At 45.3% G+C, this 70,177-nt stretch overlaps 4 protein-coding genes across 4 annotated transcripts in view; 2 read left to right on the top strand and 2 right to left on the bottom strand.

The window, feature by feature from the left end:
• Positions 1-11,813, bottom strand: part of SESN2 (sestrin 2) — a 16,983-nt gene extending 5,170 nt beyond the window's left edge. The window contains exons 1-8 of the mRNA XM_029230648.1: positions 11,413-11,813; positions 4,887-4,952; positions 2,849-3,046; positions 2,280-2,462; positions 1,956-2,168; positions 1,222-1,372; positions 805-923; positions 261-451 (exon numbers count right to left, since the gene is read on the bottom strand). Of these exons, the coding sequence (XP_029086481.1) occupies positions 261-451; positions 805-923; positions 1,222-1,372; positions 1,956-2,168; positions 2,280-2,462; positions 2,849-3,046; positions 4,887-4,952; positions 11,413-11,475 (1,184 nt within the window). The 5' untranslated portion in view covers positions 11,476-11,813. The remainder of the gene's footprint in view (positions 1-260; positions 452-804; positions 924-1,221; positions 1,373-1,955; positions 2,169-2,279; positions 2,463-2,848; positions 3,047-4,886; positions 4,953-11,412) is intronic.
• A 12,926-nt stretch (positions 11,814-24,739) lies between these two features.
• ATP5IF1 (ATP synthase inhibitory factor subunit 1) lies at positions 24,740-26,832 on the bottom strand. The gene is made up of 3 exons (XM_029229619.1): positions 26,663-26,832; positions 26,477-26,568; positions 24,740-25,003 (listed from the first exon to the last, which is right to left on the bottom strand). The coding sequence occupies exons 1-3, from the start codon at positions 26,747-26,749 to the stop codon at positions 24,859-24,861; spliced, it is 324 nt and encodes a 107-aa protein (XP_029085452.1). The 5' UTR covers positions 26,750-26,832; the 3' UTR covers positions 24,740-24,858.
• A 2,001-nt stretch (positions 26,833-28,833) lies between these two features.
• On the top strand, positions 28,834-50,979 carry DNAJC8 (DnaJ heat shock protein family (Hsp40) member C8). The gene is made up of 9 exons (XM_029229618.1): positions 28,834-28,944; positions 31,271-31,372; positions 40,484-40,540; positions 43,065-43,131; positions 43,650-43,744; positions 45,314-45,385; positions 48,075-48,166; positions 49,040-49,115; positions 50,166-50,979. The coding sequence occupies exons 1-9, from the start codon at positions 28,867-28,869 to the stop codon at positions 50,286-50,288; spliced, it is 762 nt and encodes a 253-aa protein (XP_029085451.1). The 5' UTR covers positions 28,834-28,866; the 3' UTR covers positions 50,289-50,979.
• Positions 50,980-55,973: 4,994 nt separating this feature from the next.
• PTAFR (platelet activating factor receptor) overlaps positions 55,974-70,177 on the top strand; it is a 28,317-nt gene continuing 14,113 nt past the window's right edge. The window contains exon 1 of the mRNA XM_029229442.1: positions 55,974-56,140. The gene's annotated coding sequence lies outside the window, so the exon portion shown is untranslated. The remainder of the gene's footprint in view (positions 56,141-70,177) is intronic.

Genomic DNA, 70,177 nt, shown 5'->3' on the forward strand with positions numbered 1-70,177 from the left:
ACACACACACACACACACACACACACACACACACACACACACACACATATAAAATCTCCCTAGTTATCTCTGGGGGTCGGATTAAAGAGTTTCAAAAGGTGAGCATGGCTATTATCTTTTATAATCAGCAAAGAAATACATTTGCTTTGAAAAACAATATAGGCAGGAAGAAAGGGAAAGAAAAACAAACAGAAAAAGGAAACAATTGTGAGCTCAGATTGAGGGCTTGCAATACACTCATGCCCTGGTCTTGCACTAACCTGATGCCAAAGACGCAGTGGATGTAATTCCAGATGGCCCTGCGGAGCATGGAGGTATCTACTCCACTGTGCATGGCAATGGTGTTGTAGGTGAGGCTATAGGCTGCCTGGAACTTCTCATCCAGCAGCTGCCCACCCTCGGGGTAGAGCCGCTGGATCAGTGAATAGCCATGGTCTTCCCAGGTATAATCCTGAGGAACGTGGGAAGGGGTCAGTGAGGAGAACGTTTGGGGCCCAAGGCTAGCCGGAGAGATGCCATCCTCTGGAGCACACCTTGGCTCTCCATGTGTCTCTCCACCCCACAGATCTAACCCGCTGCTTGGTCTGGACCTGAGAAGCTGAGGAGGATGCAGCTTGGTGGTGACTTCCTCCTTGTGATCAGGATCCCCTGAGCTTAGGGCACAGGTGGGTCCCTTCACATCCAGGGTCTCCCACTTCCCTCGTGGAATCCTGAGGGAGAGAAGGTACCCAAATCTCTAACTACACAAACCACCCACCCCTGCTTGTTTGTAAAGCAATAGTAAGACCAGTGGGGAGAGCCTACCTGGGCGCGGAAGGTGGGGGGCGCCTGAGTCCCCCGCCGGGTGAAGTCCTCATATCCGAAAGTGGGGTCTTCCACAAAGCACAGCATGTCTGAGTTTGGAGAGGGCTCCAGGATGTCCGCTGAGGACGTCAGAAAGAGGTCATGGTGAGGCCAAGGCATGGAGCACAGTGGCCTCCACTCCTGATTAATCACCATTAGGGGGCTGGGGAATGCAGAGTAGGGGGCCAGAGAAAGCCCCTCACCACATCGAGTGGGACCAGGACTTCGGCAGGAGCCAGGCCTGGGAGAGGAGGTAAATCAGGCCTGTGGTGGCCGGGATGTGGCTGCAGAGGTGCAGTGCATGGAGGTACCTGCTTCCCAGCAGAGATGATGTAAGGAGGGGGCGGCCCCTGAACCTGGATGCCTGTGACCCTGTACCTGAGGGGGTCACCAGCAGGCTCTCTGACTTCTCCAGCTCAAAGCGGCTCTCCATCTCCTCCTGGGAGGCCCCCTCATCCCGCAGCAGGCTCTCCTGCAGCTGCCTCATGCGCTCCATCAAAGCTTCCACGTCGCGGGCGGCCTCAAAGCCCTGCATGAGAGACCTGGTGGTGGCCATCTACTCTTCCTCCCTGGGCCCCAGAAACCCCACACGTCTTTCCCACACGCCAGGCCTCCCTAAACGATCGTAAAAGCCCCGTGCCTCCTCTGTGACAGCCACTGCACTGGACAGCTCACATGGCCTGTACTTCCCAAAGTGATGTTTAAGAGCTAGAGAATAGACACGGCTTCTCTGAGCATCAACTTCCCTCACAGGAAAGGGCTTTTTAAAGTATCTGTATTTTTAAAATACAAACAAATAAGCCACTTTATAGAATGAGAGGCAAACTTTGTATTTTTAAAGTTCTAAAAGTCAGTGACTTTAAGCCCACGGGGCTCCATGCTGAGGCCAGTCACATGGTTATTTCATCTCATCCTCACAACCCTTTATGAAGTGCGAGTCTTTATCCTCATTTCCCAGATGAGGAAACTGGGTTTCAAAATCAAATAACTTTTCTAAGGCCTCTCAGTGTGTGATAGGGAAGCAGCTTCAGATAGGGAGGCGCTGTCTTCTACCCAAGGACCAGGGGCCATGCCAGCTTCCTCTCCCACCAAGACTGAAGCCCGTGACTTACCCCAGAGTGGTTCAGTGGGTCCCTGCTGGGGGGTGTGCTCTGCTCACTGGGGGGTGAAGGGGCCTGGGGGGCGGGGCTTCCCTCGGGGTCCCCCTCAGGGAGGATGCCACAACCGAACACGAAGGAGGCTAGCGAGTGGCAGTGGGTGAGAAGGACCAGGGCCTGGATGAGCTCGGCCAGGGACCAGCTGTGCTCGCCTGTCTTCAGCAAGGCCTGGAGAGAAAAGGAAAGGCCAGACCAGCTCAGTGCCTGCCCTGGGCTGCCTGCCATGCCCCAGCCCGGCCCCCGTGCTCCCTCGGGGACCCGCCTCTCTGCCCACTGCACCTGGATGTGCTCCTTGGTGATGAGCCATGGCCTATGAGCCAGCAGCTTGTTGATCTCGCTGAGCTTGCGCAGCTTCTCAGGGGCACGGTGGAGGCCAAGCAGCCACTCAGGGTCACCGCCAGTCTGCAGAAACTCAGCCATGTGGGAGCCCACCAGGTAGGAACACTGATGGCGGGCGGCGGCCTGGAGGTGGTGGACAGAGCCCAGATCACCCTCTTCACTGTGTGCCCTGCTCGGGTGGGTACCCCATGGAGGGAACATCACAAGCCTCACTGTTGCCTGAGAGGCAGGAAACTTAGGTTCTAACCCCAGCTTTGCCACTGGCTTGTTGTCCTCCCTTGGGCAGGTCACCAGACTCCTATGTGCCTCAGTTTCCCAATCTGCAAAGCAGGCATTAAATATGCCTCTCTTCAAAATCTAAAATTCGATGGATGGTCAGATAAAGCCAGGGCTTTGCTTTATGCTGCCTCTCCTCCTTGTTTGTGGAATCAAGCCCCCAGCAAAGAGATCTGAGCACCGAATCCCCCAATGTGTCCACCCCTACAAAAGTCAGGCTCAGACAGGCTCACCATGATGGCGATGTAGTGGCGCCAGGAATTGGCCAAGGGCCCATCCGTGTGCAGAAGCAGGTAGTGCAGGCGCCAAAAGCTGGTAAAGTAGTCGGGGTGCAGGCCCATCACCACTGCCAGGTTGTCCACCCTCCCGGAGGACATCAGCGCCTCCAGCCCCAGGTGTTGCTCAAGGCTCTCGGCTCCCTCCCGAAGGACCTGCCAAGCAAAGGTGAGGAAGGGATGGCTTCCCCTCCTGCCCTCCCCACCAAAGAGACCAACATATTCATTGCATTCATTGGGATTTTAATAGCAAGGAACTGAAGACAACCGCCATGTCCAAAAAAAGGAGAACAGGGGAGGAAAAGATATTTCATTAAATGATTAAACAAATACTTATTAGACACTTTATATAATACTGGTTGATACTTATATAATGCTCGCTAAGTGCCAAGCACTGTTCAAACACTTTACATATATTAACTCATTTACTGCTCACAACTATGAAATTAGAGACCTGTTTTCTCCAATTTTAGATAGGAGGCACAGAGATTAAAGTACAGCTTCTCCTGCTTTCGTAGAGCTTCTATTCTTCTTTCTTTTTTTGTTTGTGCCAGGTGGCTTGCGGGCTCTTAGTTCCCCAACCAGGGATTGAACCCAGGCCCTCGGCAATGAAAGCACAGGATCCTAACCACTGGACTGCCAGGGAATTCCCCACAGAGCTTCTATTCTAATAGTGCAAATCCATGCAGTCATTGGAGGTGGATGCAAAATAATTCACATTTCCTGAGTGATTTCTCTGTGCCAGGTCTGAGTTTGGAGCATTCCCCGCCTGCATTATCTCACTGATTCTTCCCAGTTACCCTGTGAGGTGAATACTATTATTTTCCCCCGCTGACACATGAGGGAATCAAGACCCAGAGAGATTTCATTCTGTGCTCAAGGTTACAGATCTGGTAAATGACAGAACCAGGATTCAATTCCTGATTAAGCCCAAAGCCTATTTCTTTCCTTTATTACAGAAGAGGAGTGGTTATTTATAAATGAAAAAATAAAAGATAAGAACAATATTTGAGCTTAAAATTCTGGGCTACGTAAATAATCAGCGGGTGGCTGTGTGCTTTCCACTTACAAAGGGTGGAAGGAACTGAAGGGTTTAGACGTTTGTTAACAGCTCATTAACTGCTTGGCCTACACATTTAGGAGAACAAGGAGGACAAGGAAACATTTGTCTTTGTTCACTGAAGGCCAAAGAAAAAGAAGGAAAGTATTATTTTTAAATTTGTCTGTTCATGGGTTTTGAAGTTTCCCCCACCACCAGGCACACACTGGAGTGTCAGTTCCATGATGGCAAGGATTTTTGTCTGTCTTGTTCTCTGCTGTATCCCCAGCACCTAGAACGGTGCCTGACACACATTAATCATTCAATAGATATCTGTTAAATAAATGAATGGATGACCTGACTCAGTAGATGAAAGGTGTCTCTGCTGCGTTAAGTGAAAAAATAACAACCAAAAAAAACCACACCAAAAACCCAAATAAACAACAACAACAGAACCATGTTATAAACTATGACCTTGGCTCCGTATGAAAAAAAGTCTGGAAAACAGTGGCAAATGGTTAACAGTGATTATCTCTGTGGGAGTGGGATTGTAAGAGACTAAAGCTTTCTGAAACGTTGGAAATTTAAAAATAATGAACACTTATTACTTTTGAAGTCGAAAAAAACTTTAATACACGCACAGTCAAGGATGAGAAGATAAACATGCATAGTTCTATCTTCTTAAGGAAATGCAAGTCTTGTTCTGGGAATCACAAGTTTGCTCATTACCTGGCTGTGTTATTATCACTTTATCTCTTTGAGCATGTTTCTTCCCAGCAAGATGGGGTTGACATGCTTGCCTCAAAGGCTGTTTTGTGGATTAAATGGGTCAAGAACCTGAAGGGGTAGTTTCAAACCTGCAATTTCAAGAGACCAGCAAAGCCCCCCACACACTCAATGCCCCATGTCCTTTCTTCCCAGGGACCCACAACAATTCCTAACCCCTTCCAAGCTTACCTCCTCCACTGGAATGAAGGCGCTGGGCCCTCGAGGGCCTCGCCGAACCCGGCTCTCCCTCTGCTCCTAGAAGGAAACACATCATGGTTAGATGGAGGTAAAAGCGAGGACTAAGAAGATAGTTCTCTCTCCAGTTTTCTCCTCCTATGCGAGGGGTCACACTAAGGTTTTTTTTTTTTAGGCTGCACCATGCGAAATCCAGGATCTTAGCTCCTCAACCAGGGATCGAACCCGGGCCCCCTGCATTGGGGGCGCAGTCTTCACCACTGGACCACCAGAGAAGTCCCCCACACTGAGCTTTTAAAATCACCTTTCTGGCTCACCTTGCATGAAGCAGTCAGGTGAAAATATATACCAGTTTGGTGGGTGAAGAAAGGGTAAAGCGACCAAGAGAGCTTACCCCACAGGCTGAGTTCTTCAGGAACTGGGAAGGGACACAGGAGCCCACTATAGAGCCCCAAGGGAAATATACAGCCACTTTGTTGCACATTTCCAGGAGGCCACCTTCTTGGCAGCCCTGGAGAACCTATAGAAGAAGCCCCCTTGTTCGTATCCTGAAGCCAGGTTACCAAGTCCCCTAGATCCCTATGATGCAGCTTCAGCCTCTCTCAAACCCACAGCCTCACAGATGGTCTCCCTGCCTCCACAGCCCCGCCCTCTCCTATCCATCCTCTACCAAGTTAACAGAACGAATGAATAAATAAAACATTCTCCCCCAACCCCACCTCTGGGACCAGGAGCAGATCTAGTGAGTACATGACCCTGGTGGTTTCTAAAGAGGGCAAACTTGCTGTAGCCAGAGTGAACTTCCTCAAGTGCAAATCTCATCACTGGCTTAAAACCCTGCCTCTGCCTCCTGTAGCCTCCCAGACCATTAGTGGCTCAGGCCCACCGTGCTCACACTGGTCACACCTTTTGCAGAGCTAACTCTGTCTTCCAGGGTCTAAGAACCTTTCTTCTGATCCTCATCTGTGACCCCCCAATTCCCAACACTTTTGCTTCTGAAAACGTTGCCTTCTAATTGTCTGAGATAGGTCTCCCTACTACCAGATCACATTCTGTGGAGAACGGTACCAGGTAATTCACACTAGTCTGTGAATGAAGAGAACAGAGAAAGCAGAGAGGCATGGAGGGCAGGGTGGTACAACGCTGATGGTAGCAGCTATTCTGACATGGCTGTATTGGAGCCTCTATGGAAACCACCAGTTTTATTTATCCATTTGTTTTGCTACCTGGGAGGGGGCACTCTGCACTGGCCTTAGAAACAGTTTATCCAAACCAGAGTCATACCCTCACTGGACAGAGACGGTGCCCTCCTAACTCTCCCCTCCTCATTCAAATTTAGACTTACTGCTGATCCTCAAGTGTCCAGGGACTAAAGATTATAATTGAACCTTCTTTTTCACATAGCCAAAAACCCCCTGAGGGAGGCAGAGCTCTGGGGCTCTGAAAGACCACAAAGGAAAGAACAAGGGTACAAAAGTCCCAGGCATGAGTACCAATTCTGCTGCCACTAACTTGCTGTGTGACTCTGAGAAAGTAACCTAAACTCTCTGGGCCTTAATCTTGGACAAAGAAGGTAGCTGGGCTGACTGCTTAGGCCCCTTTCAGCCCATACTTCTGGGATCTACCAGGCCAGCCTGGTCCAAGTCCAGCATAGAAACCACCACAGTCCCCAAGCACTCCCGTTTCACCTTCCCTCCTCCCTCACCAAAGAGAAAAAAAACCTAACAGCTCTGTCTGGGAGATAAGGATTGCTGACTCCACAAACTGGGCCTCCCCCTCAGGGGACCTAAGGACAGATAGAAAACCACAGCCAGGTGTGGTGGGGAAGGGCAGGAAGGAACTGGGGGAGTTGGGGGGGCGGGACAGGGAGGGCCCACCAGGGTACTAGCGAGGGACAGTGAACAGCTTTGGGAATCCCTTCCCACTCTAAAATCTGCCCCAGGAGCTGTCAAGGGAAGAAACTGATGCCTGTGGGTCTTTAAATGATAGGTCTGGATCTACCAACATTATCAGCCCTGACGAAGGTGATGATGATGGCAGAATACTGTTGAAAGATAGGGGCTCTTGACACAAGCTGCACACTTAGAATCCCTTTGAGAAGCTTTTTAAAAAATACCAATGCCAAGGCCCAGCAATTCTAATTTAATTGGGTGCGGCCCAGCATAATTTGCCGGGGAGGGAGGGCCATTGTTTCACACCATTTATTGATCACTTTCTCAATTATAAGGCACTGTGTTAAGTGCTTTCCAGGCGAAACCAGAATTAATCTGTTCACTCAACAAATATTTTTGATGACTACATGGCAGGTAGCAAGAGTACAGGAGTGAAAAGACAAAAATCTTAGCTTTCCCAGAATTTACGATCTAAAGGAGAAAGACAAACAAATGATGAATAGGATGTCAAATCATAGACTATATGGATGGGTGGGGGAGTGTGTGCAATATCTCAGTCCTAGTAGACAGGGAAAGCCACTGAGGAGACAACCTTTAAGTTGATATCTAAATATCAAATATCTAAATGAGTTGATGGGCCTGTAAAGGGCCTATAAAGATCTAGGGAACCAGCATTCCAGTCAGATGTAACAGAAAGTGCAAAGCCCTGAAGGCAAGATCAAGTAGATTCTAATCCAGAGCTCCAGTACCCTGAATGCTTCCCCAACCTAGACACCCAAAACTTGAGAGGAAGCAGACGGGGCAGGGGCCCACCACCAAGAGATGACACCTCCAGATCAGCCCTCCCCTACTTCCTGGGGTAGGAAGGCAATAATAATAATGGTGGGTAACAACGCTGATTACCATTGGCGAAGCATTTATTTCATGTGCACTTTAAGGGAGTTCTACTACCAGAGCTCCCATTTTACAGATGGGGAATAAGGTTCAGAGAGGTCAAGTCACTTCCGGTCACTCAGCCAGGAAGGAGGTAGCAGAGTTAGGATACAAATCAGGTTTCCTCAACTGCAGAAACTTCCTATTCTCTAAACTTCTCAAGGTCTCAGAAGCCCCAAGGCTTTGCCTCTGAGGTTCACCAGGAATGAGAAGCTCCTTCTCTGTCTACATTCCCAGGGGATCCACTGCCCCAATCACAGCCCTTGTCATCCTGCCTTGTTTCTTACCTTGAGAGCACACACTGGATCTAGTTCTCTGTTGTTATCCCAGAGTTTAGCACAGTGAGTCCAATAAAACTTTGTGCTATGATGAAATATTCTTTATCTGCGCTGTCCAATAAGTATGGTAGCCCCTAGCCACAGTGGCTGAGCATTTGAAGTATGACTAGTGCAAGTAAAAAACTGAATTTTTAGTTTTAAAAAATCTGATTTATCTACATTTCAATAGCCACATGTGGCTAAGGGCTACCATGTAGGACAGTGCAGGTTCAGCACACCTGATAAAGGCAAGATCCCCGCCCTGACTATGCGGATAAAGAAAGGAAAACCAGAGGGGCCGGGTGACCTACCCAAGGCAACACAGCTAGGATGGGGCAGAGGGAAAACCAATGAGTTCCAACTGAGGGGACCACACAGGGCAGCAGGAACACTGAGGTCAGACAGCCGTCTGGGTGGCCACTCAACTGCGAGGGCTTCAGGCAAGTTGTAAAGAGAGGATAATCACCTCAGAGCTCAGTGCCTGGCTCTTGATTTAAGCGCTCGCTAAAAGTTACCTTTCATATCAGCTTCCATATTACCTTTCACTAGCACACTGGTTGCATCTAATCTTCATCAGTTTGGGGGTGGGGGTGGGGGTCTCTTTTGCACACAAGGAAAGATTAAGGTTCCAAAGGTTAAGCACCAGCTGACAAGAGGCCAACCTGAGATTTGAATTCAGCTCAGTCTGGCTTGCAAGGGTCCTGTCCACCACCCAGATCAGCCTCTTGGAGTAGCCCCAGCCTTTATTCTTGGTATCCTCTCCAGAGCCTGCAACCTCCAGGACTCAGCTACGGAGACCTTCGAAGTCACTCTGCCAGCTGGGAAGGGGCAGAGACTCCCCTCCCCGTGGGCTGCTGAACTCAAGATACTTGCCTGGGTTTACAACTGAGAGGGAGACAGAGCCCAAGCAACCTCTGATCTCCAGCCTTGCAGGGAGGGGTGTGTGAGTGGTGCATATAAACTCATATGCCCACCACGATCTGGCCGATTTCTCACAACCACCTGGAGGGAAATACGTCTTCTTATCCCTTCTTCAGAGATAGCTCACTGAGGTTCTTTTGGAGCTCAGATCTGACTTCAAAGCTTGCACAGTTCACAAGGGTCAGCTAAGCCAACAAGGGGCAAATAGTTACGAGCACCTATTAGGTACTAAGAACAGTGCTGGGGATGGGACCTACAGAGTGTTTCTAGTCTAGCAAAGGAGACAGACAAGAAATTCCTGATTACACAACTGTTATACTGTAATTGGGATAATAGCTCCTGCAATGGAGAAGGGGAACAGGAAGCAGGTATGCAGAGGGGAATTATCTGGTGGGGAAGGAAAGACTTCCCTGAGGCAGTGATGTTTCAGGAAGTGATTCTAGAGCCCAAGAGGGCTCTGAGAACATACCACCAGTACTAGAGTGAAGCGTCTGAAGGCCTTGACCCGGTGAAAGCATGTGTGGCGAAGTGATGGGAGTTGAGGGGACTGTACATTCCTTGTTCATACTTGTCCAACTTCCCTTGGGCCTTGGGCACCCAGCTCTGTAAGTTCAGCACCCTACTGTCTTCTAAAGATCCTGCTTAAAACAGACATTTTCCCAAGGTCCTCTTTTCTTGAGAGAGAATCTGTAGAAAGGGGTCAGATATCACCAGCTTCCCCCCACCCCTGCCTGCTGTTGACAGCTGGCTTCCATCTAAAGGCCACACCCTCAGAGCCTTCCCAGTCCACCAGGGGCACACTCTTCTCCCCAGGTCACTTCCCAGACACCGTCCCAAAGAGGGATGGACCAATTCTCACCTCAGGCAGGAGGGGTGGGCTCGGACACCCCCTTGTGAGACACTCTGGGGAAAGGGAAATATGTGCTGTGGCCACAATCTAAAAATAGCTAGCGTGTTTGATACAGGACGTAGTTGCTATGCTCTAGGCACTGTGCGTTGGCCTTTGCATGTATTCTCAGTTAATTCTCCCAACAGTCCTTTGGAAATATGTCCAAATCTCCACAGGAGGAAGTTGCTGATCATAGAAGTGATCACTTGGCCAAGGTCACACAGCAAGTAAGTGGGAAGGCTGCCACATGAACCCGGAGCATGCCTGCTCTAGTGCCCAGGTGCTCCAATAAATAAAATTATTTCCATAAAGAAGGAAACAGACAGAATAAGGTAGCTTGGTCAAAGTCACGCAACTGAGAAGTGGCAGGAGCAGTATTCGTCCCTCCACTTCGGGCTCCTAAACCATGATAGGGAAAGGTGACAAGCTAACAGAAAACCGGGGACCCCTGGAAACCGTGCTCCTCAGAGAAGTGCAGCTGTTTTTCCCAGGGTCACAGTTCAGGACTAGCACTTGTCTGACTCCCAACCCCAGTAAGACACTTGCGCCAGGCTCCATGTCTGTAAACTCAAGAAACAAGCAAAAACTCTCCGTTGTGTGAAGCACACTTGGAAATCCTAGAGACACCCGAGCCAAAGAATGAGCTATTCTGCTGGGTTAGTGAAGGAAGCCTCTCTATAGCCCCTCCTGGGCGTCAATTTTCTCATCCCGTAGATTGGGGCTCCTATTAATGGTATAGCTCATATTTTGCTAGTTTAATCCTGAGGACTCAGCGAAAAGGCAAAGCCGGAGCCTGGCATCCAGTAGGTGCGTAATAAATAAGATGGCCATTGTCCGTGGCGGTGGTAATGGGGGAGGGGGTGTCAGATTGGGTCCAGCCGTATTCCCAGCCTCACTGCAAAGAGAGTCCCTCCAAAACAAACTTCTGGGACGTCAGACCACTTAGTAGGGCACAGCCAAATCGGCGCTTGGCTTCTGGTGTCGCGGCCCGGGTTTTCCCCCTCTCCCCCGTGCTTTGGCCGCGGCGTACCCGGCAGCCCGCCAAGGCCCCGAAGCGCCCACGCCCCCAATCCAAATCGGGGGTGCAGGTGGGGGCGGGGGACGAGGTCGACCTCCGTTGGCCAGCCCCAAGTGCTCCAATCCCCGAGCGGGGGCACTGCAGCGGGTACATATCCTACCTAGAAACAGTTCCTCTAGCCCCAGCCTAGAGGAAAGGATCTGCGGAAGGGGGCGGGGAGGAGGAGTGGTCGGGCCGCTGCGCCGGGATTTGCCTGGACTTGAAGACTCCCTCGACTAGGGCCCAAACCCAAGATAACGTCGAGAAGGCTCCCCTCACGTTGGCCAGGAGTCCAAAGGAGCCTTGGAGGGCTCTACAGCCCCGGGGGTAGGGGGAGGAGGCGGAGGGAGCCGAGGCTGCCAGTTGATGCAACCCCACTCCGGCTTGCGCGCTCCGCTCCCTCTCCCCGAGCCGGGTGGGGGTTGGCTCACAGACTCAGCTCGCGACAGCCCAAAGCTCGGACGCGGCTCTGGGTTCAAGGGAAGAGTGGCGTCGCTCGACCGCTGCTTACCTCTCCGGCCCCGGGTAGGTAGCCCTTCAGCTCGGCGCGGCACTCGGAGTCCGCAACGATCATGGTGTGCGCCAGGACCCAGCCGCGGCTCGCCGACCGCCCGTGCACCCGAGGGGCTTTCGGACCGACGCGCGCAGGAAGCCGGGACTGCGGGCCGCTGGGGAGGTTCTAGAGCCCCGGGGTGTCTCTCGGGGTTCCAGAAGGCTCCGAAAGCCCAGGATCCGGGAACGGCCGCCGCTGCGCTGGACTCCCCGCTCGTCTGGCTTCTGGATGGTGAATGGCCTCGGGAGCCTGGGATTGGCCGCGGCGCAGGGGTTTTCACGGCCCGGCGCGCCTCGGAAGTCCGCAGTGGCCACGGCTGCTCGCAAACCCAGCGCTCCTCAGCATCCCCACCGCGGAACTGCCAGCGCTCTCCGGGCTCTGACACCAGCAGCTCCGCTCTGCCCGCCGCGGTCCCTGGGGAAGGGCGGGGACACAAAAGCCCCGCGCCGCAGCCAATCAGGTGCCTGTTTCCTGGGGAGGCGGGGCGACACCTCCCTCTGGAGCCTACGGCTCAGCCAATCGGCACCGGGAAGCGCCAGGGAACTCTGGGAGCTGTAGTCCGCCCCGGACGAATGCTGCAAACTTTTGCAAGAGGGTTTGGTCAGATTGCTGGCAATACCAGACGAGAGTGACATTCCGGAGAGTCATTAAAGCTGCATGACGAAACGGGACTTCACCGGGCTGGGCCAGAGAGCCGGGTGTGAAATCCCTCTCAAGTATGTTCTTCAGCTTTTCAGTTCCTGGAGGGACTGGTTCGGGTTAGGAGAGGTAGTGCTAATTACAGAGCTGACCGCCAGATCTTTGGAGATCAGAGCACATAGCCCGGTTCCTCTGGCCTTCGGGAAGGCTCCATCTTAAAATGTACCAGACACAGGGAATCCACCTTATTTGTGGAGTCTCTGGAAAAGCCTTCATTCATTGAAAGGTCCATGGCAACCTCTGGTCTAACCTCAGTCCCTATTGCTGCAGTTTCCCCTCTTCTGCTCCCTTGGGGCCTCCCACCCTGTCTTCCATACCCCTCTTCTAAAAACTTTGTAACAAGGTATTCTACTGTTTTTTTTTTCTCACCTCTCTCTGGCCACTCCTTCTCTGACTCCTCTTTCTCCTCCCCACTCCTGGAACGTGGGTGTTCCCCTAGTTACTGTTTTCATCTTTCCTCTCTCCAGGCACACTCTCCCTCCCTGATCTCATCCATTTCCTGGCCTTCAACTCTCCATTTGGAAGTAAGTCGCTTCTACCAGCACCTCAGCACCTCAAAGCTGAATTCGTCTTCTTCTTTTCCCTTCCCACAGCCTCTTCACAGGTTTTCTTCAGAGCTCCACTTTTTGTTTCAGTTTTAAAGTTACTGTTTACTTGGGACAGAGAATACTGACAGGAGCAAAAGTGGACTGGATGACCTCCGACATCGCCTCCTGAGACTTCCTGGGTCTAGGCTTAGGATTCCAAAGACGACCCTCTGACTTGGTCTCCTGCCTCCAGTCTCTTGGGAGAAGTAAATTAATCTCACCCTCTGCTGAGCTCAGGCACTTGGGCTGGGGTTCTATTATAACACTTATCACAGTCTACCTTGGGTTGTATTTTTCTGTGTACATGTCTTATCTGACCCTTTTGATTATAAGCTTCTTGAGGACAGGGTCCACATCTTAACATCTTTGTCTTCTGCCCTATGCCACCTAGCACAATGTCCTGCCAATAACATGTTCTTGTTGACTAAATCTTCCTTTGAATTGAATTCCCCTTGAAATCACCCCCCACCCCAATATGTCAGATTCAGCTTTTATTTTCAAAATCTACTCTGTAATGTCAATGTTTAGATCAGCTTTACTGGTATTTCATCAGCTACAGAATAAAGGTCAAACCTCTAGATTGACATGCAATATCTGCCAAGATCTGCCTCAATTTACCTTTCTAGCCCTATCACGGCCACCTTCATGTTCCTTGTTTGATCCTCAAGCCTTTCTCTGCAAAGCTCTGGCCACTGAACTCCAACCCAGCAATCAATGCCTTTATTGGTAACTGTGGCCTGAATGAAGGCTTCAAAATTCTACTTCCTATAGACAGTATTGCTTCTTCAGCTCAGCTGAAAATAATCTCTCCCACTGTTCAACTCCTCAACACATTGTTTCTACCTTTTTGTACCACTGGCCTTCAAATTTGATGCAGCCTTGTTATGGTGTCTGAATGTCTTACCCCTTCTCTCCAACTAACAATGGAATATGTTATTGACCACTTTTGCAAAGTGAGGAAGCTCGAGTTCAGAAAAGTAAAACTTTGTGTCAGGGTCATACAATGTCTTCTTTTGACTGCATCAGACTGTGTCAGAACTCCTTTAAGGCAGGAACTGTGTCTCTCTATCCCCCACTAGCGTGTAGTAAGTCCTCAGGAAATACTTTTGAATTAATGAATATGAGTTGCTCTCCTTTGTAGAATGACCCTTTATAACCTTCAAGGAAGCAACTAAATCATTCCCAAGGCTTCACTTACAAAGTTAGTGAATTTGTGAAAAGCAAGAGATACTGATATTCTCAATTGGATGAGATTTTGTGACCCAAACTCCTTGGAAAGAAAGCTCAGAAGGGACACAGATACTACCATTTACTGAGCTCCAACAACAGTCCAGGATACATCTGTTATCTCATGTAACTCTCACCACAATCTCATGAAGTAGGCATTATGGCCCATTTGACAGATGAGGTTACTGAAGCTAAAGAGGTGTGTTGATGAAGTTCAGACGGCTTAGTAATATGTTGAGTAAGGATTCAAACCTAGTCAGGGATGACTCCAAAGCAGAAATTCCACTGCACCACTGATGAGAGAAAGACCTGAATGTGTAAGAAGCAGCTGGCACAGGGAACTGATGCATGAAGCAGAATTCCAGTATATTAATTGGGAGTGAGAAACATAATTGTCAAGTGGCCTATAACTGATGGGGCAGTACATCCCTCTTTACAGGACAGCCTCCATGAAAAGCCAAATTATCATCTGAAGGTGGCTAGGGCAGTTGGAATCTGAGCAAAAGGAGCCAGTGAAAAGATGAATCCTTGAACTAACTCCACTCAGAGCAAAACTGCTGGTTAGGGCTCCGGCTTCTTCCCTCTCTCTTTCATTCACTAAACATTTATTGACCATCTAGTGTGTACCAGGCACTGTGCTGGGCTCTGGAAGTCCAGCGGTGAAACTTTCAGACCAGGAGGACATGGCCAGGTGACATTGCGTGGGTTTGTTCCTCCCCTCCCCCATGCCTTGTATTTTTGGCTCGGAAAGATCCACCTCCTGTTGCCATACTCTCCACTCTTGCATCAGCTGTGTTGAGGCCACTGATTGGCCAAAGCTCTTTTTATTCCTCAATCACATTCCAGTCCTGAAGATACATCTAGGTTGGATTTGAAATGTTTCTGAGGTTTCTTTAGCTTCAGACCCTCTCGCAGATTTTAACCCTAATGGGATTCTCATCTGTTCTGTATTTATTCTTCCTAAATTAATTTTCTAATCCCCAATTCTGGGATCACTTTACTATAGTTGAATATTCTTGTACCCTGACCAGATCTGGGGCTTTGATTTATCAGTCCCGATGTAATTTTCTGAGTTCTTATTGTTTTGCCACGTGCTCCCCTCCCATCACAGAATTTAATTTCTGCCTTGGGGGAATTTCAGGAAAGAAACACAACTCCAGCTGGTTTATTTGACAAAACCAAAGCAGACTCAACCTCTGTGGCTCATTCATACATTCATTCATTTAATTACTCATTAAGCAGGCATTTTGCTAGGTGCTGAGGGAGGTCCTTCTGGCTGACAGGTCCTGAGCTGTCAAGCTATACAACCAAAATTGAAACTGTACCCAGGAGTTGTGCATTAGGGGGCACAACAGCCACAGACTCTTGAAAACAGAGCCAACTCTCTCCTAAGAGCACTGCCCAGGAGTCAGGCAACTAGGGTGCTAGGTTTTAGCTATGTGACCCAAAGTGAATTTTTTTTCATCTCTTGGAATCTTTTTCCTCATCCGGAAAACAAAGGAATTGAAATTAGCTCCAGAGCCACTGTGGAAAGAACTGATGTTGGGCAATACATATAATTCAGGTTCATCGATTGTATCCTGAGGACAGAAATCTTCAAAAAGATTTCAAAAATTCACCCCTCTTAATAAATAAAACAAAAAACCCGACGAGCTCCAGTTTGGTTTTGTCGGCTGTGAGCCCTCAGCGCACCCTGCAGGCAGGACTCTGCTATAGCTCAGAACGGGCTGGGGAAAAAGGTGGATTTTGCAGTTCACAGAATCGTCAGGTCCTGAAAAGAGGTCAGGAAACAGCTAGGTAAAGATTGTGTGGTTGCTGAGGGTTCCCCTGCTGCCACCAGGAACCAGACTCCCCAAAGACCCCCAGCCCGAATACACATCCCCTTGTTTTGGCTTACTCTCATCTTACAGGCAGGAATCCTGGGGTCCAGAGAGAAGGCATTTGCCCAAGGTTCCCCAGGCAGTTGGCCACAGAGCAGTATTTAGAACCTTGGGGTCCAGGCCCCCAGTCCAGGGCCACCTGCACCACAACAGACTGCGCCAGGAGTCTCACATTTCCAGAAAGAAGTGTTCTTGCTCTGGTGTTTTGCTCACCCTCTTTCCCCCTCTCCTCCAGGCCTAGAGGCTCCAGATATCCCATCCTCAGACAATCACCCTGAGGCCTGTCACTGGAGCAATGCCCCAGGACCTTGTCATCAACCTGTTCCACCTCTTCCTACCCTCAAAAGCCTTTTGTTACCCGCCACCCCCCCAAAAAAAGTTGTACTTGGAAGCAGGATATCAGAGTTGAGGGTCCAATTCTTATACTTTATAGCTGTGTGAACCTAGGCAAGTCACTTCACCTCTCCGAACTTGCTTCCTGTTATGTAAAATGGGGCAATAACATTTACCTTCACAGGGACTATTGTGAGGATGAGAGTTGATACATACAAATCCCTTAACAAGGCTTGATGCAGGTTAAGTGTTCAGTAAACTGTAATTATCGTTTAAATTGTTACTGTTGTTCTTATTTTAAAGTACCTAGCTCAGTGACTGGTAGGTTGTTGGGTGTTCAAGAAAGGTGGTTATCACCATTAAATTAAAAAATTTGGATCAGGAAGCCTGGCATTTAGTGGGGACTGAATAAACGATGGTTAGTAATGTTGCTTTTTTGACCCAAGGGCGCCCAGTACGTTTGCAGCCTAAAAGCCTCCCCTTAGCAAAAGCAGCGGCACTTACTTCTTTTTGCTCAGCAACAGGCCCCTCTTATGAAAACCACGGCGGCCAATGAGCAGGAAGATGGGCGGGTTTATCTGGCAGCCAATAGCAGCCCGCAGCGGCACTCAGGCTAGGCCCAGGCTGGTTTCCAGGCTGGTTAGGGAAGCTAAACCCCCAGGCTGATTGCTGGGCGGGGGGTGTCTCCAAATTCTCCTCGCTCTGCTTATCAACCGGGCTCTGATTGGTAAGGACTGCGGCGGCCCGCCCCTCCCTCCGCCCGATACCGCCCCTCTGGGAGGGGGCGCGGACTACCCCATTCGCTTTCCATTTCTTTTTTTCCTCTTTCCTTTTCTTCTTTTAATGAACTTTTGGTTTTAGTTCATGCTTTTCCCTTCCAAATTATGTGACACACATTATTGCAGAAGATTGGAAAATACAGAAAAGTATAAAGAAACAAAAGAAATAACCCGAGAGCTTCCCTGGTGGCGCAGTGGTTGAGAGTCCGCTTGCCGATGCAGGGGATACGGGTTCGTGCCCCGGTCGGGGGAAGGTCCCACATGCCGCGGAGCGGCTGGGCCCGTGGGCCATGGCCGCTGAGCCTGCGCGTCCGCAAACAAACAAACAAATAACCTGAAATGATATTCCTCCACCTCTCCTTTTCTTTTTTTTTTTTTTTGTGGAACATAACGCAGCAAAGAAGCAGAAGGAGACAGCTCTACGTGCTCTGTTGTAGGTGCTCTACGTGTTCAATAGGTGCTCTACGTGAAATGAAAAGGTGTGCTGGATTTTATTTTTTTATAAATATGCTTAAAATTTTTTTTTTCTATTTCTTTAATTAATTATTTCTGGGGGCTGTGTTGGGTCTTCGTTGCTGCACGTGGGCTTTCTCTAGTTGCGGCGGGTGAGCGGGGGCTACTCTTCATTGCGATGCGCGGGCTTCTCATTGCGATGGCTTCTCTTGTTGTAGGAGCAGGGGCTCTAGGGGCGCAGGCTTCAGTAGTTGCAGCACGCAGGCTCAGTAGTTGTGGCTTGTGGGCTCTAGAGCGCAGGCTCAGTAGTTGTGGCACACGGGCTTAGTTGCTCTGCAGCATGTGAGATCTTCCCGGACCAGGGAACTAACCCGTGTCCCCTGCACTGGCAGGCGGATTCTTAACCAGTGTGCCAGCAGGGAAGCCCAGGTGTGCTGGATTTAATGTTAGGTTAAAACAAAGAAACAAAAAACCAAGTTGCACAGTGATACATTTAGAATGATGTCATAGATATGTTCGTGATTACACAGAGGCAACAAAAGTCTGGAAGGATGTGCAGTTTGCAACAAACTGTTAGGGTCCAGTTACCTCTGAGATAAAGGGATAATAGAGAAATTATAAGACTTCATACACTACACTTGTTTAATAATTGTTTAAAAGCCAAGATGTATTACGTTTGTAACTTAAAAAAAAAAAGATCCTTTTGAAGAGCGGGGGGGGGGGGGGGTGGGGGAAATCCCTTCGAAATTCTAATCCTACTACCAAGAGAGAATCAATGTTAACATGTTGGCTTTTATTTTTTGCGTATATTTATTTATTATATATAATATATTACTATTATATATTCTTTAACCTATGCTTATATTTACGGTATATAAATTATGTATGGTTGTGTAGCCTGCTTTTTCCACTTACTACATTTCGTGATAATTTTCAAAATATTAAATATTCCTTAATTTTAAAAAAATTCATAATAACGTGATTTTACTGATAGGTCATGTTGTTTTTAGTAATTGTTTAAAATAAATTTATTTATTTACTTACTTATTTTTGGCTGTTGGGTCTTTGTTGCTGCCGCGGGCTTTCTTTAGTTGCGGCGAGCGGGGGCTACTTTTCGTTGCGGTGCACCGGCTTCTCATTGTGGTGGCTTCTCTTGTTGCAGAGCACCGGCTCTAGGCACGCGGGCTTCAGTAGTTGTGGCACGCGGGCTCAGTAGTTGTGGCTCACGGGCTCTAGAGTACAGGCTCAGTAGTTGTGGCGCACAGGCTTTGTTGCTCTGTGGCATGTGGGATCTTCCTGGACCAGGTCTCGAACCCGTGTCCCCTGCATTAGCAGGCGGATTCTCAACCACTGCACCACCAGGGAAGTCCCTCTTTTTTTTTTTTAATTGAGGTAAAATTGGTTTATAACATTATATTTCATGCATACAACGTTATAATTTGACTTCTGCGTATACCATAGCATGCTCACCACCAAAAGTGTAGTTTCCATCTGTCACCATACAGTTGACCCCCTTTACCCATTTGTCCCTTCCCCCACCCTCCTTCCCCTCTGGTAACCACCAGTCTGTTCTCTATGTGTTTGTTTTGTTTGTTCATTTATTTCTGTTTTTTAATATTCCACATAGAAGTGAAATAATATGGTATTTGTCTTTCTCCATCTGACTTATTTCACTTAGCATAATGCCCTCAATGTCCACCCATGTTGTTGCAAGTAACAAGATTTCTCCTTTTTTTTTTCTCCTTTTTTTATGGTATTCCATTGTATATTTATACAACATCTTTATCCATTCATCCATTGACGGGCACTGAGGTTGTTTCCATATCTTGGCTATTGTAAACAATGCTGCAATGAACATAGAGGTGCATATATCTTTTCAAATAAGTGTCCTTAAACATTTCTTTCTTTCTTTCTTTCTTTCTTTCTTTTTTGACCACATTGCTTGCGGGATCTGTTTCCTGACCAGGAGTTGAACCCGGGCCATGGCAGTGAAAGTGCGAAGGCCTAGCCACTGGACTGCCAAGGAATTCCCCTTAAACATAATTTTTAATGGTTGCAGAATGTTCATGTGTCATATAATTTGTTCATTAATACCTATTGCTGGACATTTTTCACTACTTTATATCAAAATGAGATAAAACTCTTACATACAAAATATTGCATTATATTCCTGATTAGTTCCCCAGGTTAAATTTCTAGAAGCAAATCCATGAGTCAAAGGCTATGAACAAATACATTTCTCTTGATGCTAATTCTAAAAACTTTTAGAAGTTTATTTCTGTGAATGTTATTGATGCCTTCCTTAGGCCGGGCTGCCATAACAAAATATCATAGACTGGGTAGCTTAAAAAACCGAAATTAATTTTGTCACAGTTCTGGAGCCTGGAAGTCCAAGATAAGGTGCCAGCATGTTCATGTACTGGGGAGAGCTCTCTTCCTGGCTTGCAAATGGCTGTCTTCTCCCTGTGTCCACAGATGGCAGAGAGTGAGCAAGCAAGCTCTCTGGTGTCTCTTCTTATAAAGGCACTAAACCCATCATGAGGGTCCCACTCTCAGGACCTCATCTAAAAATCACAGAATGGGAGAAAATTTTTGCGAATTATATATCTAGTATCCAGAGTATATAAGGAATTCTGGGGGCTTCCCTGGTGGCGCAGTGGTTAAGAATCCGCCTGCCAATGCAGGGGACACGGGTTCGAGCCTTGGTCCAGGAAGATCCCACATGCCACGGTTCAACTAAGCCTGTGTGCCACAACTACTGAGCCCGCGCTCTAGAGCCCGTGAGCCACAACTACTGAAGCCCGTGTGCCACAACTACTGAAGGCTGCGTGCCTAGAGCCTGTGCTCTGCAACAAGAGAAGCCACTGCAATGAGAAGCCCTCGCACCGCAACGAAGAGTAGCCCCCGCTCGCCGCAACTAGAGACAGCCCATGCACAGCAACGGAAGACCCAACACAGCCAATAAATAAATAAATAAGTAAAATTTATATAAAAAATAAATAAAGAATTCTGGAAACTGAACAACAAGAAGACAATCCAATTCAAAATAGGCAAAGGACTTGAATGGGTGTTTATTCAAAGAAGATATACAAACAGCCTATTGGCCAATATCATTAGTCATCAGGAAAATGCAAATCAAAACCACAATGAGCTACCACTTTTTTTTTTTTGCGGTACGCGGGCCTCTCACTGTTGTGGCCTCTCCCGTTGCGGAGCACAGGCTCCTGACACGCAGGCTCAGCGGCCATGGCTCACAGGCCTAGCTGCTCCGCAGCATGTGGGATCTTCCCGGACCGGGGCACGAACCTGTGTCCCCTGCATCGGCAGGTGGACTCTCAATCACTGCACCACCAGGGAAGCCCAATGAGCTACCACTTTACACACACTAGGATAGCTAGAGTCAAAAAGTCAGATATAACAAGTGGTAGTAGGGATGTGGACAAACTGGAACTCTGTACATTGCTGGTGGAGATGCAAAATACCACTGTGGATAAACAATTTGGCAGTTCCTCACTAAGTTAAACATAGAATTACCCTATGACCCAGCAATTTCACTCCTAGATATGTATCCAAAAGAATTGAAAACAGGTGTCCAAACAAATACTCGTACAGGAATGTTTTTAGCAGCACTATTCACAACAGCCAAAAGGTGGAAACAAGCCAAATGTCTATCAATTGATGAATGGATAGTCAAAAGTGTGGTATATCCATACAATGGGATATTATTCTGCCATTTAAAAAACGGAGTGAAGGGGCTTCCCTATGGCGCAGTGGTTGAGAGTCCGCCTGCCGATGCAGGGGACACGGGTTCGTGCTCCGGTCCGGGAAGATCCCACATGCCGCAGAGTGGCTGGGCCCGTGAGCCATGGCCGCTGAGCCTGCGCGTCCAGAGCCTGTGCTCCACAACGGGAGAGGCCACAACAGTGAGAGGCCCGCGTACTGCAAAAAAATAAAAAAAAAATAAAAGAAATAAAAAATGGAGTGAAGTACTAAAACATGCTACATGGATGAACCTTGAAAACCTTATTCTAAGCGAAAGAAGCTAGACACAAAATGTCACACATTGTATGATTCTATTTGCATGTGACATTCAGAACAGGCAAGTCAAGTCTATGGAAACAGAAATCAGACTAGCGGTTGACGGGGGCTGGGTGGAGGGGTAAATGGAGAGTGACAGCTTAATGGGTATGGAATTTCCTTTTGGGGTGATGAAAGTGTCTCAAACTAAATAGAGGCAATGTTTGCACAACACTGTGAATATACTAAAGGCCACTGAATTTTACACTTTAAATGGATAATGATTCATTTTATGTTATGTGAATTTTACCTCAAGTTAATAAAAAGACTGATGAGCGAGGAGGTACCTGTGGCATCTGCTAATTGAGAGGTTGTGTCGGGTGGCACCAACATGTGAAGTGTTGGCATACATCTCCTTGTACTTCTTTGTTCCTTTGCCTGCTCTGAAGCTTTTTGTTCCTTTCCAGTGTTTCCAATTCCTGCAAGTAGGATACAAGTGGTTTAGGAGTTTTCTGCTCTAATAAAGGACTGCACCTAAAAAGAAGAGGGAAAGGAGCAAAGGAGGGAGAGAGGCTGGAAAGAAGGAAGGAGGAAGGAAGGACTAAGGAATAGGAAACGGTGACTGATTCAGCTTACAAATGGCCAACTCAGCCCTGGGAAGATTCATAGAACTTACCACACTTCCTCCTCCTCCCCCATTGCTCCCTCCAGGCTCCAGATAGAAAGGCTGAAGTATTGTCAGTTCCCCAGCAACCAAGGGTCTCTCTCAATGCCAGGCTTCTTCGGATGCTGTCACTCAGTCTTTTTTTTTTTTTTTTAATTAATTTATTTTTGGCTGCATTGGGTCTCCGTTGCTGCGCGCGGGCTTTCTCTAGTTGCAGCGAACGGGGGCTACTCTTCCTTGCGGTGCGCAGGCTTCTCACTGCAGTGGCTTCTCTTGTTGCAGAGCACAGGCTCTAGGCACGCAGGCTTCAGTGGTTGTGGAATGCAGGCTCAGCAGTTGTGGCTCATGGGCTCCAGAGCTCAGGCTCAGTAGTTGTGGTGCACGGGCTTAGTTGCTGTGCGGCACGTGGGATCTTCCCGGACCAGGGATCGAACCCATGTCCCCTGCATCGGCAGGCGGATTCTTAACCGCTGAGCCACCAGGGAAGTCCCCTAAATATAGTTTTTAATGAATACGTTTCAGAAATCTGAAAATGGAATACATAGGATATGCAGCAATGCATATTCAAGAATAGTGGAACAACCCAGGGTCGTCCCCAATTGTCCAGGCAAGCCCCACCACCCCCAACCTGTCCCACAGTGAGGAGGTAGCTAACAGGAAGCTGAACCGCTACACTGGAACTGCAACTCAAGACTGTGGGAGCAGGAGTCCTGAAGTAAAGTTCTTGCTCAGCACAAACCTGGTTGTGTGACCTTGAGAAAGTTATTCACTATTCCCTGCTTCTGTTACTTTGGTTATAAAATTAAGCTAATGGTATGAACCTATTTACCAGAAATATCATGAGATTTAATGAGCAAACAATTATAAAGTGCGTAGTTGTTGCTCACGGGCTCAGTAGTTGTGGTGCATGGGATTAGTTGCTCCGCGGCATGTGGGCTCTTCCCGGACCAGGAATTGAACCCATGTCCCCTGCATTGGCAGGCAGATTCTTAACCACTGTGCCACCAGGAAGTCCCAGTTTAAAAAAAAAAAAATTATTTAGGTTTCACCGGGTCTTAGTTGTGGCATGCGGGATGTTCGCTGTGGCATGCGGACTCTTAGTTGCGGGATGCATATGGGATGTGTTCCCCGACCAAGGATTGAACCCAGGCCCCTGCACTGGGAGTGCAGAGTCTTACCCACTGGACCACCAGGAAGTCCCATAAAGCTCAGGTAGTCTTAAATTAGGCTGCTCCAAAAATTCATTTAACCTTTTTAAGAATTCAAACTCACGATTCCTCATTTTCACGTTAAAGTCCCAACTTTTTGCTTCAATCATCATTAGACTGATTTTTATTTAAAATATAGGATAAGAGCAGATGGTACACTGCTATTGAGGAATCAACTCAGGAACATCATTCCCAATAAGGAAATTATTGATTGTAAGTCATGAAAACACTGTCATCTTCAAACTTAAGAGGTTGTTTTGTTTTGTTTTTGGCCACATCGCTTGCGGGATCTTAGTTCCCCCATCAGGGATTGAACCTGGGCCCATGGCAGTGAAAGCAGGGAGTACTAACCACTAGACTGCCAGGGAATCGCCAAACTTAAGAGATTTTGTATGCCTTTCTTTGGTCACAAAAATGCGAAATGGAAGATATTACTTGTTCCCCAACCAATTTTTAAACTTTTCAAATTTTGTAGTGTTCTAAAATTTTAAAAAAGGTATATGACTTATTATAATCATTTCTTGCACTTCATCTTTGAGGTCATTTTGTTGCTGGCCACTAGAATCTCAGCACTCATACCTCAAGAGTACCATAAATAAACTTTTCATCAGTAGCATCATGGACAAGTTTTGGAAACAGCCATTGTTTCTGGTCTGCAAGGGCAGGGTCAATGACTTATCCAAGCTGTGATCACTCAGTGGCCCTAAAGGCTTTTGTGTAATAGGGTCTTACAACAAAAGACTCATCACAATTCTGGGGCAAATGATCTACTGAACTGGAGAATTGAAAATGTCTTGCCAATGGCCCATAGGTCACTTGAAGTTTTGTTTTGTTTTTTGTCTGGACGAATTACACAAGTAGTTTGTATAATAATTTAGCTAAACAAGGCCTTAAAGTCTAATTTGAATCAAGAGCATACTCGGCAAAGCAAAACAAAATATAACCTAAGAAATAATTCTGATTCTGTGCTGTTAACAGATTTGATTAGGAGTCAAAACACCTGGATGCCAAGGCAACAAATGATTTCTAATTCCAGCTTTCTCAACCTGTGCAAGGATAATTAGAACAAGGATAACTAGTTCATATGAAGAGCTGTTTACTCCATTTTATAAATGCAAAATGGTGTGATTATTGATGGTGCCTTGAATTACACCTTTTTAAGCAATCACTCCTGTTTTCCAGGCTGCTCTTGACCTTACGCTTTGGATTGAGGTTTGTTCCTTAAGAAGCTTTCTCTGAACACCTCGACTAGTGTCCGACAGGGAGAGGGGCTTTTCCATGCTCCATGTCACATTGGTCCCCCCATGTTGCACAGCACTTATCACACTGTGCTTTGTCTCCAAGTTCCCTACTGCTGGTACCCTGTCTGATTCATTTTAGTGGTTCAGTAGTGTATCCCCCTACCCCTCTTCAGATAGAAGGCATTAGACACAGTTCACTGATGACAATTTATTATAATTTGTTGGAAGCACACAGATATTAATTAAACCAGAACTATGTCTGGTTTAAGAGAAGTGGGCAATAACAGGTAGCCATGCTATAGGGAACTGTGTGCACTTAATCATCATTGTGTTTTAGTTTCTTGATTGACTGCTTGTGCCGCTCAATTTCTTTCTGCAGGTGCTCAATCTCCTTCATGTGATGAGAGATCTCATTTTCATGGTGTTTCTTCAAGGCTGCCAGCTGTTCTTTAGCACGAGCTCTACAAGGACATAGTGGCTCTTGGTTTAATCCCAATCCTTCACCCCAAAGAGACCTCTAAACATAATCTGAAATATCTAAGGCAAAGAACAGGAGTCCCAATCCCATGGGAGTCTGGCTGGTCATCCTCTTCTACCCTCTCAAGCCCCATATTAAGAATACTCCACCTTAAGGTGTATCATTTTTAGGAGATGACCAAAATGATTCCATCTTCCCGGCGCTAGTGCCTGAAATTCCACCGCTAATGATGGATTCCTTTCAGATTCAGTGGAAAACTCCAGAGAGGTATGACTTAAGTCCCTAACTGGGGGACTTATTAGAGGAACAACCCAGAGAACAGAATCCCTTTTGGGAGGAAAAAGAGCAAAAGGTGGGGGTGGGATATACGAAGGGGCATAGTTAAAGGACAAATATATGTGTCCTATCCCAGTTAATCTAGGGCTTTCTTTACCTGAGAACTGCAAGACCCACTGTAAAGGCCAAAATGAAGGGGGGGGGGTGAAAAAAAAGAAGCGGTCTCTTGCAGTACTTGGCAGTCCAAGTTTAGGCCTCAAGAAGGGATGATTCAAATGTTGGTTCGGCCACATATGGGCCTCTGTTTTCCATAACTGTACAATGCAGGAGGCCAATTAGATGATCTCTAAGGGCTGCACCTTGTCTCTCTGGTATGGCAGGTGCTATGGTGGTAATTCTTAAGAGTGAGCAAGAGAGGGTGGAAGAGAAAAGATAGGTCAAGGAGAAGCAGAAGCTAGACTAGTTCCACACTGCTCCTCACTGTGGATAGAAGTCACTGTAAGATAACTCGAGGTTGGTAAACAGGATAGGTAGGCCCAGTCCACACCATACTCCTAAAAGCTGGGCTGGGTGGAGCAGGCCAAGTCTCCGAGGAGTGGGGGACAGGGTTCCAGCTATGAGCAGCTGCTACATGCTCTACGACCCACTCGCTCAGGCCAGTTGGAGAGGTGGGCGGGGGGGTGTCTAGAAATGGCTGAGAGGGTCTGAGGAGTCAGGGAATCCATCCACGCGGGGCTAGCAAAGCTGAGGCCTGGGGTGATGGGTGGGTGAGGGCCGAGGGAGTCAGGCTCAGGGTGTCTGCATGTATTGGAACCGTCGGATCTAGACACTCTGGGAGGAATCTGGGGGGCGTTTGGCATGATGCGGGGTAAACTCCACGGGTGGGGATGGTAAATGATTCAGGAACAGATGAGCGGTGGTTGGCGAGTTCTGAAGACCCGCAGGTGGAAACGGCTTGGGTGTGGAGGCCCTGGGATTCGGCAGCGCACGGGAAGCGCCCTTACAGGTGGCGACAGTCGGGTCCTCAAGTGTTGGGTGTAACGGGTTCAGGGGCCGGGAGTTCTACTGGGGGATGGGGCGCCCCAGGACGCCAGGGAGGGATGGGTGGGGCGACTGACAGTTGAAGGACTGGAAGGCCGTGAGAGATATAGGGCTGGATTCGGGGTCCCGTGGGCCTCACCGGAAGTATCGCTCCTCTTCGGCCTGCTCTCTTTTTCCGAAGGCGCCACCGGCGTCCCGGACCGCGCCCGCACTGGAGCCGAGATTGTCTGCCTGCGGAAAGCGACGGGGGTATTGGTAAAGGTGAGGGCGGCAGAGAGGGGATCTGCGCTCAGGGCTGGGGCAACAGGCACCGCGGGCGGCGTACCGATTCCGAGCCGAAGCCCCGGCCCTGCATGGCCCAGACGCTCCACACGCCGAACCGCGTCCGCGCCGCCAATGCCGTGGCTGCCATTGCTGTCAGTGCGGCACCCCTCCAGTGACCGGAGGTGCAAGGTTCTTCGCAGGAGCTAACGGCGCTGCAGGCCAGGCCGCCAATCGTTTCGCTGGAGAGGCAGGATGAACCTGGGAGTAGCGAATCACGAGAGGGAGAGGCGGGGTTCCTGTAGTTTGCAGCGAATCCTGGCCTAGAGGCGGGCCTATTCTTAGCCAACCCCTAGCAAGGGCTCCAGGGTCAAAGGACTGGAGAAAAATAATGGAGGAGGTAGAAAAGCTAGAACAGAGGGGCAGAAGTCAAGATTTCGGCTCTCGGGTCTATGAGAATTAGGCGTGACGTCCATCCCCACCTCACGATTCCAATCCTAAAGTTGTTTTTATTAAGCACCCAAAGGAAGCTTTCCCTTTCCTGGACTGTTAGCATCAATAAGATGGGTAATATGGGGGTGGGGGTGGGCGGCTATGTCCAGGATGCCCTGACTTAGTCATTTAGGGTTGGGAAAAAAATTTTTTTTAATGTATGTGTATATGGTCAATGTTCTTTTGTTGCACTGACATTTCACTCTCAAGTCTCAGCTTAAACGTCAGCTCAGAGAAAACTTCTCTGACCTCTTTCGTCATTCAATCATAGCCCCCTGTTTTGTTCTTGCACCTTTGAGCTTATGAAGTTATTAGGACCTTGATCAATCAAGTAGGCACTGAATTAATATTTGCAAAATGTACTGATATGTTATCAAATGGGCTTGATAACAGGACTTTTGGCAATGTGGTGCAATGAAGTGGAAAAGAGCATAGGCAGGAGTCTAGGGACGGCTTTGCCTTGACCTTCCTTAAGCCATCTAACAAACGTGAACAAGATAATAGTAGTTTATAGCCTTTGCCTAGGTCATTTTCTCCCTCTGGGCCCACTCTTTTTCTCCTTTAGTTGAGAGGGTTGGGCCAGATCTTATTCATGATTATAAAAATATCTTCTTTGCTTTCCATGAAATTGTTGAACAGTTTTTATTGATCATCTTTTGGTTGGAAAAATACCAGCCCTGGTTTGTATGAGTTAAATGGGAGGAAATAGCTGCAGGGCATATTTTCAAATGTTCATTTTAGAAAAGTTGGAAAAACACGAAAGCAGAAGGCTAGAAATAATAATCACCCATAAGCCCACTATCTAGTAATAATAATTTTTTGTGTTTCTAGATATTTAAGTGCCATTCCCATTTCAGAAACTGTTTCTAGTTCTCAGATACTATTGTTTCTTGATTATGTCCTGGCTGGACATCCAGTGGAGGGTCTTGCTGAGTTTGTGCAAAAGATCCATCTAGGTACTAGGATGGCTGTAATTTAAAAAAATGGAAAATAACAAGCACTGGTGAGGATGTGGAGAAATTGTAAACCTCCTACATCGCTGGTAGGAGTGTAAAATTGTTCAGCCGCTGTGGAAAACAGCTTGGCAGTTGCTCAAAAGGTTAAATATAGAATTACCAAATTCCTTTCTAGGAAATTGTACCCCTCAAATAGAAAACTGGTACTCAACACATGTTCATAGCAGCACCAATTCACAGTACCCAAAAGATGGAAACAACCCAAATGTCCATCAGCTGACAAATGAACAAACAAATTGTGTTATACACATGTGATGGAATACTATTAAGCCATAAAAAATAATGAAGTAATGATGTATGCTATGCCTTGAATGAACCTGGAAAACATTATGTTAAGCGAATGAAGCCAGACACAAAAGGTCACATGTTGTATGACTGCATTTATATGAAATGGCCAGAGTAAGTAAGTCCATAAGGACAATACACAGATTGGTTGTTGCCAGGGGTTGGGAAATATGCGTACGAAATGTTGATTAGGTGCCGGGTATCCTTTTGGGGCCATGCAACTGTTCTGTAACTAGATAGAGGTGATGGTTGCACAACACTGTGAATGTACTAAAGGCCACTGAATTGTTCACTGTAAAATGGTTAATTGTATGTCACGTGTATTTAACCTCAGTCTAAAGAAGAGTTTACTTAGATTGGAGGTGTCTGGCTGGGCTGCGAGCCCTTTAAGAGTCACAAGGGGGAGAGGCGGACCTGTAAGAAGACGTGAGGTGGCGCTTGCGCAGAAGAGTCACATGGTGGCTGGGCCGGGGAAATGGCGGCTCCAGGAGAGAGCGGGGCTTCGGGTGGCGGCGGTAGCACGGAGGAGGCATTTATGACCTTCTACAGTGAGGTGAACACAGAGTGAGGGATGGCGGCAACGGGGCGACCCCGCTGGAGTTACGATCCCAGCCGGCGAAGGCAGTGGTCCTTCTGGCGTGGACCGTTGGGCAGCCCCTCCTCTCTGGCCTTTGGGGCGGTGGGGGCTTCGGGAGTGTGTGTGCATTTCTTCCTAATATTGCGGCGCGGAGATCCCCTGGACGACAGAAAGGGGCGGGGGTCCGGCGTCTGCGGGGAGGCGGCGATCGTGGCCAACCAAGTGCTTGGGCGCGCGCAGAGTTCCCCAGGTCCGCGTAGTCGGGGGCTGGCAGCGGCTGGGAGGCTGGGCCTTCCTGGGGGCGACTTAACCGGGTTGGCCCCCGTTTTTATTCTCAACGGAAGCACTCTCTACTCTTAGTTATCTGTAGTGAGTTTTCCTGGTAGTTATTTCTGCCATTAGCGAACGCTAGGCACTGTGCATTTTGCCGTGCAGGCGTTATCTCCCTTTCACAGATGACAAACCTGAGGTTTAGGGAGGTGAAATAATTTGTGCTGGGTCTTAGAGCAGATGACAGCTCGGTATCATGTTGGGAGGGAGTGAGTTTGGTGTGAGCCTCGTTTACTATCACATCTCCAGCGCGTAGAACGTAGTAGTTGCTTAATAAATATTTGTTGAGTAAACGAATGAATGAATAAATGAAGAAAAGAATGGCTTTTGGAGTCAGAGGACCTCGGATTGGATTCGTGCAAGGCAGTTAACGTGACTGTGACAGAATTCTTTCAAGCCATTGATTTTGCAATCCTCAATTTCCACGTTTGTAGAACGAAAGTTAATATTAAAACAAGAGTTTTAATGAGGGTTAAAGGGTTTAATGTATAAGAAAGTTTCATAAAATATAAAGCAGAAGCATCTTTGTAAGAGTTAAAATAAGACTGAAAGTGGACCTCTTTAGGTCCACTTAGGCATGCATTTGAGGAATGGAGTTGCTCCCCACCTGGCTGTGAGTTACTGAGAGTAAAGCACCATGTCACATTTCATCTTTTATCTCTGGTAGTTGTAACAGGGCTTGTTACATAGTGGTTTCTCCAAAATATTAAGTTTAAAAACAAATTAGTATGTCCATTTATAGTCTGTGCTTTCAGAATGTCTAATTCACTTGAAAGTGTTAATGCACTAGTACCAGTTTACTGGCTTCTCATGAGTACTCAGCAGTTATAGTGGAACTTGTTTTAATTACTCTTTCTTAGTTAAAAAAAAAAGCAATCCTGTTTTGTTTAATTTAATGAGAGAAAGTGTCTAAAGGAGGACCCTTTAATCATCATTAACTAATATTTATTGAGCACCTGATATGGTCTAGTGTACTGTTTAGGTCCTGGAGAAATGGTAGTGAACAACAGAGAGAAAAATCCTGTCTTCATAGAGCTTTCATTCTATTGAGAAGGATAAATAATGAATAGATGTACAATATACTGTCAGGTAGTGATAAGTGCTATGAGGAAAAATGAGTGGGAAAAAGAGAGTGGGGGGAGGGGCGTGCTATTTTACAAAAGAGTGAAGAGGGAAGATGCTGAAATGGATTAGCTTTTTATGTTACTGAGATCCTTTCCAAATCCATTTTGGCCATAGAAATAAAGATGGTATATATAACATGCCAGAGGTTCGTTCCAACTAAAATTTCAGTTCTGACAGTGGCACCAAGGATGTTTTCCTGGGACTACCTGGTGCTTGTTCTCTTTAGCATTGTGTTCAGGTCAGGGATTTTTCTAGCTATTAGAGTTAGAAAGGCAGAGTTATTTGCTCCCTCCCACACACTTTTTTAGTGCTGCTTTGGGTGTATATTTCAGTGTAATTGTATTTTTCCTTTCTTAAAAAGTTGTAAATTAATGTGAACATTGACAAGTACATCGTTCATCATTAGAGGGGAAACTCTTTGAAGGCAGTGGCTGTGACTTATTTATTTTTGAATCTTCTTGCTGCCTTGCTCTGGCGTCAAACTGTTGGGCTTAAAATTCTGGTTTATAAATTGGGTGATTGGGAAAAAATCTGGTTTACAGGTTGGCTGGTTACGAGTCAGTTGACCTAACTCTCAGTTTTCTTATCTGCGAAATGGGGATAATAGTGGTACTTACCATATAGGATTGTTGAGAGGAGTAAACACCTGTAAAGTTTTTACATTATATTAAAATTCAGTAAATGGTAGCTGTTGTAATTATTTCTCAAAGTGTTTAGCAAAATACCTTGAACGTGTAGACACGCAAATAAATGTTTACTGAACATGTCTGTGAGTAACTTGTTAAGATGACAATTCAGAGTTCATTACTGAGCTTTACTAATGAGGTTTTTATCCCCTTTATTTTAGGTGAAACAAATAGAGAAGAGAGATTCGGTTCTAACGTCCAAAAATCAGATTGAAAGATTGACTCGTCCTGGTTCCTCCTACTTCAATTTGAACCCATTTGAGGTGAGGTATCTGATGTTGCTGTGGCCCTTGATAGGGAGCTTTACTGCAGGCAGACTTACCTCGGAACACACACCTAATTTGTACTATGCATAGTTGGAGTTGAACTTGGGTGGTTTATTGTGAGCAGAGCTTGCTCTCATCTTTTAGTAACCCAAATATATATGGATTTATTTTCAAATGTGAAGGAATAGCTAGCCTTGGTAAATTTAGGGTCTTTGATTTAATTTGTTAGTTAAAACTTTTCTGTTTCACCACAATAAAAAAAACCTAACAACCCAAAAGTGTTCACAAGATTATAGACAAGCAAATACAATTTTTAGCTTCCTTAGTTTTATAACTTTAAATATTTCCTGATTATAAAAGTAAATCATATTTCTAATAAAAATCAGAAATACAGAAAAAGCAAGAATAAAAATCATGTATAATCGTACCTAAGAAAACACCTGCTTATGCTCCAACTGTTTTTAGTTTTATTTAGAAACAAAGAGGGTCATGCAGTTCATGCTGTTTTATTTTATTTTATTTTTTAAAAGTTTTTTAAAATATATAAATTATTTAAATTTTTGACTGTGTTGGGTCTTCGTTGCTGCGTGTGGGCTTTCTCTAGTTGCAGTGAGTTGGGGCTACTCTTTTTTTTTGGGGGGGGGAGCTTCTCTTGTTGTGGTGCGCGGGCTCTAGATGTGCAGGCTTCAGTAGTTGTGGCTCACCGGCTCTAGAGTGCAGGCTCAGTAGTTGTGGCACACAGGCTTAGTTGCTCTGAGGCATGTGGGATCTTCCCAGACCAGGGCTCGAACTCCTGTTCCCTGAATTGGCAGGTGGATTCTAAACCACTGTGCCACCCAGGAAGCCCCATGCTATTTTATTTTATTTATTTATTTTTTTGAATTTTATTTTATTTATTTATTTTTATACAGCAGGTTCTTAATAGTTATCTATTCCCATGCTATTTTAAATGCTGTATTGTTACATAAACTATTTTTATACACTTTTTAAAGTCTCAGTTATTTCAACAATTCCTTTATTGTACAATAATTAAACTAGTTACTAATTGTCACAATTATAAATAACTTTGAAACAAATGTTGTTACATCTTATAAAAAACACTTATTGAGCACTTATAAAAAAAAACCCTTTTCTCCACTTCATTTTATTGTGGTAAAGTATGCATAACGTAAAATTAACCATTTGAACCATTTTTAGGCATACAGTTAAGTGGCATTAAGTACATTCACAGTGTTGTGCAATCATCATCCCTTTCCATTTCTAGAAGTTTTTCATCATTCCAAACTGAAACTTCAAACCCATAAAATAATAACTCTCCAGTCCTCCTACCCCCAACCCCTGGTAAGCTCTATTCTGCTTTTTGTCTATGAATGCCTATTCCAGGTGCCTAATACAATGTTTGTTTATGTCTGGCTTATTTCACTTAGTATAGTATTTTCAAGATTCACCAATTGGGAGCTTCCCTGGTGGCGCAGTGGTTGAGAGTCCGCCTGCCGATGCAGGGGACACGGGTTCGTGCCCCGGACCGGGAAGATCTCACATGCCGCAGAGTGGCTGGGCCTGTGAGCCATGGCTGCTGAGCCTGCGTGTCCGGAGCCTGTGCTGCACAACGGGAGAGGCCACAGCAGTGAGAGGCCCACGTACTGCAAAAAAAAAAAAAAAAAAAGATTCACCAATTGTTTCTGTGTTTTTGAAGAATATTTTTCATTTTAAAACAATCCCAGATTTGCAGAAAGGTTACAAGTAAGTTGTCAATATGACACCCCGTCTCCCTGAAATACTTTAGTGTATTTTCCAACGAACAACATTCTCCTACTGAACCACAATATCACAATCAAAACCAGGAAATAAAGGTTTTTTTTTTTTTTTTTTTTTTTTTTTTAGGAAATAAATGTTGATGCATTTATTTTACTATGTGATCCTCAGACCCCATTCAAACTAGCTAATTGTTTCAATGATGTCCTTTATAGCAAAAGGATCCAGTCTGGAATCTCTGTTACATTTAGTTGTCATGTCTCATTAGTCTCCCTCAGTCTGGAACAGTTCCTCAGTCTTTCCTTGACTTTCATGACCTTGGCATTTCTGAAGATAACAGGCCAGTTATTTTGTAGCATCTTTCTCAACTTGAGTTTGTTTGATGTTTCTTCACATTAGATTCAGTTTATGCAATGTTGACAGGAATAGCATAGAAGTGGTACTGCATTTTTCTCTTTGTAACCCTTAAAGTGGTACGTGATTTTGATTTATCCTGTTATTAATGATATTACTTGATCACTTAAAGAGGTGCCTACTAGGTTTCTTCATGAAGTTAACTTTTTTCCCCTTTGTAATTGATAAGTATTTTATGAGGAGGTACTTTGAGAATGTGTGAATATACTGTCCTTATCAAAGTTTCAGTTTATTCATTTGTCAGTATAGACTTGGGGTTTCCTATTTTATTCAATGGGTTATAATTTGATATTACTTATTTCGATGCTCAAATGTCCCAAATTTGACCAGTAGGTTACTTTTAAGCCTTTCCTGTCTTTTTGATATGTCTTCATCATTCTTTGATTACTAGGCACTCTTGTACTTTTCCTGACCCAGGCTGGAATTAACCATTTCTTTGAGGAGTTCTGATTCCTTTTAATGAAGAATGATATTTAGAAATCAAGATTTGGATGCTAGGTATACCCATTGCCATTGGGATGTCACTACTCCCAGACCCTATTGGTAGACAGAGCTAGGGAGTGTGTGTGTGTGTGTGTACATACACATACACGTATTACATAAAAGTTCAATCCAACATCACAGGGTTTATTCTAGGGTTTTTTTTTCTTTCCATGTTCATAGTTCCCTTCTCTGAGAAATCTGGCTCCCACTGTCTTTAATATATATATTTACTTAATTGATCCTCCTGTATGACTCTGATCTCGATCTCCCATTGCCATTCCTTCCCTCATGTGAATGACCTCCTCACCCTGCTTCACTCTGACACCAACACCAGGTTGCCTCACTGTGCAAAAACCTTTCTCCCCACACCTGAACTCTAAACTCCAATGCCAGGTCACCCTTTGGTGTGGGTATGTTTCTCACCTGGCTCTGCCTCCCTGTGCCTGCCCTCCACCCCCAAGAGCTCTCTTCATCCCTCTTGGGCTCCAGCATCCTCCCCACCAAGCAGGCATGCTTCCTTCCTACCCTGCTCTGGTTTTGACACCCTGTGTCAGGCTACCTTCCTCTGGGAACACCCTCCTCATCTTTATTGGGTTCTGACTCCACAGTCCAGGTCCCCCCCTGCATGGAGGTCCTCTTCACTCTGCTCATGTTCAACTGTCTGTGCCAGTTGTACTTGGGCTCCTACACCTCAAGTTGAGCTGCCCTGTTATATTGGATGCTCTCCTACATGGGCACCCACCTCACCAGGCACAGGCTTCCACACCCCATGCTAGGCTTGGGCTTTGTGGAGATGTCCTTGCTTGGGCTCCTGCACCCTGTGCCCTCCCATATTGACAGTCTCACTCTGCTTAGATTCTAACACCCTATGGCAGGCCACCTGTCCATGGAGGTGCCCTCCTCAACCCACTTTGGCACTTTATGTCAAGTTACCCCTCTGTGGATGCTCTTCTCACCCTGTTGGGGCTCCAGCACCACATGACTAGCCGACACTCCTCGTGTTACTGTCTTCTTTGTCCCAGATGGGCTCTGACACTCTGCTCTGGGCCATCTTGACTCCTCACCCAAAGTAGATGTCTACTTCTCCTGGCCCCACTTAACATATTTGAAAGGGAAGAGGAAGATGAAAAGCTTAAAGAGTATTTAGATATGATTTTGGGGAGGGCGTAGGGGGACATAATATGTTTGAAAGGTGATAAAGAATTTGATGGTATGTCCTTTCTGTTTAGTCATACATATATATTTTTTAATATTTATTTATTTGGTTGCACTGGGTCTGTAGTTGAGGCATGCAAACTCTTAGTTGCAGCATGCATATCGGATCTAGTTCCCAGACCAGGGATCGAACCCTGGACCCCTGCATTGGGAGCATGGAGTCTTATCCACTGCACCACCAGGGAAGTCCCTTGTCATATTTTTAAATTGAGATAGTATGTACTGTGAAAAGGGGACACATGATCATATAACTTACCCGTTTATTTAAGATAATTAGTGTTTCCTGTGGAGATCTGTTGATGAGGAGTAACAGATTGTTGGGACCAGTATGAATGCTAGGATTTTACTGTCCTACCAGTTAATGTGGTCTGGAACTTACTGCCCCATAGCTCCTGTCCTGATTATAGGAAGTGTGTTTGTTTTTTAATTTTATTTATTTTTTTCACCTCGTGGCATGTGGGGTCTTAGTTCCCTGACCAGGCATTGAACCTGGGCGGTTGGCAGTGAGAGCTCGGAGTCCTAACCACTGGACCACCAGGGAATTCCCCGGAAGTGTGTTTGAATGTGTAAAGAATATGGTAAGGTTGAGAAACTTGGGGAGGTGCCACATTGTGTTTGAGTGAGCAGGACTCCATCCATGACTGTCCGTTAGAACTTTTGTCTTTTCTCTTTCATACAAATATGCTAGCCACTTTATAGGATGGGTGTCATTGTCTTTTTCTTAATTGAAGTATAGTTGGTATGCAATGTTGTGCTAGTTTCAGGTGTACAGCAAAGTGATTCAGTTATACTATATATACGTGTGTGTGTGTGTATTCTTTTTCAGATTCTTTTCCATTATAGGTTATTACAAGATATTGAATATAGTTTCTTGTGCCATATAGTAGGTGCTTGTTGTTTATCTGTTTTATATATGGTAGTGTGTATCTGTTAATCCCAAACTCCTAATTTAGCCCCAAGCCCCCGCCAGTTGTCTTCTTACAAAGTTGGTTTTTGACCCTAAGTCAGGATTAGGTGTTCCTAGCAATTTAGGAAATCAGTAACTTCTGTTTTTTCATGAAACAACTACTGAGACATCTAAATGAATCAGACTTTTCTCCAGAGGTAAGCAGACTGGTTTTTTCCTACTAAGGAGAAGTGATGCAGTAATAGCTGTCCTCTTGGCTATAAATTGAAATGCGAATAGTTGTCCTATATACCATCTTCCTGAGCAGCAGATAGAAAAGGGACTCTGATGGGTCTTATTACAGGAATCCTAATCCAGGGGGCATTTTCCCGCCTGCTTCCTGCCATCACTGCACTATTTGGATGCATTTCTAACCTTCAGCCATTTTCTAAACATCTTTCTTAGGCATTCTACAATTGTTCTTAGGTTAAGGGCCTTCCCCTACTTCCTTCCATAAGCTTAGATGAACCTGTGCGCCTGCTCAGCCCTGCCTTTTTCGTGTTGCTTTTTTCTGTTTAACTTTATTTTTTATAAAGATTTTATTTATTTATTTTATTTATTTTTGCGGCAGGCGGGATGCGGCGCGAAGGCTTCTCTCTAGTTGTGGAGTGCAGGTTTTCTCTCTCTAGTTGTGGCGCGCAGCCTCCAGGTCACGTGGGCTCTGTAGTTTGCGGCACGTGGGCTCTAGTTGAGGTGCGCGAGCTCAGTAGTTGTGGCGCGTGGGCTTCGTTGCCCTGCAGCATGTGGGATCTTATTTCCCTGACCTGGGATCGAACCTGTGTCCCCTGCATTGTAAGGTGGATTCTTTACCACTGGACCACCAGGGAAGTCCTTCTATTTAACTTTAAAGCCCCAGAAGGCAGCACCACAGACTTCGTTTTCTGTTTATCTTGTTTAGCACGTTGGAAAGAAAGGTATTTATCTCACAGGATTCTGGAACCTGCACATTATTAAGAGGTCAGAGAGTTCACATGTGACCCAAGACTGGATTCCTCTTTCAAGCAGAAGATCCTAAAGGAGACTATGGCGGTTTATTTGAGTTCAGGAACTTATATAAATGCCACAGTCAAGCATTTTTGTTTCTGTGTGATGATTTATTAACTCTCTGAGGTCCAAGACTGTGGATTTTTCTTTGCAGTATCCCCAAAACCTGAGACACAGTGAGAGTTCAGAAAAATCTTCCAAGAATCTGAACAGACCTGTGTGCTTCCTTAGAGCCATATTGGTTATATGGTATTTATCATTTTGGTAAGAATTATTTGTAACTTGTCTGTTCTTTCCCTTGTGGACCTGAAATTCTATGAGGACAGTAGTGAGCACAGGATTCTCTGAGAACAGTAGTGAGCACAGGATCTAGCAATCCCAGGTGCTCTATAAGTTTGTACTGAATGTATAAAACTGGCTTCAAAGGGGTTTGGGCTGCAGGTATAGGCCCATTGTCTTCACTGTGTTTCATGGCCACATATGGCACCTCCAACTCTTAACGGTAGAAGAGGAGTCGGATTAGCTAGCTTTGAAGGCACTCAGTGAATATATGTTGCTAGCGATCAGTACACATATGATATGACCCTTGGAAAAATAACTTGTGTGTGTGTGTATTTATACACACCCTCTTCATTTTTGCCAGATCATCTGAAAGTAAGCTGCAGACATTGATGCTTCATGCCTAAGTGCTTTAGCATGCATCTCCTCAAAACAAGAACACATTTCCACACAACCACACGCCATTACCACACCTAGGAAAAACCACATTACTGCAGTTCAGCAACATCATCTGGCATAAAGTCCACACTCAAATGACTCCAATTGTCCTAAAAAAAATCTCAATTATAGCTATTTTATTTTTTAACCTGGGAACCAGTCAAGGTTTATGAATTACATTTGGCATGATTAGTTCTAGGCTGTAGCTTTATTGAGGCTTTTTTGTGTGTGTGAAGGTGGGATGATTTCCATCCTTTCACATTCATTTTGAATACCTTGTTGGGTTTGTTGGACTTTGGTTTGCTCTAGTACATTCCTTTTCCCCAGAACCAAGGAAAGGTAGGGTTCTCCTCTGAATATTTGTGTATGTACAGTTACCTCCCTTTGTCTGTAAATCGTAATGTGGCTGCATTTTTTCTTTTGAGTGACTTTTCCCTGCTTCCTTTCTTCCTTGGGAAGGTATGATGGGGCGCACTTGCTCTTGAAAAGTCTTTGTTTTAAAGTTCTTCCTTTTCCCTCACCCCAATTGTATGCCTGACATTTGAGAATGGGTATGCTCTTGTAGTAACCTTCAAAAGTCTATTGAATGCAGGGTTGATTCAGCTTCATTGCCTACCAATAACTGCGGCTGTAGGTGGGCTGTTTGAATGTGTTGAAAGCTTGCTATAAATCTTGACATTACTTGTTGTCAAGTTTTTCTAAGACTCTAAACATCTGACTAAGCTTGGCAGATTACTTTTCAGTTTTAATTTCTCTGGTATGTAGTTTTCTTTTATAAATTTATTTTATTTTTGGCTGCGTTGGGTCTTTGTTGCTGCGCACAGGCTTTCTCTAGTTGTGGCAAGCGGGGGCTACTCTTTGTTGCAGTGCGTGGGTTTCTCATTGCGGTGGCTTCTCGTTGCGGAGCACAGGCTCTAGGGGCATGGGCTTCAGTAGTTGTGGCATGCAGCTCAGTAGTTCTGGCTTGCGGGTTTTAGAGCACAGGCTCAGTAGTTGTGGCGCATGGGCTTAGTTGCTCCGCGGCATGTGGGATCTTCCCGGACCAGGGTTCGAACCCGTGTCCCCTGCACTGGCAGGCGTATTCTTAACCACTGCGCCACCGGGGAAGCCCCTGGTATGTATTTTTCAAGATTTCTTACTTTTTTTTTTCCTCTTTGCCCCCTTTAATAACTGATCATCAGTTCTATTAACTTCAAGTGCACTTATTTCTGACCTCTGTCATCATTCCTTACCAGTGCATCTCAAACTGTAATATGATTGAGATCACCTGGGGATCTTGTTGAACTGTTGATTCTGATTCAGTCACACTGAAGTGGGGCCTGCTCTTCTGAATTTCTAACAGACCTTCTTACCCTCTGCCCTTCAGCACCTTCTTCACACCTTGAATACTAAGTACATAAATGTTATTAGGTGCTATGTTGAATCCATGGACTACACTATGAAATCCTCTGGTTTAATTGTATGTCTTATAATAAAGGCTTTTTTGAAAAACTCTTATTATATGGTAATTTAAAAAAATGTTTCCCCTGCTTATTTCTCTTTGCACTTCTAGTGTATAGCAGCATGTTCAGCAGGTAATAGCTGCTATGTAAATGTTTGAATGAATGTGTGTTTTTGTGGTGAGGGAATCAGAATCCTTGATGACGAATGTCAACGCCAGGATACCCAGGGTTGGAGAAGAATGATAAAACTTATCTTTAAAACAGTGTTGCTCAAAAAATACAGACTTTGCTGTCATTTGACCGTACCCAATTCTACTAAGTTCTACTGAGCTGGAATCAGACTTTCCTAGAGTGAACCCCTGGCATGGCTCTCAGATTTCCACTCTGGGTTGAGAACTGTTGAGCCATGTAAATTATAACGTCGAGCCAAGTGGACATTTCTCGATTGAGATGAAAATCAGCTGTGGGGGGGGCTTTATTTGAAGATCTACAGTTCTCCCTCATTAAAAAAAAATCAGGTAGCCAGCCTAATTATTTCCATGTTGAGTTGCTGTACTTTCTCCACATTTGCAAAGGTAAGTAGAGGGTGGGTACTTTTCTTAATGAATGAAGGAGAAAGGCAACATTTTTCTCATGGTCTGTAAACATGTCCCTGGGTGTAGGGTAATTTATTATTTTTCTGATGGAGTGAAAGAAACCACTGAATTAATTTGAGAACCCTGAAACACTATAGCTATTATTCTGTTATTGGTTTACTCATTTATATTTCTTGAACATTTTTTAGAACTGTATGTCAGGTACTGTTATAGAATGCTGAGTACTGTTCTAGATGCTGATTATAAAATGTATAATTACTGGGCATCTCTTAAATCTATAAATTCTTTTAATCTCTTTTACAGTTTTGATTTTTTTTTTGTTGTTGTTTGTTTGTTTTGCGGTACGTGGGCCTCTCACTGTTGTGGCCTCTCCCGTTGCGGAGCACAGGCTCCGGACGCGCAGGCTCAGCGGCCATGGCTTACGGGCCCAGCCGCTCCGCGGCATGTGGGATCCTCCTGGACCCGGACACGAACCCATGTCCCCTGCATCGGCAGGCGGACTCTCAACCACTGCGCCACCAGGGAAGCCCTACAGTTTTGATTTTGATTCTTCCAGGTTCTTCAGATAGATCCTGAAGTGACAGATGAAGAAATAAAAAAGAGGTTTCGGCAGGTATGATTCTATATTCCTGTAATAGGTGGAGTTTGATCCTTTTAAAAATGTATTGAGTGAATGATTCACTTAGGACTTGAAGGTTATTATCAGGGCATTCTATTATGACTTTTGGGCCAAAATTTAATCTTTTTTTTTTTTTTTTTTAAGGCTATGTAACTCTGAAAAAAATCTTACAGTGACATACAAATCTTAAATAATTTAATGACCACAGCTTACCTGTGAATAGGATGAATTTTACGTCCAAATAGAATCTCTCCAGTTCCTTAATTAAGAGAGAGAAGTACAAGGTAGAGTAGTAGAGCTTACATGGAGTCATACTTATCAAATCCCCTGGCTTCTAGGAGATTCATAACAGTGTTTTATTTTTAAGTTCATTTAACAGTGTTAAATGATTTTATTTTTAAAGTTCTATTCCTCAATAATTTTATCTTTTGCAAACTTATGTGAATACTCAAGATACTTGGTTTAATATAGAGTGCTTTCAGAAAGTTCTCTGGGAAAGGAGATCCACAACCTCTGATTCTTGCCCATTCTGATATTTAATAACTCAAGCTGCAGGGTTTTATAGTAGCCTTTTAAAACACCCTTCCAGTTTTGACAGCTGAGTAACCCCCAGCCTTTTCTTCTATGAGTTGAATAATCATACTCCCTGTAATGTCTTTGCAAATTGGATTTTCTGTATATTTCATGTCTTTTTTTTTTTAACTTTCCTCAACTTATATCTTTTATATACTTCATATTTTATTAGGGCCTGACCAGTGCTGAATATAATTCTCAGCTCCTGCATGACAGACTTGTTAATATCCAGTGTTATGCTTGCTTTTTCAATACAGTCATTGCCTCCACATTGCTGACTCATAATCGTCTTCTGATCTTCTATTAAGCCAAGGTGTTTTTATCTTTGCCTACTCAGTCATTTCCCATTATATAACTTCATAGCTTTTTTGCTTCCTGACTTCTTCTCTGCACTTATATTCAGCTTTTTCCCCTTCTTCTAAAATTTCAAGTTTTCTAATGTATTGCATTAGAAATCTTTCCCAATTCAATAAGCAGTCATTCAAATTCATAGTCAAAACTTTTAGACTATTTATGTAGCTATATGAAGAACTCAGTGAGAGTTCTTATTTAGTCATTAATAGAGCCTAATAGTTAAGAGTGTGGGTGCTGGAGCTGTATGACTTGAGTTTCTGTCTTGGCTGTACCTCTTACGAGCAGTGTGAGCTCTGGCAAGTTACTTTCAACCTTCCTGTGCCCTGTTACCTCATTTGTAAAATGCATGTAATGATGGTGGCTGCCCCTGGGGTTTTTATAAGGATTTGAATGAGGCAACACACCTAAAGCACTTAGAGTAGGTCTTGGCCTATGGTATGTCCTCTTCATGTGCTAGCTGTTGCCATTGTGTGTTAGTATGCTAAGTTCTTTACTCATTATCTCATTTCATCCTTACAACAACCCAGTGAGATATAGGTATACAGTATTGTCCCACTTAGAGAGGAGGAAACTGAGGTGGAGATAGATCAAGTGAATTGCTCAAGGTCTCACAGCTAGCAGGTGATTGAAGTTGAAATTGGAACCCGGGATTTTGGCTCCAGTAATGCTGGATTTAGCAGTAGATCCCTACTTGATGTCATCCCCGAGCACAGTCCCTCTGTTCAAACTGTTTCTGTCTGTCGGTGATAGTAGGTCAGTGGTTCTTAACCCCGGCTGTCTGAAAGGATCACCTATGGAGGTTTTTGCTTTTTAACTTTTTGTTATAAGAAATTTTTGTTATATTTTAAAAAGAAAGAATAAAACAATGAAAGCCCATATATTCACCATCTATATGCAACAGTTCCCTTCATTAACTATATATGTATTTTTGGCAGAACTGTAAATTACAGACACTATGATACTTCACCCCTAAGTACTTAAGCAGTTATCCCACCAAAGTAAAAAAAGGACATACTCTTGCAAAACTACTTGTCACACCTAACAAATTAACACTAATTCCTTACCATCATCTGATACCCAGTCTAGTAGAGGTTTGAAAAGTACAGATGCCAGAGACTGATTCAGAAGGTCTCAGGCTGGAGAGTAGACCTCTGTATTCCTAAAAATCTGCACAGGGTTGGAACGCAGCCAGAGCTGAGAGTCACTGCTCGATGTTAGAAGTTCTTTTAGGAAAGAGGTGATATCTCAGACCTGTTTAATCCTCTGTAGTGCTCCATATAAGAAACATAAAAGGAACTTGGTACTTTTTGTTCTTTCCTTCCCCCTCCCAAATTATCACAACATCTTCATAATGCTAGGCTTACATTTGTTCTCAAATAAATGTTTTCCATCTGTGCAATTACCTGTTGGTACTTGAATTTTATTAAGGACTAACACTTCTGGGCATTTTATGATATTTATTAATTTTTAAAAATGCTTCTGGCTGGCAGTTTTTGCCCTAATGAGAGCTTTTGGTTGCAAAGAGGCACAGTGCAGGCGAAGAGTTACTAAACGTTCCTCTTACTGACAAAGCTATCTCTTCTCTTATTAGTTATCCATATTGGTGCATCCTGACAAAAATCAAGATGATGCTGACAGAGCACAAAAGGCTTTTGAAGGTATTTGTATATTTACCTGCTTCTGAGCAACATATTGTCAGTGCTCCGGACTAACTGTTCCTAGTCCTGGATCAAGAAAAGAATGTTACACTTTTGTCTTCTGGTCATGAAGAAGCTGTGGTTTTCAGTAGAACGGTTGTCATTCAAAGCAGAATGTTGCTGTTTAGAAATAGACCTTAACTTTGGTTTGTTAAAACTTTTATGTGCCAACAAAGATTGTTACTGCATAGGATCATTTTTTTTCCTTTGAACATAAAAAATAATTGGAAGAATTTGATCACTGAGTTAAATCTAGATGTGGTGTATTTAACCTTGAGCATATATTTACTTTTTTTCCAAGGCTCTCAAGGAAAATCATTGCTGTAGTTGTATGTTTTTAAATTAGTTTAACAACAGTAAATGATTTAACAAAGAAGGGAATGCTTTTAGACGGCACAAGTCCATTTACACTGCCTGAGTATAGTTCAGACTTTGAGAGGGTGTTTGCAGAAACAGTTAATTTCAATGTTTTGCATTAGCTGTGGACAAAGCTTACAAGTTGCTACTGGATCAGGAACAAAAGAAGAGGGCCCTGGATGTAATTCAGGCAGGAAAAGAATACGTGGAACACACCGTAAGTATTTATAGTGCTGCTGTGTTTACAGGAAGTATTAGTAAGCCTTGGGCGCCTTGCCTTGTAGGAGGGTAAATGTTAACATTAACGTAGCAATGCCTGACTGGCCTGACGGGCCTGACTGCTCCTGTGGTCTCCACCACTTTGCTGTGGTGGTCATGAACAGTGTGTGCCTTAATCTGGCATTCACTCCTAGAGCTCAGGATAAGTGGCCAGGACGCTGCTCCTACCTCTTTCCCTAGCAGTCCCTTGTTGTGGAAAGAGGATTTTTCTTGCTCTCTCATCGCAGTACCCCATTCTGAAAGTGGAACAGTGGAGCAGCCGTGGTGCTGCTTGACCCTGGACTTTTATTCTTGTCTCTGTGAAAGGGTTGAAACAAGGACTTGAGAAAGGCTGGCAAGGGGATGTGAGTAAATATTAAAAAAAAAAAAAAAAATAGGACAAGATACATGTCTGTATTAATAATAGGGTTGGGAAGGACTCAATTGAAATAAATTCAGTTTTAGCTGTCTTTATGTTTTTCCATTACCTAAATCTCCCGAGTGGTGGGAAATGTTAAGACAGCTTCCTTGAGGTAAGAAAGGTCTTTGTTTTATTTTTTTACTTGCTAGGGCAAGAATCTTGAGGCTGTTTTATAAGAGCAGTTTCAATTGGGAGTGAATATGGATGTGACCTTTTCTTTGAAGAGCTTTGGAATCTGTAACAACTATATAACCAATAATAGTAACGAGGCCAATTTAGACGAGGGACATGAGTAAAAAGAGGAGACAGACTGCCATAACTGTGTCTTGCTGGTCATGTGTTGGAATTTGAGGGCCAAATTCTGGTAGAAACCAGAAAAGAACCTGACAATTTGTCCCTGAATTATTGTGATAGTTACCCTTCCTCTGTATTTTACCTGTAAAGGAGCCACCCTCAGGCTTTCTGACCACAGGGTGGCAGTAGGGCCTTTTTGAGCTTGGAAGGCACTTGGCTTTTTGCCAGACTGAATGGTAATTTAATGGAGTAATGTCATTCTTTTGTGAATGGATATATTTATTTTTGGGGGGAATCTCAATGGTGGCCAAAGTGATGAAAACGTCAGTTAATGTGTTGTGAAGATCGTTGGTTTAAGGAGGTTTCACTGAAAAGTATCCAGAATGCCGTTGCAGAAATGCCAGAAAACAATCATATTGGATGCTGCAAATTCTGTAGCTTCTTTAAAACTTGACAAATGTACTTTTTTTTTTTTTGCTATAAACACATAACCACAAGCCGTGAAAGATAAATGCATAATCTGTTCAATGTATCAGAGGCTCTTTGGATCTGGCCTAGGATCTGATAAGTTGGGGACAACTCCCCAGCCGGTCCCCTTGTGTTGGACTTCAGATGAGGTTAGAGAAAGGACCCCTGGTTCCTAGTGTTCTTTGATTGCGTTGCTGTTTTGGAGGGGAGGGGAGTGGCTTATCTTTTTTCAATGCAAACTTTTTGTTATACCTGTAGAAAAATGCACATATTCTATGTGTGCAGCTTAATGGATATTCTCAAAGTATGAGCGCTCATTTTTTGATGGAAGAAAATTCTTTTTAGGTTAAAGAGCGAAAAAAGCAATTAAAGAAGGAAGGAAAGCCTACAAATGTGGAGGAGGATGATCCTGAGCTGGTAAGTTAAATATGGGAAAAACCACCTCATCTTGTGTGGATGGGTTCACTGATTGGTGGGTTAACGAGAGGGAAGCTTAAGGAATGTTGCATACATGCTAGAAACATTTTCACTTAAAATATTAAAATGTATATTCATTCTCCTTTTTGAAAAATCCACCTTTTTTTGGACATAGGGCTATGGCCTTTCCTTTGAGGGCTTGTCTGCTCATTGGAGTTCGCAGTAGACTTTATTTTATAAAACACACAGAGCATTATCCATAGTTTCTCCTTTTAATTTCTTTTGAAGAACATTGAAAACTTAGGTACCTGTGAAGCAAAGCAAGAGCAGAATCCTAGATTGTTTCTTCAGTCTTTTCCAGATGTCTCACCTGTACCTAATTCAACAGCGGTTATTTTTAGGAACTTGTGTTTGACTCTTTCTAAAGCATTCCACTTAGTTTTAAAAGAACCAACAAGCATTTATTTTTATAACCACACTCATCAATTTCTGTGATGTTTAAATCACATAAGTACAGTAGTAATTGCAACTGGGATAGACAGCTTTGGGAGCAACCACAAATGACTCTTGGTAAACAGCTGTCTACAGCCATGGGTACCCATTGTACTACAGGTAATAATGTGCTTCCAGGGAAATGGCAAGCATCTGGTTTTTTTTTTTTGTTTCTTTTTAATTTTTATTTGGTTGCGCCAGGTCTTAGTTGCGGCTTGCGGCCCCCTTTGTTGTGACATGCAAACTCTTAGTTGTGGCATGCATGTGGGATCTAGCTCCCTGACCAGGGATTGAACCTGGGGCCCCTGCATTGGGAGTGCAGATTTTAACCACTGCACCACCAGGGAAGTCCCCAAGCATCTGTTAATCCTGTGGGTTCTTCAGTGGGGATTGGTTAAGAGAGAGATTCTACTAATGTATTTGTGTCTGATTGCCTCACTGGCCTGAAAAATTTTAAGTCACCTTAATCTTGCCTCAAGTTAGGTCAGTAAATAACTTAATCCACATGCTTATTTTAAAAGATTTATAGAGGAGCAGCTGTCTTACTGCTGCTGGAAACTGCTTACTGGAAACTTCCTATCAACTTCTTCCATCAGTGATTTTACTAACAGCAACTGGTCCCCTCTTCTGTTTGGTAACACTGCTTGAGAACTGTTAGGCCATCTTTTCCACTAGCCACTTGTTTGGGGTTTACTCCATTCCAGTATTTTAGTGTTTTTTTCTCCTCAGCCTTACTTTCCCTTCCCTTTAATTATCCTTTTTAGTCTTTTCTGAAGACCCTCTTATAAATATTCCTTGCTCCTCCTAAGTTGTTAAGAACCTTAACTTTTTTTAGTTGTCTTTTTTTCCTGCTTATAAAGGAACACATGCTAATGCTAGAAAATTTGGAAAAAGCAGAAAAATATAAAAAATTAAAATCACCAGAAACTGTTCATCCAGGAGCTTTTAAAAATATTGAAATATTCATTACAGATTCCTTCACCTCTTTGATATTTGTCCTTATTAGGGGCTGGAGTTTGTCAGCATTGCTTTCATTGAGCAGTGCCTGGGAGGTAACAGTATTAAAGAGAAGTGACATTAATTTGGGGATTCCTTTACTTCCCCTTTTTTCATATGTCACTCTTGCTCCATTGTCTCTGATTTTCGGATATAAATCATATGAAATCTGCATGATGGGTTAGTTTTTATATTTCTTTGTATATTTAAAATATATTTGGGGGAAAAAGTTTTCAAGATAAGAGTTTTGTTTTCTATCTAATGCTGTGTTACCTGTTTCTGCCAACGTAAGAGTCAGAATATAAGCTCAGCTGCATACAACTGAGACCCAAATGACAGTGGTTTGAACAAGTCAGTGACTTTTTTCTCTCCTGTGTAGTAAGTCTTTGGGAAGATGGCTGCTGGACTGCGTGTCACTCAAGGACTCAGTGTCCTCCTTTCTGTGGCTCTGCCAACAAGTGTGTTGCCTCCATTCTCACAGTCCAGGATGTGTCATCACCTCACCCATGTACAAACAGCAGGATAGAGGAATAGGGCGGGAGGGATAAGTGTGCTCCCTCTAAGAACACTCCAGAAAGTTGCTACATCACTTTTCCTTATAGCTCATTAGCTAAAACAAGTTACATGGCCACGCCTAGCTACAGAGAAGCCTGAGAAATACAAGCTTTTGCGCTGGGTGGCCATGTGCTTTAAGATAAGGGAGTGTACAAGAAGGTAGAACACGTCATGGGGCGAGGATAGGGGACAACTAGTATCTCTGCCACAGTTGGGAGACTCCTGAGACTAGTCTGATAGCACCTGCATATCTCCAGTACCTCTCTTGGTGCCTAGCTCAGAGTAATTATAAAATATGCGTGAAAAGAAAGAATGAAAGTTATTTTTGGAAGTTCTTTGGAAGAAAGGGCCCTCCAAAATTTCAATGGTTGTGATAAGTGGGTAAAATTTTTTTTTTCTCTTGATTGGTGCTTTTTACCAGAGCAAGGCTTCTCTGTATCATCTGAATGGTGAAAGTGGAAAGGGCTCATAGGAGGATGTGTTATTTATCTCCCAGGAGAGAGCCAGCATCCTGAAGTGGTTCTCTCTGGAGAGTCTTTTTTCCCTTGTTGGTCTAATCTGCTTTTGTCCTGGGCTCCATCTAAAAATGCTTGATTCAGATTGCTGGTGAAGTATTTACTTTGTTTTCTTCTTAATTTTTTTGTAGTTCAAACAAGCAGTATACAAACAGACCATGAAACTCTTTGCTGAGCTGGAAATTAAAAGGAAAGAGAGAGAAGCCAAAGAGATGCATGAAAGGTATATATTAGTATATTCGTTTAAGCCATGTCTGAATACCTAGATTAACCAGGATGGTCTTCGGAGATTTTCCTGGTGAAGGAATTGTTACAGTACATCGTTTAAGAGACTGTCTAAAATAGTTATCTGAAACAGCCAAACTTTTGAATCACGAGGGTAAGGAATTCTCTCTGACTTTTGGGAGGTATTGAATAGGCCTGTCCTTAGGGAGTTTATAATCAAGAGTGCTGTGTGTTTTCTTCCTGGTTTCCTGGAGTGAGGTAGGTGGTTATTCAGGCCAGAGCCTTTTGTGTGACTAGTGGCTGCAGCTTCGGGGAGTATGTAGTGTTGTACAGTGTAATCACTTAACAATATGTTTGTTGCCGGAAAGTATGATTTCCTTTGCTCATCAGAAATCTTGAGGTTAATTTAGTTTATGTATTTTGTATTGCTGATTGGTGTTTAGCAATAACTAGGTTTTGCTAGTTGGGGTTGTGTGAAATGGCCTTGTGTTAGGGTAGGGTTTTGTCCAGAGATCCTCTTGAACAAGAACCTCTGCTATTGTAATGGTCACTCTACTGAAGTAAGGTGGCCTGGGTTCTTGAGATGGCAGGGACTGGGCCTGGAACCTCCGATTAGTGCTGGCTGGGCTTTGACGACCTTGTCTGTCTCTCTCTGTGACAGGGCTGTCTGTATCTTGCCCCACAGTCTCATCTGCATGTTTTAGAATGACATTTGTGCAGTGCTTTGAGCCCTTTCCAGACAGCCGTCTTTGGAGAACTCTAGGGATTTGGTTTACTTTATACGCTTGCTTTTGTGGGGAAATGCCTAACTTGTATGGTTAACACAGTCTCCAGGTATCATGTAAATCCTATGGCCTGGTTTTCCTCCTAGGAAGCGACAAAGGGAAGAAGAGATTGAAGCTCAAGAAAAAGCCAAACGAGAAAGGGAGTGGCAGAAAAATTTTGAGGTAAGTTTCCAAGGTGGCCAGGGACTCTTATTCCAGAGTAAGAAAACTTCCCAGCATAGAAGCTTGATTCCTGGGCATTGCCAGGACTGACTGGGGTGGACAGTCGGGGAAATGGCTTATGTGGGGAAGAGCGGGGGCTTTGGGGACTGAGTCCTGGCTCAGCCACCTCTGTGCTCTGTAGCTTGGCAAGGGCATGATAGGCACAGCTGCCAAGTGGGCTCAGGAACAATGGTTGACACCTCTAATTTAGGGGGTAAACGTGGAGTAGAGCCCTATTTAGTGGTCTGTTAGTAGAAACCGAGGTTCTTGTAACCCTGGTGTCCTGCCTGCAGAGAGACTTAAGGCTTGATTCCTCTTTGACATCCTGGTTATATCCTTCAGGGGGTCAGCCAGTTTCCTGAATTGAGCACCATTTGGTCTTATCTTCTGTAAGATTTAGGACTCAGGGTAAGGATTGGCTAACCAGCGATGATGGCTTTGTTTCTGTCCCACTGAGTGAATGCACAGAGAGAAAATGAGTAGGCCCCTCGGTAAGGGGGAGGGATCCCAGTGGCCCTCCCAGCACAACTGGCCGGGCATTGTGCTGGCTTCACGCCTCCATCCAGGTTTTAAGGGGCAGAAGGAAGGGGCGGGGGAAAGAGCGGCTGTACTGCTGGCAAGCCAGATGGCTTTGATAAAAGGATGCAACCTCTGAGCCCTGGTGTCTTCGTTTGTGAAATACCAGTGACACGACACACCGCAGCTTTTTGTGAGGGTTAGAAATAGCGTGCGGTAAGTGTCTAGCCCAGAGGTTCCCAGCAAACGGTGGCTTTGTTGTGATGAGTATTATTCGTCTCATCCTCCTTTCCAGCCTGTGGCTTATCCTGCCTTCTAGGGGTGGTATGACCCTTTCCTGGGCCCATGGAAGGGGCAGAAAAGCTCTTGCTCTGTTCTGCTCTTGGATTATTCCAGAGGACTGGGCTGGGCCGAGCTGGGCTACAAGGGGGACGGCAGAGCAGGCCCTTCCTTTCCCTAACTGGTTTCCTCACCTCAAACCTCTTCTGTGCTTAGGAAAGTCGAGATGGTCGTGTGGACAGCTGGCGAAACTTCCAAGCAAATACAAAAGGAAAGAAAGAGAAGAAGAACAGGACCTTCCTGAGACCACCCAAAGTAAAAATGGAGCAGCGTGAGTGACCGCCTGGGGTCACAGCCACGGAACCTTCCCTCGCCTGTCTCCCCTCCTGCTTTGAAGGACTCATTCTTTCCTCCCATTTTCACCCCAACATAGAGTAGTATTTGCTTTTTAGTCCATTTTGTTTTCAATACAATTTAATATCGATCAGAGTAATTCTTTTGTACATTGAAATGAGGGGCTCGGTTTAAAAAGAAACCTACCCCTACCCCTAGACCAACCGGGATCTGGAAGGTGCCACCATTGGTGCTGCCTTCTCTTCCCACAGCCTGTAACTTAATGTTTTGTACTTCACTGAATTGTGATGGTTAGAAACTTTGTGTATAGTTTGTGGAAATCATCCAATTAAACATATTGCTTAAAATGGTGTTGCCATGACTTCAGAGACAAGCCTGGGCCACCTTAGGAAGCCCCTTTCCTTCAGTTGCTTGCTTCTGGGTGTGGCATCCTTCGAAGCCCCAGATCAGATGGGAAGGCATTGGACACATAGAGCAGTCACTCGATGTCCTGATGTCCCGTGGTGTTTGGCATGTGCTTTCCCTTCTGACTGGCCAATCCGTGTGGCATGAGGCTCCAAGCCACCCAAACCTGTTCACTTTCCAAAGAGCCATCCTCCCTCCAGTACCACTGTGTCCTAGCCTGTCTGCGTTTGTTAGTGGTAATATTCTGTATGTGTAATAAATTTTTATACCCGAACCACTGATGTACTGTTGCTCAGGTAGTTTTCCACAGGTGAGTCTCCTGTCGGGCTTGGCCCATCCGCAAAATGCTTTGGAGTTGCATGGACCTGGCTTCTGACCCCTTACTTGCTGAACCTTAATTTCTTCATCTGCAAATTGGAATATAGATCACTGGCAGCTTTCAGGGAGGATTAGGTACGGCATATGTAAGGTAACTACCATAGTGCTCAGTGGGTGTTGCCAGGATTATTTCTGTGCAAAATGAAAATGCTGATTATTTTGAGGATTAAATGAAATAACGTATGGAAGCATCCTGCTTACGGTATATACTCCAGTGTCGTGCTGGCTGTGAGAGACAGGACCAGCCCTTGGGAGGGACATAAGGTGAAAACTAGAAAGGTGACACCTAAAATGTGAAGACAGGAGAAGCTGGGTGACTTGAAGCCAGACTTTTGCATTGTTTTGTAGATGGGTAAAGATGTCCAGTAGTCACAGAGGTACAATGTCTTGTATCAAGAGATCCTGCAACTTTGACTTGCTTCTCTATGGGAGGGGACAGAAGCTTGCGTGTCTTACTGTCCTTCCCAGTGCAGCTAAGCGAGTCCAAACTGCAGGTGGTTAGACCACAGGGGGCGAGTGGGAGGGGTTCTGGCTAAAACCTGACCGAGGCAGAGAGAGGGAACAGTTTAGTCACCGGCGGCGGAATGACACCTGTCAGTGAGGGAATGCTGAGGGAATGCTGATCGTCCTGGGCAGGGAGGTGCCGCCCACCTCACTCCAGGGTGTGTGTGTACACACCCACCCCTTTCTTAGAGCTCTGCAAGCTCGTGAGGGCCAGGCCCTGTCTTTGTCCTCCAGGAGGTTGTACCAGTGATCAGCTACTGGTATGCTTAGGCACTCAGCAAATACGCTGGCTTTGGGATAAAGTGGTGAACACCACGGGTCCCTGCTGCCGACCGCATCCTACTGGGGCGTGTGGATGGTGAACCGGTGCAAAGATCATGAGAGGCACGGTGCGTCCACTGCTTCGAGGAGGGGGCCTTTGATCCCGTTCTTCGCGGCCAGGGAGTGTTTCCTGGAGGAGGTGACCTTTTCAAAGTCGGATGTTTTCAGCTGCAGGGAATAACTAGCGTAAACGATTTGGGCCTGTTTTCTCACATAAGTCTGGTGGCAGGCAGTTTCAGGAACCAGGCTCTTACTCAGCTTCTCCCTCCTCTCAGGAGGGCTTGTCATCTTCCAGGTGTAGAGTTTCAGAAGGTGATGACTGCATCACACCCCGCATCAATTGCCAAGCGAAAGAAGTCATCCATGAAGCAAAACCTTCCCCCACAGGTGTCGTTGGCCCCAAAGTGTGTGACGTGACCACCTCTAACTGTAAATTTGGGAAAACAGCAAAGGATAATGGGCAGGCCCTAGACCAGGACTTGCCCCTTGGGACTGGACACCAACTGTTTCCAGTAAAGTCTTGTTGGCAAGGAAGGAAGAAAGGGAGATTGCCCAGCATAGGTGAGGTAGGACTTGAGGGGAAGATGTTTCCATCAGAGGGAACAGTGTGTGCAAAGACCTGGAAGTAAGAGCATAGCACGTTCTTGGAACTGAACACCCTTTGTCACGCCTGGAGCAGAGAAGTGGGGTGAGGTGAGACCAGGGAGATGAGAAAGTCATAATAAGGAATTTGGGTTTCAGCCATGACATCCCCTTTTCCCAGACAGCCTAACACCTTCCCGTTTCCTTTCTGGCACACGATAGCCACAGACCCACTTGGAAAGTCAGCAGTGGTCCCAGCCCATTCCCATAACCCTGCTCAGAGCCATCTTTTCAGCGATGACCTGGCCCGTGAGAGAGGTGTGCGTTGGGCAATGTACATTGGGCACTGAACCAGCTGCGTTGCTCAAGGTGCCTCCAGGGTGTCTCCGTGGCAGCTGGTTCATCCCCTTCAAGGTTGAGGGGCTCCTTGGGCAGGGAAGGCTGGCTGGAGGAGCGCCAGGGCCCAGAAAGAGCGGAAGGCTGGATGAGACACTTCACTCCTCTTCCTGTGGTTTGCTGTGAATAATGGGGACGATCCCAGCACTCTCACGCCTCCCAGAGGGCAGCTCATTGCTGCCTGTGGGCTACCGCGGGCTGAGCCAGATGGGTAGGGGTAGCAGCCAGGCATTTAGGCCTCAGCTTCCTCACGTGTCAAGTGGGAATTGTCCCTTTAAAACGAGGTGTAACCACCAAAAGCATCAGTCCAGACATCCCACCCCCGTGGCTGGCCTCTCAGTGTCAGTCTGGGGTCACCACAGCTGGGCCCCCCCTTCCAGCCCTTCTCACAGGCCCCAGTGAAGGTTGGAGTGTGAGTGTGTGTGTGTGTGTGTGTGTGTGTGTGTGTGTGTGGTGGCGGGGGCGTGGTTGAGTCTGGGCCTGCACTGGCTGGAACCTCAGGGAAGCAGGGTTCGCCCTCTCCATTTCCTTCTCCCTTTCTGCAGCCCTGCATTCATCCTAGCACATCTGTTTCATCTGTCCCCTTGCTGGAGGTCATCCATGCTCCTCATTATTTGATTTAGGAATAGTGGGAACGTCCGGCGGCCCTGAGGAAAGAGCTCAGAAGGGCCTGGGAGTCACCTTGCCAAGTGCCTGCTCTGCCCCTGACTGGCTTTGTAATCCTGGCCAGTCATTTTGCCTCTCTGGGCTTTAGCTTCCTCTTCTTCAGTAGAATGAGGGTAAAAATAGCTCCTCTGTCCCTGTTCCGTGAACTCAAGTAAGATTCTGTCTATTGTAGAAAGAACAAACCTTGCAAGTGGAGGTGACAGGCCTGTGTTTGGTGTCAGGCCGACTGGAGTCTTGAAACTTCTCTGAGCCTCAGCTTCCATCATCTCTTAAATCTGTTGCCCTGAGGGTTAAGGAGATCAGGGAACCCTCTGCCCAGCACAGCGGGGTGCACAGTGGGTACTCCTCTCCGTCCCCTCCTCTGGCAGGGTGGTCCCTGCTCCAAGATTGGGTGGAAGAGCAGAAAATGGAGGATGCCTGGGAAACTTGTTAAAAAACATTCTCGGGACTTCCCTGGTGGTCCAGTGGGGAAGACTCCGCGATCCCAGCGCAGGGGGCCTGGGTTTGATCCCTGGTCGGAGAACTAGATCCCACATGCATGCCGCAACTAAGAAGCCCGCGTGCCACAATGAAGATTCCGCCATGCCACAACTAAGACCCGGCACAACCAAAATAAATAAATAAAATAAATAATAAATAAATATTTAAAAAACCCCACAAAAAAACATTCTCTGGTCTCCCTGAAGATTCTAATTCAGGATTCAGGCTGGAGGAGACAGACAGCTGGATCTTTAACGAGCTCCTGGGTTAACCCCACCAGCACTGGAACGTCAGGCAGGGACAGCCAGTCCACTGGGAGGTAGGGGGTGGGGAGAGCTTGGGTTCTGCTACAGATGCCAAAATCCTCGCCCTACACCTGTGGCTCAGAGCAGGTAAGCATGGCTAGAAAGAGCTCTTAGGTAATGGGGCTCTCCTTGCCCAGTCCCTGGCTCCCTCCAAGCCTGCTCTGGTGTCCTACCTTGGAATCACCCGGGTGCTTGTTAAAAATTCATTTCCTTGGCCCCATGACTAGCACTGCTGATTCAGAATCTCTCTTGAAGTAGAATCTGAGAACCTGCTTTTTTTTTTTTTTTTTTTTTTTTCGGTACGCGGGCCTCTCCCTTTTGTGGCCTCTCCCGTTGCGGAGCACAGGCTCCGGACGCGCAGGCTCAGCGGCCATGGCTCACGGGCCCAGCCGCTCCGCGGCATGTGGGATCTTCCCGGACCGGGGCACGAACCCGTGTCCCCTGCATCGGCAGGTGGACTCAACAACTGCGCCACAAGGGAAGCCACTGCTTTTGTTTTAAACCTTCATTTTTAACAAGTTCTCCGACTGAGTCTGATGTGGAGAAGGGATTTGACTTCCAGTTCTGGGACACCAGGCAGGAACTTGGGTAAATAAAGTGATTTTCACTTACCAAGTTCCTATTATGTGCCCAGGTGTCATGCCAGGTCTAACAGAGGGAATATGTGTGGCTGTTACTGACCCAGGATGCTGAGGCTCTGAGCGGGCTACAGCTGAAGACCAGAGGCAGCAGTCAAAGCCCGGTCTCGTAGATTCTTAGTGTTGGTGTTTGAGAATGTCCACCTATGCCAGGGTCCAGTTTGCTTCTCTCTGTGGCCTGACACCTCTGCTTCCTGCTAAGCCCAATCTGATATTTCAGGGAGATGGAGGTGGAGATAAGGAGTAACTCTCAGTGCAGAATGCGCAGTGGGAGCCCAGGCACAGTCCTAGGCTTTGACAGAACTCTGGTGCTTTGCCATGGTCAGACTAGGTACTCCTCAGAGCAAGGATCTATCTTCCCTCTCAGACTGGGGGTCAGGAGAGCCGGGATGCTGCATCTCCCCTCACACGGGGCTGGCTTCAGGAGGCAGAATTTTCTCTTTCCTAACAGACTGGGCATCCCTGAGGGCAGGCTGTCTCCTCCTTGGCTGGGGGCACTTGTGGGCAGGTTGTCACAGCCATTGGACCGTGGCTTCCTGTGGGCAAGACTGGCTGTGAGTCCTCTCAGACAGGGGTATCTTCTGAAAGCAGCTTTGGGCGATTTCTAGCACCGTGGGGCTCACTGGATTGGGGCAGCACCCACTGAAGCTCGGGCTCCTGAAACAGGGCTGAGCCCTCCCTAGGTCAGGGCCCATCTCCCCCTCAGACCAGGAACCCAGTTCCTCCCTTCTCTACCAGCCCAGGCCCGGCCCTTCCTCCCAGAGGGGCTCTGCATTAGATGGACCAGCCCAGTGTTGCTGGCTGAGCTGATGTGCAGAGAGAGAGAGAGAGAGCGCGCGCGCGCGCGTCCCGGCTGGGTGTGAGTATTCTTGGTGACCTTGGAGTTGGGGCCCCACCCAAGGAGCTGGCTTCCTGGTCTTGTGCTCACCCAGCACAGCCTACAGGCAGGGCTTCCCTAATCCTTCATCCGCCACTGCTAACCGGGGACTGCAGCCTCAAGTGAGTCACGCACCTGGGTCTGGGCCCGCCTTCTGCCTCCTTCCTGTTCCTTCCTCGCTTCCTGAGCTCCCTGAGAAGCTGGCAGGAAACATGCTCTCGGCGGCCCCAACCTCCCCCTCGGCCTCTTGTCGCCTCCTAGACCACTGTCCCTGCAGTTCCTCAGGTAAGAGGCTGGTGGCCTGGGTGACAGGGTCAGGTTTGGCTACTTTGGCTGGCTGCTCTGCATAATCCTTGAGGCGGGTCAGGCTCCGGAGGGGTCCGCCCAGCTGGGTTATGTCAGACTTCCCCCCGCCGTCAGCACCCCTCATGGACACACAACCCCCTTTATCACTCATAGACACAGCACACATCCTTTCACCCCTCATAGACATTTAACACACACAATCACCAACAGACGTGGCATTCCCTCACACACTTCACAGAAAACACACCCTCATCACCCGCAGACACCGTCCATGGCCCCTCACAAATACACGTCATACAACAGACCCTTGACATCCACTGACCCCACCCACTACATGCAATACACACAGTCACAATTGACACAATAGTCCCTTGTAGGATGTATGTTGTAACTCACAGGATGAAATACACATCCTTATAGACATACAACATGTACCGATAGCACTGACGTACAGAACACATGAACCCTTGCAGGGCACAAGAAGCCCAGACTTGAAAGACCCTCCACTCACTCACGGCAAACAAACTTCTCCACACACACACGCACACACACACACACACATGCGGTCACACATACATATCATAGAAACTCCTCACACCCCGAAACAGGTCCCCAAGATCCTTGGGTGGTACTGCTCAGCTGGGGCAGGGGCTGGGGCCCAGTCAGCAGCATTATCCCCACTTCTCACCTCCCCCGCGTTGGACCCTGTTTGTGTACTGGGGGGCAGCCAGGAGCAGAGCTGGGGGTCTGGGTCACATCATGGAGCATGATGCAAGGGGCCACCTTTCCCAGCTGTCTGAGTGCAGCTTCCTGATGGCCCTGGGACTCCACACAAGCTGATGATAAAAAATAACTGGCTAGCATTTATCACATGCCTGCTGTGAGTCAGACATACCGCTCACTGATTTTGCAAGTATTATTCTTATTTAATTATGTGATACCTTTATGAAGTAGATAGATACCACTATCCTCATTTTGCAGCTATGTTTCGATATAGGCTCAGAGAGGTTAAGAAACTTCCCCGATATGCCACAGCTAGGAGGCAGCAGCGGGATTTAGACATAAGTAAGTCTGACCTCAGACTCCACTTCTTTTTTCTTTTTAAATTAATTAATTATTGCTGTGTTGGATCGTTGCTGCGCGTGGACTTTCTCTAGTTACGGCCAGCGGGGGCTACTCTTTGTTCGGGTGCGGGGCTTCTCTTGTTGTAGCACACGGGCTCTAGGCGCACGGACTTCGGTAGTTGTGGAACATGGGCTCAGTAGTTGTGGCTCACAGGCTCTAGAGCGCAAGCTCAGTAGTTGTGGTGCATGGGCTTAGTTGCTCTGCGGTTCCCGGACCAGGGCTTGAATCCATGTCCCCTGCACTGGCAGGCGGATTCTTTTTTTTTTTCTCCATTTGTTTATTTTTGTTTTTATTTCCTTTACTCTAGGAGGTAGATCAAAAAAGATCTTGCTGTGATTTATGTCAAAGAGTGTTCTTCCTATGTTTTCCTCTGAGAGTTTTATAGTGTCCGGTCTTACATTTAGGTCTCTAATCCATTTTGAGTTTATTTTTGTGTATGGTGTTAGGGAGTGTTCTAATTTCATTCTTTTACATGTAGCTGTCCAGTTTTCCCAGCACCACTTATTGAAGAGACTGTCTTTTCTCCATTGTATATCCTTGCCTCCTTTGTCATAGATTAGTTGACCATAGGTGTGTGGGTTTATCTCTGGGCTTTCTATCCTGTTCCCTTGATCTATATTTCTGTTTTTGTGCCAGTACCATATTGTCTTGATTACTGTAGCTTTGTACTATAGTCTGAAGTCAGGGAGTCTGATTCCTCCAGCTCCTTTCTTTTCCCTCAAGATCGCTTTGGCTATTCGGGGTCTTTTATGTCTCCATACAAATTTTAAGATTTTTTTGTTCTAGTTCTGTAAAATATGCGATTGGTAATTTGATAGGGATTGCACTGAATCTGTATATTGCTTTGGGTAGTATAGTCATTTTCACAATGTTGATTCTTCCAATCCAAGATGTCTCTCCATCTGTTTGTATCATCTTTAATTTCTTTCATCAGTGTCTTGTAGTTTTCTGCATACAGGTCTTTTGTCTCCCTAGGTAGGTTTATTCCTAGGTATTTTATTCTTTTTTTTTTTTTGCTGTGGGTTTGTCGTATATGGCCTTTATTATGTTGAAGTAGGTTCCCCCATGCCCACTTTCTGGAGAGTTTTTATCATAAATCAGTGTTGAATTTTGTCAAAAGCTTTTTCTGCATCTAGTGAGATGATCCTATGGTTTTTATTCTTCAATTTGTTAATATGGTGTATCACATTGACTGATTTCCATATATTGAAGAATCCTTGCATCCCTGGGATAAATCCCATTTGATCATGGTGTATGATCCTTTTAATGTGTTGTTGGATTCTGTTTGCTAGTATTTTGTTGAGGATTTTTGCATCTATATTCATCAGTGAGATTGGTCTGCAATTTTCTTCTTTTGTAGTATCTTTGACTGGTTTTCCTTCCTTGTCTCTTGTAACATTCTTTATTTTAAAGTCTATTATATCTGATATGAGTATTGCTACTCCAGCTTTCTTTTGATTTCCATTTGCATGGAATATCTTTTTCCATCCCCTCACTTTCAGTCTGTAAGTGTCCCTAGGTCTGAAGTGGGTCTCTTGTAGACATACCCATACATATATATGGGTCCTGTTTTTGTATCCATTCAGCAAGCCCGTGTCTTTTGGTTGGAGCATTTAATCCATTCACGTTTAAGGTAATTATCGATATGTATGTTCGTATTATCATTTTCTTAATTGTTTTGGGTTTGTTTTTGTAGGTCCTTTTCTTCTCTTGTGTTTCCCACTTAGAGAAGTTCCTTTAGCATTTGTTGTAGAGCTGGTTTGGTGGTGCTGAATTCTCTTAGCTTTTGCTTATCTGTAAAGTTTTTGATTTCTCCATTGAATCTGAATGAGATCCTTGTCGGGTAGAGTAATATTGGTTGTAGGTTCTTTCCTTTCATCACTTTAAATATATCATGCCACTCCCTTTTGGCTTGTAGCGATTCTGCTGAGAAATCAGCTGTTAACCTTATGGGAGTTCCCTTGTATGTTAGTTGTCATTTTTCCATTGCTGTTTTCAATAATTTTTTTGTCTTTAATTTTTGTCAATTTGATTACTATGTGTCTCGGTGTGTTTCTCTTTGGGTTTATCCTGCCTGGGACTCTCTGCGCTTCCTGGACTTGGGTGGCTATTTCCTTTCCCATGTTAGGGAAGTTTTCGACTATAATCTCTTCCAATATTTTCTCGGGTCCTTTCTCTCTCCCTTCTCCTTCTGGGACCCCTATAATGCGAATATTGTTGTGTTTAATGTTGTCCCAAAAGTCTCTTAGGCTGTCTTCATTTCTTTTCATTCTTTTTTCTTTATTCTGTTCCGTGGCATTGAATTCCACCATTCTGTCTTCCATTCTTCTGCCTCAGTTATTCTGCTATTGATTCCTTCTAGTGTATTTTTCATTTCAGTTATTGTATTGTTCATCTCTGTTTGTTTGTTCTTTAATTCTTCTAGGTGTTTTTTCTTTAATTCGTCTAGGTCTTTGTTAAACGTTTCTTGCATCTTCTTGATCTTTGCCTCCATTCTTTTTCCGAGGTCCTGTATCATCTTCACTATCATTATTCTGAATTTTTTTCTGGAAGGTTGCCCATCTCCACTTCATTTAGTTGTTTTTCTGGGGGTTTATCTTGTTCCTTCATCTGGTACATAGCCCTCTGCCTTTTCATCTTGTCTATCTTTCTGTGAATGTGGTTTTTGTTCCACAAACTGCAGGATTGTAGTTCTTCTTTGCTTCAGCTGTCTTCCCTCTGGGGCAGGCAGATTCTTAACCGCTGCGCCACCAGGGAAGTCCCTCCACTTCTTTATTATTTATTAAAAATAAAAAAAATTTTTTTAAAGAGGTAACAAATGAGCAAGTCAAAAGTTCAGTAGATATAAAAGAACACACAGTGAAAAGACTCCCTCTGATCCTTGTTCTCAAAACATCCAATTTTGCTGTCTGGAGGAAACCCCCCGAGTTACCCCTTGGAGACCTCTCTTTTTTTTTTTGCTGCCCTTGTGGCTTGTGGGATGTTCTTTCCCCGACCAGGGATTGTACGCATGTTCCTGGGGCCCCAGCCATGAAAGTGTGGAGTCCTAACCACTGGACTGCCAGGGAATTCCTGACCTCTCTTTTAACAACAGTCACAGGGCAGTCTAGCAGTAAGAGTTCCAAGTGCAGTGCCCAGACTCTGGGGGCTTCCCATGTCCTCCCCCTCCTCTATCTGCCCGGGTGAGGAGTGGGGCCGGAAGGTCTAAGGCTCCTTCCAACCTAAGACCTAAGTCCACTCCTGCCCTAAATCCTCAGGGAGACCCTTGCCCTTGATTCTGCTGGACCTGGATCTTCTCCCCCTTATCTCACCCCTGGGGGCCCCACCACACCCCTGAGTCTTCATTTCAGGATCCAGTGCAGGATGAGGTGACCCCTCTTACAAGCTGGTGGAGGGGAGCAGTTCTCACTGCTGTCGAAGGCGTGCCCAGGGTGAAGAGGGGGAGCAGGTGGGGCTGAGCCCTTACCAGAGGAGGGAGAGGATGAGGGAGAAGAAGGGGGAGAGGAGGGAGGAGAAAGAGGACTAGCTGCCTGGCACTGTCCTTTACAGACGTAATGCCATGATGAGGTTGGCGGTGTCATTCCTGCTTTACAAATGAAGAATCTGAGGCTCAGGGGGCCCAGTGGTTAAGAGGCAGAGTTTGAGGGAGGATGAGTAAATGAGAAAGAGAGAGAGAGAGTCAGAGAGAGAAACTGAGGTTATGATGGTGAGGAGTAAGAGGATTCAGGGCTGCCAAGCATCAGGGCTGGCCATCCCCGAGAGGGCTCTCATAGTGAACCTGCTGCCCAAGTGACTTATGGGTTCTGAGGCCTCTGGTTTTGTAGTAATCCCCCTTCTCCAGTGATTCTTTCTCTCTTCTGTTCGTTTGCGATATTTGTCTATCTTTGTGCTTTTTTTCTGTCAGTGCGTGCATGGCTGACTTGCAGAATCTTAGTTCCCTGAGCAGGGATTGAACCTGGGCCCTCCGCAGTGAAAGTGCAGACTCCTAACCACCGGATCGCCAGGGCATTCCCCATCCTATCTTAATTACTTCAACTTTATAGTAAATCTTGATATACAATGTGGCATTTTCTTGACTTATTCTCCAAATTATCTAGGCAAATCTCAGACTTAGGTTATATATATAAATACGTATTACAAATTCCCGTGCACCTACTGCTGAGTTAACTAGAATATTACAGATATAATAGGAATCTCCTGTGTATCTTCACTAAATCTGCTCCCTCCCTCTCTCCCCAGAGGTAATCATAACCTGAATTTGTCTTTATATGTTGATGCATATGTAGTGTAGTGTGTCCACTAATAATAATAATGTTTAAAGTCTTAGGAAATAGTATCATGCTGTATGCATCCTTCTGCAACTTGCTTTTCTAGTTAAGCATTATGTTTATTGTCCAGGTTATTACATGTAGCTCTGTTCATTTTTACATATGTATAGGATTACATTGAGAAACATACAAATATTAATATTTCCAGTATGTAACTAGGAATAATGTGCATTTTCAACTTTATTATGAAATTAATTTCCAAAATGGTGGTGCCATTTGTAGTTTCTTTTTATCAGTGTAATGAGGGTTTCTTTCTTTTTTTTTTTTTTTTATTTTGCGGTACGCTGGCCTCTCACTGTTGTGGTCTCTCCCGTTGCGGAGCACAGGCTCCGGACGCGCAGGCTCAGCGGCCATGGCTCACGGGCCCAGCCGCTCCGCGGCATGTGGGATCTTCCCGGACCGGGGCACGAACCCGCGTCCCCTGCATCGGCAGGCGGACTCTCAACCACTGCGCCACCAGGGAAGCCCAGGGTTTCTATTTTTTTTTTTACATCCTTCCCAATACTTGGAATTGGCAGACTTTCATTTTTTCCAATCTGGTGGTTGGTTGTTTTAATTTGAACTCCTGATTTTTTGAAATGTTAACCATATTTTTATGGTTTCTTAGCCTTCAGGCTTTTCCTTCTGTAAATTGCCTACTTCTTCTTTTACCCATTTTTCTATTGGGCTTGTCTTGTTTTTGATTTTTAGAAATTTATATTATGTTATGCCTGAAAATTCTTTGATATATATGATACAAATATCTTCTCCTGGTCTGTGACTTGTCTCTTTACTATTTTTATAGTATCTTTTGATTTACACAGTTTTAAACTTTATATGGTCATATTTATCAAAGTTTTCTTTGTTATTTATAATTTCTATGTCTTAATTTAAGAAAATTTCCCAGACCCTTAGCTCATAAAGATATTGTCCCCTATTTTCTCCCAAAGCTTTTTATATTTTGCCTTTCATAGTTAGGTCTTTATGCCAGTTGGAATTTAATTCTGGATATAGTGCGAGGTAGGAATCTAATTTTATTATTTTTTTCCCCTAATGGATAGCCAGTGGTTTGCACCAAGATCTACTGTTCTTTAATTGATCTGTAATAGCAACTCTGTCATATGTATCAAGGTTCCATATGTGTGATCTCTATTTGTGATTGGGGAGGGGTGTGTGCAGATGAAGATCCCAAGGCTTAGAACTGGGGAGAGACTCACTCTAGGTGGTGGGTGGCTTGGCTGAGATCAGAGCCCAGATCCTCTGATCGTAATTCCTGATCGTAATTCGTATTTCTCTTCAGCCACCCTTGGTTGCTGCTTCCAAAGGAGGAGATATGTGGCTGCTTTGGTACATTGCTGATTTGTTTGCTCATTCATTCATTCATTCAACAAACATTTTCTGAGGCGGGGGGAGGAGCTCACAGTTTTTGATCAATAACCTTGGGCATCAGTTGCTTCATTTTGCACTTATAACTTACCCTATGAGGAAGGTTCTATTATCACCATTTTGCAAATGAAGAAAGAGAGGCTTCAAGGGCTGAAGATAAGCTAGGAAAGAGCAGAGCCAGGTGCAGATCTGAGTCTATGTGACCGCAGGGCCTGTGTCCTGTAACCTACATTTTCCCTTGGGCCAGCCCCTGAAGATGTCAGAATGATTCCTGGTATAACAGAGGTGTGCCCTTGCTGGGGAAGCCCAGAGGAAGAAGCACCTCCTTGGGTGCTTCCTCTTCTCTGCCCTGGCTGACTTCCAGGAGGCAAGAAGTGGGAGAGGGTGACTCACAGACAGATACTACCTGGGTATCTTGGACCCAGAAGGAGAGACTCAGGCCAGGCTCAGGGTCCCCCAGCTCCACAGGGATGTCCTAGATCAGATGAGCAGAGACTGAGTCTCATCAATATACTATATAAACCTGGGATCAGGTGGGCCCCAAGTGAGAAGGAAAGTTGGGAAACTCTGATGCCCAGGCCATCCCCCATCTCTGGGGCCCTAGACCCTGTCCCTGACCTCTTCCCAGACAATGAGCTCCATTCATCCACCAATAAATGTACCTAGCGTGGTGCTAGCCTCCTTGTACTGGAAACCATGTAGAGCCTAGTGCAGAATTCCCCAGAGGTCAGGAAACTTGCTCCCTTTATTTGCCCCTCAAATCCTTCTGTTTCCTGGACAAATGGTAATGAAACCACTCCATGAGGGGAATTTTTAGAGGATATGACCAGAAGCACAGAGGCATGGCCAAGCCAGGGCACAAATGTCAAGCATCAGGGGAGGCCAGAATAGGAGGTAACTCATTTATTGAGCATGTTAGAAGTTTACCTGCTTTCAACCTCAAAGCTATACTGTGAGGTCAATGTTGATATCATTTCCGTTTTATTGATGTGAAAACTAGGACTCACAGAAGGGAAATGATTAAACTATGGTGTTTTAAACCTTTATTTTATTTATTTATTTATTTATACTTTTTGGCCGCGCCACATGGCATGCAGGATCCTAGTTCCCCGAGGATTGAACCCGTGCCCCCTGCAGTGGAAGCGCGGAGTCCCAACCACTGGACTGTCAGGGAAGTCCCTGAACTATGGTGTGTTATTGGTCCCAGGGAATCTAAGGGCTGGGAGTGGCTGAAGCTGGTGTGAGAGGTTTGGAAGTGAAGGATGAGGGACAGTGTGACTCTGTGTGTGTGTGTGTGTGTGTGTGTGTGTAATGCCCGTGTGTGTGTGTGTGTGTGTGTGTGTGTGTGTGTGTGTGTGTGTGTGTAATGCCTGAGGACCTGTACCCAGGGAGTTCCCAGCCCAGAAGGGAAAGAGAAATCAACAGCCATTATAATGCAGTGTGATTTGTTACGGGAACCAAAGGTGGCGCCTCTAACCCTTTCTGGGGCAGAGAAGTAAGACTAACAGTAGCTAGCATTCACTGAGCTCTTATTATAGATCAGGCATTTTCCATTTAATCCTTACAAAAATGCTATGATGTAGTGTTAGGATTCTTTTTTTTTTTTTTTAAACAGATGAATGGACAGAGGCTTATGGAGGTGAAATTGTCTTGGGCGAGAATTGGCTGATAGCATTTTGCCAACTGTCTCTAGCTGCCATAAAAAGATGTGACTGGTTCCCAGAAGTTTTCAGGGTTAATGATATATCTGGAAGCTTGATATAGGTGGCTTCAAGCTGGGGTAAACTTGGGATGAGCTAGATGTGAACGGTTGCAATGACAGTGGTGCTATCTTGAGAAACATTTGATCTGATCTAATCAGCTGATGTCTGGATTTCCTGTAGATACAGCTTTTTAGAGCTGTGGATCATGAATACCTGAAACTGTGTTACATTATTCATTGAATCTTCACACCATGCTGGGAGCTATGTGCTTGAAATATTATCAGCTCCATTTACGGGGGAAGGACCTGAGGCTCAGAGAATGATAAGCTTGACCATGGTCGTGAAGCCAGGACAGAGACAGGATTTGAATGGAGGTTTGTCTGACGCCAGAGTCTGTGGTCTTAACCACTGTCCTTTCCCAAATACTTTATATCCTTTATCTTGCCGGGTGCTCACAAAAAGCTCTATAGGTTAGATGTGTTATTGTCCTCATTTTATAGATGAGGCCCAAAGAGGGGAAGCAGTTTTACAAAATGTCACACAACCATTAAATAAAAAAGCTGAGTCATATGATTCCAAGTTAAAAATTATGCAATGTATTTTCAAATCTGCCATCTCTGAGACCCGTTAAAAATTGTTTTTATTGTGGTAAAAAACATGTAAGAGGAATTCGCCCTCTTAACAATTTTAAAGTATTGTTAACTATATGCACATGTTACACCACAGGTCTCTGGAACTTTTTCATCTTGCATGACTGAATCTCTGTACACATTGAACATGAACTCCCTGTTTCTCCCTCCCTCCAGCCCCTGGCAGCCACCGTTCTATTTTCTGTTTCTGTGAGTTTGATTACTTTAGAAACCTCATATAAGTAGAATCATTCAATATTTGTCTTTTTGTGATTGTTTTATTTCACTTATTAATATCCTCAAGTTTCATCCATGTTGTAGCATAGGACAGGATTTCCTTCCTTTTTAAGGTTGCATAGTATTCCATTATACCACATTTTGTTTATCCATTCATCTGTTGATGGACATTTAGGTTGCTTCCATCTCCTGGCTATTGTAACTAGTGCTGCTGTGAACCTGGGTGTACAACTACTTCTTCAAGATCCTGTTTTCAATTTTTGGGGGGAAATATACCCAGAAGTGAGATTTCTAGATCATTTGGGAGTTCTATTTTTAATTTTTTGTGGAACCTCCACACTGTTTTCCATAGTGGCTGCATCATTTTATATTCCCACTGACAGTGAGTGCGTGAGTGTTCCAATTTCTCCACATCCTCACTAACACTTGTTATTTTCTGCTTTTCTGATTGAGGCCATCCTAATGGGTGATATCTTATTGTGGCTTTGATTTGCATTTCCCTGATGATTAGTGATGTTGAGCATCTTTTCATATGCTTTCTTTCCCCCCTGCCTCTTGGCAATTAAAAAAAAAATTAGTTTATTGAAGTATAGTTGATTTATAATGTTGTGTTGATTTCTGCTCTACAGCACAGTGATTTAGTTATATATATATATATGTATATATATATATACATTATTTTCCATATTATTTTCCATTATAGTTTATCACAGGATATTGAATATAGTTCCCTGTGCTATATAGTAGGACCTTGTTGTTTATCCATTCTATATATAATAGTTTGCATCTGCTAATCCCAAACTCGCAATCCATCCCTCCCCATCTTTTCATATGCTTGTTGGCCGTTTGTATATCTTTGGAGAAATGTTTCTTCAAGTCCTTTGCCCGTTTTTAATTTTTTGTTGTTGTTATTGAGTTGTAAGAGTTCTTTATATATTCTGAATATTAATCCCTTATATTATTTGCAAATATTTTCTACAGTTTGGTAGGTTGGCTTTTACTCTGTTGATTGTTTCCTTTACTGCACAGAAGTTTTTAAGTTTGATATAGTTCCAAATGTCTATTTTTCCTTTTGTTACCTGTGCTTTTGGTATCATACCCAAGTAATCATTGCCAATTCCAATGTCATGATGATTTCCCTCTAGGTTTTCCTCTAGGAATCTTATAGTTTCCAGTCTTATGTTTAGGTCTTTAATCCAGTTTGAGTTAATTTTTGTATGTGGTTTAAGATAAGGGTCCATCTTCATGCTTTTGCATGTGGATATCCAGTTTTCCAAATACCATTTGTTGAAGAGACTATCCTTTCCTCATGGTGTAGTCTTGGCACCTTTGTCAAAGATCATTTGACCATATATGTAGGGATTCATTTCTGGGCTCTCTATTGTGTTCCGTTGGTCTTCATGTCTGTTTTTATGTCAATACCACACTCTTTTGATTATTGTACTTTGTAATATGTTTTGAAATCATTATGTGTGAGGCCTCCAGCTTTGTTTTTCTTTCTCAAGATTGTTTTGACTCCTGGGGGTACTTTGAGATTCCTTATGAATTTTAGGATTATTTTTTCTATTTCTACAAAAAATGCCATTGGGATTTTAATAGGGCATTGAATCTGTAGATCACTTTGGGTAGTATGGACATTTTAGCAATATTAAGTCTTCCAATCCATAACCGCAGGATGTCTTTCCATTTATTTGTGTCTTCTTTAATTCCTTTCAGCAATATTTTGTAGTTTTCAGTGTACAAGTTTTTGCCTCCTTGGTTAAGTTTATTCCTAAGTATTTTATTCTTTTTGATGGTATCATAAATGAGATTACTTTCTTAATTTCCTTTTCTCTTAGGCCCATTTTTAAATCCTCATTTTACCAGTGAAGAGACAGAGACACAGAGTCATGGGGTGAGTTTAATGTTTGAACCAGGATTTGATTCCAGCTTCAACGCTGCCTGGCAGGAGTTAGATGAATGCAGAGCAGTCCCTCCCCTGCCTTTGCCCTGTTCAATTCCCCACTTTGGGGAGCAAAGGTAAAAGCAGGGCCCCAGGTCGAAGGCAACTCTTCCCGGGGCCTTGCAGCCTCTGAAGCGCCTGTTCTCAGGCAATAGGACAGGTCTGTGAGTGGATGAGTTGGCCAAGGAGTCGTTTGCTTCCACCAGGGGCCACAGCTCGGCCTGGGAGAGACAGGATGGGCCTTGGAGTTCAAAATCTCACTGGCCACTTCCCAGCTATGTGACTGTGGACAAGTCTGTTTCCTTCTCTGACCTCACTTTTTTTGCTGGAAAAATGGGCATTTTGTAAAACTCACCTTGCAAGGCTGATTTGAGGAGGAAATACGATCATGGGTAAGAGGTGTCTGTTCATTTAATCAGTGAATGATGCCCAGTGCCCTGAGCTTAGGTGGGCTGGCTCTGGCTCCCCTCCAGTCATGCCCTCCCCCACAGAGCACGGAGTCCTTGGATCCCTGAGGGAGTGCCCATTTGGAGCCAGTGCCCCTCCCATGCTCCCAGGCTTGCCAGGCTGCGAGGAGCTGCTGATTCATGGAATGTGCATGAAGTTAGATATGACTGATTTATAGCTTATAAATATTTAGACATTTGTACTTTTGACCCCAAATGGCCCCACAAATGTTAGGGGCCAGTCTGACTGGTAAACCCAACGTCCCAACCCACAGTCCACACTGGGGAAGTAATCAGCACATAATTCCTTCTGCCCAGATCTCAGTGGTCCCTCTGTCCAGCTGAGGATGGGAGCCCTTTCTCTAGGTCCCCTAAGCGGCTGGGATTGTTTGCAGACAGTATGGGAATGGCAGTCAGTGGGAGTTGGGACTGAATACTCTGCAGGGCAGAGGGTGGGAGATACAGATGGTAGAATTCTTCTTGCCTCCATAAATATTTATGCCCCCCAGCCCACCCCCCAGCTAAATGCTGGGCCTGGGCCTGCTGCCCGGCCTTGATCCATCAGGGAGCCCTGCCCACGTGTTAAGTTGAGTGGTCTGAGTCACCTCTTCCTTCTCCCTCCAAATGCTCCTTCCCTTCCTGAGGCGTTGAAAGCTTTGTTGGCATTAGCCCAACACCCTGTCCGGAGCTGGCAGGAAAGCCAGTATGTGGGTTAGAGTCCCTGGGGTCACTGGTGATCCACAGTCCCCTCCCCTGGCTCCAAGTGACTGGGCCAATAGTGAGAGGAAGTCCTGGCCATTTGTGGCTACTTTGCATGCTTATCTTTGGAAACATTGTTTGGCTTATAAGATTTTGCAGATGAAGAAACTGAAGCTCAGAGAGGTGAAGTCACTTGCCCAAGGTCACACAGCAAGTAAATGGCAGAGCCAGTTAAGAACCCAGGTCTTTCTGACTCCAGAGGCCTTTTCCCTACCCTGCCTTTTCCCCCCAGAGAGACTGGACACCTTTCCTTCATACTAGTTTCCTCTGAATAATTGTCAGGGCTTGGTCATTCATTCATTCAGTCTTTAATGTCTGACACTGAAGATAAAGAGATAAAAATGATCTAGTCTCTGCCCTCAAGAAGCTCTCAGCCTGGCGAGGAAAGGCACAGAGATCAATATTTACAACATACAGTGTCAGATGCTATGCTGAGGAATGTGCCCAGTACCATGGCAACCCAGAGAAGGAGGCAACTCATTCTGCCTGGGGCAAAGAGAGAAGGTGTCCCGGAGGAAGCACTCTTTAGATCAGGTCTTCAAAGATGAGTAAGATTTTGCTAGGTAAAGCAATAGGCAAAAGGCATTCTCAGTAGGGGCCACAACATGTGCAAAGGCACAGAGGTTTGAGGAGAAATAGTTTTTAGAGAAGCAGCAAGAAGTTCATTGTGGCTGGAGTAGAGGGTGAGTGGTAGTAGAGGCTGGTGGGAGATGAGATGGGGAAGGAGCTTGCACTTGGTCCTGGGCAATGGGGAGCCATGGAAGGTGTTAGAACAGGCAAGTATGTGGCTGACAGCGTGTGGAGGCACAGCACTGCTCAAAATTCAGTGTGCGCGTGAATCACCGGAGAATCTTGTTAAAATACAGATGCTGAAACAGCAGGCCTGAGGTAGAGTCAAGTTCTACATTTCTAACAAGCTCACAGGTGATGTTGCTGCTGCTGGTGCAGGGACCACACTTTGAATAAATGAGGTTGTAGAGGGCTCACTCTGCCTTGCCTGGAGGCTGCTCTGGGGAGCAGGCAGCCACTGGTGCTCTTTTGTCACTGGAGAGATCAGGCCTCTACCATCTTCTTGGGTCAGCCCTCTTGCAGCCCTCACAAAAGAGTCAATCTTGCTAGTTGCTAGATATTTGTTCACTAGACAAATGTTTGTTAAGCTCCTACTCTGGCCAAGCTTGTGCTGGGTGCTGGGGATGGAGAGAGGAATTGGAAATGCTACTTTCTGGTCCAAGTCACCACCATCTCTTGCCTCTGACATCGTCTCTCTGCTTCCACTCTTGTCCCCTACCCTCTATTCTCTGCCCAGCAGCTGGAGAGAGAGATCCTGCTGCTCATGTGCTTGACATAGTCCAGCGGCCCTCTGATGTTTATAGAATAAAACCCAAACTCCTTACCATGGCGTAGGAGGGATTTGGGGTCTGTTGCCCTCAGATCTCATCTTACTCTTCCCATTTCTCTGGGCACACTGACCCTTCAGTTCCC

Source organism: Monodon monoceros, unplaced genomic scaffold (assembly GCF_005190385.1).
Source record: "Monodon monoceros isolate NGI ecotype Baffin Bay Population unplaced genomic scaffold, NGI_Narwhal_1 Super_Scaffold_18, whole genome shotgun sequence".
Classification (NCBI taxonomy): Eukaryota; Metazoa; Chordata; class Mammalia; order Artiodactyla; family Monodontidae; genus Monodon; species Monodon monoceros.

What these genes read in the sequence shown, in the direction of transcription:
- ATP5IF1 (XM_029229619.1), bottom strand. Translation starts at nt 26,749, where the DNA reads ATGGCAGCCACGGCATTGGCGGCGCGGACGCGGTTCGGCGTGTGGAGC. An exon ending in GGGGCTTCGGCTCGGAATCG is followed by an intron (nt 26,569 to 26,662) that starts GTACGCCGCCCG and finishes CGCTTTCCGCAG; the next exon opens with GCAGACAATCTCGGCTCCAG. An exon ending in GAAGAGGAGCGATACTTCCG is followed by an intron (nt 25,004 to 26,476) that starts GTGAGGCCCACG and finishes ATGTCCTTGTAG; the next exon opens with AGCTCGTGCTAAAGAACAGC.
- DNAJC8 (XM_029229618.1), top strand. Translation starts at nt 28,867, where the DNA reads ATGGCGGCTCCAGGAGAGAGCGGGGCTTCGGGTGGCGGCGGTAGCACG. An exon ending in TTATGACCTTCTACAGTGAG is followed by an intron (nt 28,945 to 31,270) that starts GTGAACACAGAG and finishes CCTTTATTTTAG; the next exon opens with GTGAAACAAATAGAGAAGAG. An exon ending in AGTGGCAGAAAAATTTTGAG is followed by an intron (nt 49,116 to 50,165) that starts GTAAGTTTCCAA and finishes TTCTGTGCTTAG; the next exon opens with GAAAGTCGAGATGGTCGTGT.